At 46.7% G+C, this 72,089-nt stretch overlaps 1 pseudogene; it reads right to left on the reverse strand.

The window, feature by feature from the left end:
• Positions 1-36,750: 36,750 nt before the first annotated feature.
• LOC142285658 (U2 spliceosomal RNA) lies at positions 36,751-36,957 on the reverse strand (annotated as a pseudogene).
• Positions 36,958-72,089: the final 35,132 nt, after the last annotated feature.

Raw genomic sequence — 72,089 nt, forward strand, 5'->3', positions numbered from 1 at the left:
CCGTGCAGTATCTTATTCTCAGTCTTATCTAGATCATTTGCAATTGAATAGAATAGATCCCTTTTGGCTGCTTATGACTGTGTAAAATATGTAGTTTTACTGGGCTGGGATGAGAGAATCCATTGAAGCATGGTGTAGGGATTGTGGTTCCTGTGTGCTAAGAAGAGAGGCTGGCACCAGCCAGAAAGCCCCATTGCAGCCAATAATCACTTAATAACTTTTTCAACTTGTCATCATATGGGAGGCCTTCCATTCCTTGTAGTAGTCTAGTTGCCCACCTTTGAACTGACTCTAACTTCTGAATGTCCTTTTTAAAATGTGGAGCCCAAAACTGGTTCCCATATTCCAGATGTAGCCTTACAAGTGATTTATAGAGGTGTAACAATACGTTGGGATCACGGGATCTAATCTCCCTTTTTATACACCCTAAAATCTTGTCCCAAGCAGCATTCCATCAGCCTCTGGAAGGTTCCTGGCGCATTGCACAGCTCGAAGGGCATGCTTTTGAACTCGCAGAGACCCATAGGGGTGGCGAAGGCGGTCTTCTCCCGGTCTGCCTCAGCAACGGACACTTGCCAATAGTGACTAGTGAGATCAAGGGTAGAAAAATAATTTGCAGTTCTCAATGCAGCTAGCGATTCCTCAATACGGGGAGTGGTGCCGTCCTTCTTTTTTAACAGGATCAACAGAGCTGCCCAAAGGCTACAACTGTCACGGATAACCCCAGCCGCCTTCATGTTGCTCAACATGTCCTTGGTACACTGGCAATGTGAAGGTGGTATTGGCTTATAGCTCTCTTTGATGGGTGGGTTTGCACCTGTGGGGATGTGGTGTTGGACCCCTTTTATTCCCCCAAAATCTAGCGGGCTTCCCACCGGTAACCCGCTCCCCAGCTTGGATGGATGCTGAGGGAGCCCCTTTTGCCCGCAGGCTCTGGCCCTGGGAACTGTAGCCTTGGCGGTGACTGTGCTTCCCTCTACGGTGTGAGCTGTTGCCTTCAATCGGGTCTTGACTGCTGGGAAACCCTGGAGGTTCCTGTCGCTAACGGATTTGACCGGTTTTACGGCGACTCCTAGCCTGGTCGGGGTCCGTAGGCCCTGCCGGATGGTGCTGGCTTCTCTTCACTCCCCGATCTGGTACCGGCGGGCCACCGCCCATCCCCGGTCCGTACGGTTCACTCCAATCAGCCTCTCCTGCAGAAGGTCACCACCGTCTGCCAACCTTGCTGAGTGCCCGGGCCACACACCCGGACACGGTCAGTCTCCTCTCCTCTTCACTTCTCTAACTCCAAAACTGATCTCTAATCTGACTCCTTTTCCCGCCTCCAGGACTGTGAACTCCTCGGTGGGTGGGATCAACCGCCTGGCCCACCCCCTGGTGTGGACATCAGCCCCTGGAGGAAGGCAACTAGGATTTGTGTTTAGCTTCGGTGTGCCTAGCCGGAGTGTAGAGTGTGTTGGTGTAGTACCTGTGACGACCTGGCTTGTCCAGGGCGCCACATTCCCCTATAGTAAAATGCAGACCGTCCGCGGGCTGCCCGTCCATCACCGGTTTTATTTTCACAACTGAAAAAGAATAAAACGGTAAAACATGTAAAAGCATCATAAACATTTTACAACGGTACAGCTTCCGCTCTTCTCCCACCCAAACAACCTGGCCCTGATGCTGCCCCTAAGAAGCGGGCAGCACCCCTTGACCCCAGTCCAGCACCAAGTTGCCCGAGCGGGTTCTGTCTCTTTCAGGGGGCCCACGTCCAAGGGGACCCCTGAACCCCCGGAGGATCGCCACCGGTTACGGTAGTGGCGGGCCTAGGCCATCCCTTTCCTCCAGGCCCATCCTCCCAAATCAGCCTCTCCGGAGGCGGTAACGGTGTCAAGCCAACAAACATTTTTATTTACATTGCACTAAGTTTGTGGTTGCCCTGCAAGTTCTTGGGCTTGTTTGTAAGCAGTTCCTTACGCAATGGTTGCACAGTCCCTACGGGGACAACAGTTGCCGGCAACGGCCGGTTTAATCACGGTTCAATCAGGTAAACTTCTTTGGTTGATCATCTTTACTTATCATTTAAAACTTTCAAACTGGTACACTCAACACATAAAGCCCCCCCCTTTTAAAGAGTAGTTTCCCTGTACCTAAGTGGGGGTCTACCTAGGTTGGGGCGAGTGGACCTTCGGGGTCCGGTGTCAGTGGTGACAGGCAGTGGGGCAGAGGGAACAGTCAGTTCCTCCTCCCTGCTATCATGTGGGGCAGGCGGAGGCGTAGGGGAGCTGGGTACAGGTACATCCCTGGGCACTGGCTCGCGGTTAACCGTTTCCATCATTTCTTCATCCACGGGTTGTGGGAACAGTATCACTGGAAGGATCACCGCACCGTTCTGTGTAGGCCAGTCTGCTGGAAAATCACCCATCATGGTGTGGATTACCTCTTTTTCCTTCTCCACTGGACTGGGAACTGGAGCCTCATCCGCTACTCTCAATGCTGGTGGGCACTTCTTCAGGTGGTCTCGGGAAACCGTGGCCAAAGTCCCCCCCTGGTCACGGCTGATCTGGTAGGCCTTCCCATTCTCCCATCCTGTGGGCTGGACTACATACGGGGTTTTTTCCCATTGATCATCCAGCTTGTGGGCCCTTCTTTTCCGCTTCAGCACTACATCCCCAGGTTGGAAGGAACCGGCAGGCGCCTTCTTGTTGAAGCACTGCTCCTGTTGTCCCCGACTCCGGCACAAGTTCTTTTCAACATACTCCTGGACCTGTCGGTACTGTGTCCTCCGCCGAGTGTCCCATTCAGCTGTCGACACGAGTGCTTCTGAAGCTTCCAAGCCCATTTCCAGATCCACTGGTAGCCGGCCGGGACGAGCTCTCATCAGGTATGCTGGAGTGCATTTCGTAGAGCTGGAAGGGATGTTGTTGTACATATCGACCAGGTCAGGTAGCTTCTCCAGCCACAGGTTCCGCTCTTCCAGTGGTAACGTCTTGAGGAGGCCCAGGACCAAGTGGTTCATCTTTTCACAAATGCCATTGGTTTGGGCGTGGTAAGGCGTGGTCCGGATTTTCTTGCAGCCGTACAACTGGCAGAATTCCTGGAATACCTCTGCTTCAAAGGCCGGACCCTGGTCGGTAAGCACCCTCTCCGGGTACCAATGCGGTCAACAGAAATAAGCCTGGAAAGCCTTAGCAGCGGTGCGGCCGGTTAAGTCCTTAACTGGGACAACCACCAGGAACCTCGAGTAGTGGTCTACGATGGTCAGAGCGTAGGTGTACCCACTTCGGCTGGGGGTGAGCTTTACATGGTCAAGGGAAACCAGCTCCAGCGGTTGGTGTGTAATGATCGGGTGTAGGGGTGCCTTCTGGCTGGCCTCGTCCTTCCTTCTCAATGCGCAAGGGCCACATTCTCGGCACCAGGCCTCCACAGATTCCCGCATTCCACTCCAATAGAACCGCTCTCTTAACAACATCTCTAGCTTCTTCCACCCGAAGTGCACTGCACCATCATGGTATGCTTGCAGGACGGTGGGCACGTTAGCCTGGGGAATCACCAGCTGGCGGATCTTCTCGTGAGTCTTTGGATTAATCAGCTCGCGATACAACTTCTCCTGGTGTAGGTATAGCCGGGTCCGTTCTTGCCACAGACGTTGGGCTTCGGCAGGGGAAGCAGGGTCTATCCCAGCAGAACCCTGTTCCACTAGAGTCTTGACCAGGCGGACAGCAGGTGCCTGGTCCTGAGCTTCCTGCCAGTCCTGTCGGGGCAGCGGATCCAGGTTCACCCGTTGTTGGTAGACGTGCACCTTCTCAGTGAATGGCCGGTGAAATGCAGGCAACTCGATCTCTTCGAGGTCATCATCCTCTGGCCCCTCTTCCGACAGGTGGGGCATCCGGGAGAGTGCATTGGCATTGACGTTGGTACGGCCGGCCCGGTACTTGATGGTGAAATCGTAGTTGGCTAACCTGGTCACCCACCGCTGCTCCAACGCGCCCAGCTTGGCCGTATCTAGATGGGTCAGCAGGTTATTGTCTGTGTACGCGGTGAACTTGGCTGCTGTCAGGTAATGGCGGAACCGCTCGGTGATAGCCCACACCAGTGCCAAGAGCTCAAGCTTGAAGGAGATGTAGTTCTCAGGGTTCCTCTCAGTCGGTCGGAGTTTTCGGCTAGCATAAGCTATTACCTTTTCCCTTCTGTCTTGGACCTGGGATAGAACAGCCCCCAAGCCCACATTGCTGGCGTCGGTGTAGAGGATGAATGGGCGGCTGTAGTCAGGGTACGCTAGGATTTCCTCTCCGGTCAGGGCTGTTCTCAGCTGGCGGAAGGATTCCTCATGCTTTTCTTCCCACACCAATGGGGCTACTAGGGATCTACCACCCTTGGTCTGTCCTACGAGGAGGTCTTACATGGGGGCAGCCATCTTTGTGTACCCCTTAATGAAGCGACGGTAATATCCCACCAGGCCCAGAAACTGCCTCACTTCCCTCACTGTGGTCGGTCTCGGCCAGTCATCATAGTATCATAGTTTTAAGGTTGAAGGGAGACTCTAAGTCCATCTAGTTCAACCCGTAGCCTAACATGTTGATCCAGAGGAAGGCAAAAAACCCCAATGTGGCAAACAAGTTCCAATGGGGAAAAAATTTCCTTCCTGACTCCACATCCAGCAATCAGACTAGTTCCCTGGATCAATACCCTGTCATAAAATCTAATATACATAACTGGTTATATTAAATTTTTCAAGAAAGGCATCCAGGCTCTGCTTAAATGTTAGTAGTGAATCACTCATTACAACATCATGCGGCAGAGAATTCCATAGTCTCACTGCTCGTACAGTAAAGAATCCTCGTCTGTGATTATGATTAAACCTTCTTTCCTCAAGACGTAGCGGATGCCCCCGTGTTCCAGTCGCAGGCCTAGGTGTAAATAGATCTTTGGAAAGGTCTCTGTACTGTCCCCTCATATATTTATACATTGTGATTAGATCTCCCCTAAGCCTTCGTTTTTCCAGACTAAATAACCCCAAGTTTAATAACCTGTCTTCGTATTGCATCCCCCCCATTCCTCTAATAATCTTGGTCGCTCTTCTTTGCACCCTCTCCAGTTCAGCTATGTCCTTCTTATATATCGGTGACCAGAATTGTACACAGTATTCTACGTGCGGTCGCACTAGTGACTTGTACAGAGGTAGAACTATATTTTTTTCATGAACACTTATACCTCTTTTAATACATCCCATTATTTTATTAGCCCTGGCAGCAGCTGCCTGACACTGTCCACTAAAGTGAAGTTTACCATCCACCCATACACCCAAGTCTTTTTCTGTGTCTGTTTTACCCAGTGTTCTACAATTAAGTACATAATCATAAATGTTATTTCCTCTACCCAAGTGCATGACCTTACATTTATCTACATTAAACTTCAATTGCCACTTCTCAGCCCAATCCTCCAATTTACATAAATCTCCCTGTAATATAAAATTATCCTCCTCTGTATTGATTACCCTGCAGAGTTTAGTATCATCTGCAAATATTGAAATTCTACTCCGCATGCCCCCAACAAGGTCATTTATAAATATGTTGAAAAGAAGCGGGCCCAATACTGACCCCTGTGGTACCCCACTATGAACTGAGACCCAGTCCGAGTACGTACCATTAATAACCACCCTTTGTTTCCTATCACTGAGCCAGTTTTTAACCCAGTTACACATATTTCCCCTATCCCCATTATTCTCATTTTATGTACCTTTTATGTACCTTATGTAGTCTTGGATGGCGGTGATCTTCTCGGGGTTGGGGGCGACACCTTCCGCACCAACCACATGTCCTAGGTACTGCACTCTGGGTTTCAGCAGATGACACTTTGAGGGCTTCAACTTCATCCCATACTTGGCAAGGGACGCGAACACCTCGGCTAGGTGCTCCAGGTGGGCTTCATACGTCTGTGAGTACACAATCACATCATCCAAGTACAGCAAAACGGTTCCATAGGCAGTCTTCTCTCGGTCTTCCGGTGCCACGGCCACCTGCCAGTACCCGCTGGTGAGGTCAAGGGTGGAGAAGTAGTTAGCGGTTCTCAGCGAGGCCAGGGACTCTTTGATGCGGGGCAGAGGGTAAGCATCCTTATGCGTTATCTGGTTAATCTTCCGGTAATCCACACACATCCGCATGGTGCCATCCTTCTTCTTAACCAGCACCAACGGAGCGGCCCAGGGACTACAGCTGTCCCTAATAACCCCTGCCTCCTTCATGTTCCTCAACATGTCTTTGGCGCATTGGTAGTGCGCAGGGGGAATAGGCCTGTATCTCTCTTTAATAGGGGAGTGTGTACCGGTAGGGATGTGGTGTTGAACCCCTTTAATCTGCCCAAAATCTAGAGGGTGCTTGCTAAAAACCCGCTCATACTCCTGTACCACCCGGTATACCCCTTCCTTGTGGTGTATGGGGGTATCATCAGTGCCGACATGTAGCTCTCGATACCACTCGCCTAACTCCCCCAGGGATGAGTGGGAACCGGCAGCAGGCGGTGTGACCGGGGGAACGGCTTCATGGATCGTGTGGGGATCTAGAGTGAGCAATTTGGCAAGGGTAGCGTACCGGGTGGTGCATGAATGCACACATATTGGTTTTATAATCTTATTGTATTACTTTATATTCTTATTTCACTTGTGCATATCTCCACCATAATCCTGGCTAAGAAATATAGCTTTTTTTGGGGTACACAGGTAGTAAGGTCTTCTTTCTATTTCTTTAGGGGTGATATAGCCTGGTGGAACTCTAGACCTCTAACATTATATATGCACCCTTTTTCTTTATGGTTCTTGGACACCTTATAACATTCTTCCATACATATATATCTTTCTCATAAATTATAAATAATTAGGCATTTTTATATATTTTATTTACATTTTCATAAATAACTTTTTACAAAGCATGGGGGACATTCTCACATACATATAATTTTCATGTACGCATTCTGAAAATTTGCGCATAAACCGTACACACTCCTTTTTGTAACAATTTCTATAACTCATTCGCTGAACTCTCATCCCGGATATTCATTCTTACACCGAATTTCCTGTTATAACACAACATTCATGATTTTTATTCAATTTATTTTTATTTTTTAGGTTTATTAGTAGTGATGAGCGAGTACTAAAAAGCTCGGGTGCTCGAAGCTCGGGCCGAGCCTCCCAAGATACTCGTGTACTCGGCCCGAGCACCGAGCCCAATGTTATCCTATGGGAGACCCGAGTATTTTTGTGAAATGACCACCGGCAGCATGTAGAAACCCTAAAAATGGCACAAAAGTCTCCGAAGAGTGCTCAAATGACATGGCAACAGCATGGGGAAGACCCCTTGAAGCATTTATCACTCAAAAGTCACAGCTGTGAATAATTTTGTCCGCGTTTTACGCCATTTTTACGGACTCACCAGAAAACCTTCCAAAATGACACCAAAATGATTTTTCATAGCGGAAATGTTAAGGGCACATACCCAATAGTGAGATAGAGCTAATGTATGTTACTTTTTGAGATCAATACATGAAAGATTTTACGTAAAACATTGTGTGGCACTCCGATGTCCCTGAGAAGAGACGTACATAAAGGCCTCTGAGTCTAATGTGCCCATTTTGAGGAACTGAGTCTTTGTAGTATTTTCCTTTGCCAGGGCAGTCCAAAATTGTGAGGTTCACCAATGCCCCTGCATACAGACGTGCATGGCCTGTAAACCTGAAGTGCCCATTGTAAGGAAGTGGGTCTATTGTAGTATAGCCCTTAGGCAGGGCAGCCAAAAATTGGGAGGCTCCACGTTGTCCCTGGATAGAGACGTGCATGAGGGCCTCAAAACATTAAGTGTCCAGTGTCAGGAAGTGGGTGTATTATAGTATAGCCCTTAGGCAGGGCAGCCAAAAATTGGGAGGCTCCACGTTGTCCCTGGATAGAGACGTGCATGAGGGCCTGTAAACCTGAAGTGCCCATTGGAAGGAAGTGGGTCTTTTGTAGTATAGCCCTTTGGCAGGGCAGCCAAAAATTGGGAGGCTCCACGTTGTCCCTGGATAGAGACGTGCATGAGGGCTTGTAAACCTGAAGTGCCCATTGGAAGGAAGTGGGTCTTTTGTAGTATAGCCCTTTGGCAGGGCAGCCAAAAATTGGGAGGCTCCACGTTGTCCCTGGATAGAGACATGCATGAGGGCCTCAAAACATTAAGTGTCCATTGTCAGGAAGTGGGTGTATTATAGTATAGCCCTTAGGCAGGGCAGCCAAAAATTGGGAGGCTCCACGTTGTCCCTGGATAGAGACGTGCATGAGGGCCTGTAAACCTGAAGTGCCCATTGGAAGGAAGTGGGTCTTTTGTAGTATAGCCCTTTGGCAGGGCAGCCAAAAATTGGGAGGCTCCACGTTGTCCCTGGATAGAGACGTGCATGAGGGCCTCAAAACATTAAGTGTCCATTGTCAGGAAGTGGGTGTATTATAGTATAGCCCTTTGGCAGGGCAGCCAAAAATTGGGAGGCTCCACGTTGTCCCTGGATAGAGACGTGCATGAGGGCCTCAAAACATTAAGTGTCCATTGTCAGGAAGTGGGTGTATTATAGTATAGCCCTTAGGCAGGGCAGCCAAAAATTGGGAGGCTCCACGTTGTCCCTGGATAGAGACGTGCATGAGGGCCTCAAAACATTAAGTGTCCATTGTCAGGAAGTGGGTCTTTTGTAGTATAGCCCTTTGGCAGGGCAGCCAAAAATTGGGAGGCTCCACGTTGTCCCTGGATAGAGACGTGCATGAGGGCCTCAAAACATTAAGTGTCCATTGTCAGGAAGTGGGTCTTTTGTAGTATAGCCCTTTGGCAGGGCAGCCAAAAATTGGGAGGCTCCACGTTGTCCCTGGATAGAGACGTGCATGAGGGCCTCAAAACATTAAGTGTCCATTGTCAGGAAGTGGGTGTATTATAGTATAGCCCTTAGGCAGGGCAGCCAAAAATTGGGAGGCTCCACGTTGTCCCTGGATAGAGACGTGCATGAGGGCCTCAAAACATTAAGTGTCCATTGTCAGGAAGTGGGTCTTTTGTAGTATAGCCCTTTGGCAGGGCAGCCAAAAATTGGGAGGCTCCACGTTGTCCCTGGATAGAGACGTGCATGAGGGCCTCAAAACATTAAGTGTCCATTGTCAGGAAGTGGGTGTATTATAGTATAGCCCTTTGGCAGGGCAGCCAAAAATTGGGAGGCTCCACGTTGTCCCTGCATAGAGACGTGCATGAGGGCCTCAAAACATTGTTCCCATTGCAAAGGAGCGGGTCTCCTGTCGTTGTAATGTCCATTCTGCAAAGAATGGGCGAAAAAATTTACCACTGGGGGTATACCTGAAACAAAGGCCTAACTCTTGTAACGGTCATCATGGTGGCGCATGAGGAGAAGGAGGAGCAGTCCAGCGATTATCCAAAGTCCAGAAGTGTGTACCCATGGGTGACTGGAGGTACATGGCAAATTCCCGTTACAAACTTTAAATTCCGCTCTCATTTGCTGGTGGTGTGGTGAAGTCTGGCCCAATCCAACCCTTGTTCATCTTGATCAGAGTCAGCCTGTCAGCATTTTCAGTTGACAGGCGGGTGCGTTTATCTGTAATGATTCCACCTGCGGCACTAAAAACACGCTCTGACAAAACGCTAGCGGCAGGGCAGGCCAGGACTTCCAAGGCGTAGAGAGCCAATTCATGCCACGTGTCCACCTTGGATACCCAATAATTGTAAGGCACAGAGGAATGTCGGAGTACAGTTGTTCGATCTGCAAGGTACTCCTTGAGCATCTGGGCAAACTTAGGATTTCTTGTGGCACTACCCCGCACCTCAGGGGCTGTGGTACGTGAGGGGCTGAGAAAACTGTCCCACATCTTAAAGACTGTTCCCCTACCTCTGGCGGATTGGACTTGTGCCTCTCTCGGCTGTACGCCTTGGTTGTCCACTGATTCCTGACCTATGCCGCTAGCGTTTTGTGAGGGGAATGCTTTGCCTACTTCCGTGACTATGGCCTTCCAGAACTGCTGCATTTTGGTTGACCTCTCCGCCTCGGGAATAAGAGACATAAAGTTCTCCTTGTAGCGTGGGTCTAACAGTGTTACCAACCAGTAATGATTGTCGGCCAAGATGTTCTTAACGCGAGGGTCACGAGACAGGCAGCTTACCATAAAGTCAGCCATGTGCGCCAGACTCTTAACAGCCAGGACTTCAGTAGCCTGACCAACACGTTGACTGAACATGCTGTCCTCCTCCTCCTCCTCCTCCTCCTCATCTACCCTGTCCTCTGGCCAGCCACGCTGAACCGAGGATATGACTGGTGTGCATGTCATATCCTCAATTTGGCCGGAGATTTGCTCCATGTCTTCATCCTCCTCCTCGTCATAGTCCTCCACTGCACGTTGTGATGAGACGAGGCTGGGCTGTGTGTTATCACCCACACCCACTACTGTTTCTTGCTGCAACTCATCGCGCTCCGCCTGCAATGCATCATGTTTGGTTTTGAGCAGAGACCGTTTTAGAAGGCAGAGTAGCGGTATGGTGACGCTAATAATGGCGTCATCACCACTCACCATCTTGGTGGAGTCCTCAAAGTTTTGGAGGATGGTACATAGGTCGGACATCCATCTCCACTCCTCAGGTGTTATGTGTGGAGTTTGACCCATTTCCCGACGGCTTAGGTGATGCAGGTACTCAACAACTGCCCTCTTCTGCTCACATATCCTGACCAACATGTGCAGAGTTGAATTCCAACGCGTGGGGACATCACACACCAGTCTGTGAGCCGGAAGATGCAAACTGCGCTGAAAGCCGGCAAGGCCGGCTGAAGCAGTAGGTGACTTTCGAAAATGTGCAGACAGGCGGCGAACTTTTACCAGCAGATCAGACAGCTCTGGGTATGACTTTAGAAACCGCTGAACCACGAGGTTGAGCACATGGGCCACGCATGGAACATGTGTCAGCTGGCCTCGCCTCAAAGCCGCCACCAGGTTCCGGCCATTGTCACACACGACCTTTCCTGGCTTTAGGTTCAGAGGTGTGAGCCAGTGATCTGCCTGCTGTTTCAGAGCTGTCCACAGCTCTTCTGCATTGTGGGGTTTGTCACCTATGCAGATTAGCTTCAGCACAGCCTGTTGCCGCTTCGCCGAGGCAGTGCTGCAGTGCTTCCAGCTTGGGACTGGTGTGGAGGGTACAGTGGATGAGGATGCGCAGGAGGAGGAGGAGGCTGAAGAGCATGACATTCCGGAGCTGTAGAGTGTGGGTGAAACACTGACTGAGGTAGGGCCTGCAAACCTTGGTGTGGGAAGGACGTGTTCCGTCCCTCGCTCAGACTGGGTCCCAGCTTCCACAATATTAACCCAGTGTGCCGTCAATGAGATGTAGCGGCCTTGCCCACAAGCACTTGTCCACGTGTCTGTGGTTAGGTGGACTTTGGGTGAAACAGCGTTGTTCAGGGCACGTGTGATGTTTTGTGACACGTGGTTATGCAACGCGGGGACGGCACACCGGGAGAAATAGTGGCGGCTGGGGACCGAGTAACGTGGGACAGCTGCCGCCATCAGGTCGCGGAATGCTTCTGTCTCCACCAGCCTTAAAGGCAACATTTCCAGCGCAAGCAGTCGCGAAATGTTAGCATTTAGAACTGTGGCATGTGGGGTGTTGGCAGTGTATTTGCGCCTGCGTTCAAAGGTTTGCTGAATGGATAACTGAACGCTGCGCTGGGACAAGGACGTGCTTGATGATGGTGTTATTTCTGAGTAGGCAACTGCAGGTGCAGGACCGGAGGAGGCTTGTTCGCAGGCAGCATGGACAGGGGATTGGCTCGCATGCACAACCAGCGAAGACGTAGCAGTGACATTAGCAAGCACTGCTCCTCGACTCTGTTGTACTTCCCACAAAGTCGGGTGCTTGGCTGACATGTGCCTGATCATGCTGGTGGTGGTCAGGCTGCTAGTTTTGGTACCCCTGCTGATGCTGGCACGGCAGGTGTTGCAAATGGCCTTTTTAGAATCATCTGGATCCAACTTAAAAAACTGCCAGACTCGGGAAGACCTAACATTTGTACAGGCACCTTGTGTCGTGTTGTTGTTCCGGGGAACGGTTGCCTGACTTCTGCCTGGAGCCACCACCCTGCTTCTTACTGCCTGTTGGGATGCTACGCCTCCCTCCCCCTGTGCACTGCTGTCCTCGCTCTGCATATCCTCCTGCCAGGTTGGGTCAGTTACTGGATCATCCACCACGTCGTCTTCCTCTTCCGCACCCTGCTCCTCCTCCTGACTTCCTGACAATTGTGTCTCATCATCGTCCACCCCTTGTTGAGACACGTTGCCAACTTCGTGAGAACGTGGCTGCTCAAATATTTGGCCATCTGTACATACGATCTCCTCATGACCCACTTCAACATGAGCTGGCGAGAGGCCAGAATGTGCGAATGGAAACGTGAACAGCTCTTCCGAGTGTCCAAGTGTGGGATCATTAATGTCCGAGGACGTGTACTCAGCCTTGTGGTAGGAAGGAGGATCAGGTTCTGAAATGTGCGGTGCAGTATCACGGCTACTGACACTTGACCGTGTGGAAGACAGAGTGTTTGTGGTGGTGCCAATCTGACTGGAAGCATTATCCGCTATCCAACTAACAACCTGTTGACACTGGTCTTGGTTCAAGAGCGGTGTACTGCTGCGGTCCCCAAGAATTTGGGACAGGACGTGCGAGCGACTAGATGTGGCCCTTTGTTGTGGCAAAATTAGAGCTTGCCCACGACCTCGGCCTCTGCCTGCACCACCATCACGTCCACTTCCTTGTTCCTTGCCAACGCCCTTGCGCATTTTGCAATGCTGTGCTGACGTGTATTCACTAGACTTGGGCGTTATATCAAAGTTTGTGCAAATTGTGCACCTGTACGCTGCCACCGACAGGCACACACGTTCGGTTTTTAAATGCAAGCACGGACGCACTAAGAACCTAACAGGTTTTAGGAGCAAAAATTAATGACGAGAACTCTGACACTATCAGCCACTGCTGACTGACGTGTATTATACACTACACTTGTGCGTTATATAATAGTTTGGTAAAAACGCACACAAGTGCACCTGTACGCTGCCACCGACAGGCACACACGTGCGGTTTTTAAATGCAAGTACGGACGCACTAAGAACCTAACACAGGTTTTAGGAGCAAAAATTAATGACGAGAACTCTGACACTATCAGCCACTGCTGACTGACGTGTATTATACACTACACTTGTGCGTTATATAATAGTTTGGTAAAAACGCACACAAGTGCACCTGTACGCTGCCACCGACAGGCACACACGTGCGGTTTTTAAATGCAAGCACGGACGCACTAAGAACCTAACACAGGTTTTAGGAGCAAAAATTAATGACGAGAACTCTGACACTATCAGCCACTGCTGACTGACGTGTATTATACACTACACTTGTGCGTTATATAATAGTTTGGTAAAAACGCACACAAGTGCACCTGTACGCTGCCACCGACAGGCACACACGTGCGGTTTTTAAATGCAAGCACGGACGCACTAAGAACCTAACACAGGTTTTAGGAGCAAAAATTAATGACGAGAACTCTGACACTATCAGCCACTGCTGACTGACGTGTATTATACACTACACTTGTGCGTTATATAATAGTTTGGTAAAAACGCACACAAGTGCACCTGTACGCTGCCACCGACAGGCACACACGTGCGGTTTTTAAATGCAAGCACGGACGCACTAAGAACCTAACAGGTTTTAGGAGCGACAATTGCTGAGAAGTCTGACACTATCAGGACTGTTTTAGACTGTGTACACCAGCCCCAGATATGATGAAGGCTGGTATACGGTCACCACTAGGAATGGCTATATACCCTGCCTGCCTGCCTGCCTGCCTGTATACTGCTACAATAGTCCTGACAAGGACTCTTTTGGTCACTAGCCTGTATTCCAACCTGGCTATACCCTGCCTGTATACAGCAACAATAGTCCTGAGAAGGACTCTGCTACTGTACTCCGACCTGGCTATACCCTGCCTGCCTGTATACAACTAGAATAGTCCTGAGAAGGACTTTTGGTCACACTGTTTGCAGCCCTGCTACGGAAATAGCTATAAAGGGCCGCAAACCTTTCCCTGAAGCAGCGACCCTCTCCCTGCACTGACTGTCTGGATAGCTGTGAGCAGAGCACAGCGCGCCCGCCGGTATAAAGGCTCGGTCACGCTGTGCAGGCCGGCCAATCACTGCAATTCCACAACTAACAGGGCTGTGGCATTGCAGTGGTCTGCCAGCCAATCCCTGCATGAGGGCTGGCTCTCAAAAGAGCGCCAACATGCAGGGATGAAGACCACGAGTACAGCACGAGTATCGCGAGATTACTCGGTCCCCGTCGAGTAGACCGAGTACAGTGATACTCGTGCGAGTACCGAGTAGTAACAAGCATGCTCGCTCATCACTATTTATTAGTAAAATGGCTTACACTCCCCTTTTTTCCACTTTTTTCTTCACTACTTTTATAAAGAAATTTTTCCTTTCTTTATTCTTAATGCAATTTTATATAGCAACACCACCATTTTTTGCCACGAACATAATTTTTCTTGTCCGTCATCCCGTTCACCCTTACAGGGTTGTGGACAGATGCACTTGTCACTACACTTCTAAGACTCAATACAGGGTCTGGAGCTCAATGCTCCCTTTTTGTTTTTTTTTTCTTCTTTTTTTTCTTTTTTTCATTTTGTCCTTCTTCTTCTTCTTTTTCTGATTTTTGTCTCAAAAAGCTGATGAAATTTGAAACACTATACCCCAGTGATTTTATAAATGTTTCTCAATATATCACTTGAGAACTTTTATGGCCGGTATTGTAACAGTTGACCATCCCGGCAGTATTTGAAATACAGCAGTCAGTCCTCTGACGTAGCTCCATATGTGTATATATAGAGGTTCTTCCTCCTTTGATTGCATACTGTTCTTTTTTTGCCCTGATGAAGGAGACAGTGATCTCTGAAACACATTGACCGGAAAAAAGAATAAAGAGATGAAATAATTAACATCAGTTTCCTTTGGTGACAGCGCGGCACGCACCCGATTTTCCTCCTATACGTTATTGCTCTTCTACTAGGGGCTGCGGCTGTCGCCATTTGTAACGTGCATTTAGGGGTTGTGACTGGCACAACCTTAATAGGTGAGTGCAACTACTATTAATTATTTGTTACCTTACCAGGTAAGACCCTAATTTGTGCGTCTGCTCCAGAGTTATTTCCCTGATTATTAATATCTGACAGGCAGTGATTGATCCTGCATTCTCACCTTCCTCTCTGTTGCACATTCTTATTGTTCCTATATGCTCTCTATTTCCATCAGACTTTTTTTGTCCTTCGGTGGGGCTCTAACATATGTGCACCATTTATTATTTATTTTTATGGATTCCTTTCTTTTTTCATGCTAGCGTTCATTATGCAGTAGTCATTCATGATATATCTTATATTTGTGAATCCATTAGGGCTCTATATGTCTGGTGCATCACATTGGGTCTTTTCAGTGCACAATAGGCACCTTTTTCTGTTATGCTCTGCTGCCACCTTATGGACATCCTATCAGTGATGCCAGAAAAAAATGGACATGTCTCCGTGCAGCAATCACGGACACGCGGGTACGCCGCACGGAGACACGTGCAGTGAAAAATCACTGATGTGTGAGCAGACCCATTCATTATAATGGATCTGCGTATCTCAGTGATTCTGTTATGTTTAAAAAAAAGCACAAACGTACCAGAATCACTGACGTGTGAAACAGGCCTTATAGTGTTTTGATTTATGTATGTATTATACAACTTCTGTGGATCTTGTATGAGTGACTTTTCTTCATTTTATTGGATTGTTTTAAAATATTGAAATAAAGTCACGCTTCCTATGCATCCTTTTGTATTCTGATTGGCTACTATAATACAGTTTTTAGGCACTGAGATCGATACCAGAGGCATGGTCTTCCGCTTACCAGAGGATAAGCTCAAAAGGCTAAGGGACATAATAGAAGGGTTTAGTGCTGTTAATAAGGTGGCATTAAGATAAATGAAATATATCTTCTCGGTCTTCTCGTTTTCTTGCTGAGTTGTGCCAATGGACAGAGTTTTTTCTAGACATTTGCTATTGGAAACTCAGGGAACCAAAGCTCCTGGATAGAGTTGAGCGCGGTTCGTGGTTCGTGGTTCTCCAGTTCTAGGCTCGAGTGATTTTGGGGCATGTTCTAGATCGAACTAGAACTCGAGCTTTTTGCAAAAGCTCGATAGTTCTAGAAACGTTCGAGAACGGTTCTAGCAGCCAAAAAACAGCTAAATCATAGCTTGGTTTCTGCTGTAATAGTGCAAGTCACTCTGTGAATCAAACTATTATCACATTTCAGTGTATAGTGTGCGTGAACAGCGCCTTCAGATCACTGCTGTTTCTATAATGGCGATCGCCATTTTTTTTTTTTTTTTCTTGTCTTCCTTCCCTAAGTGCGCGCGTCTTGTGGGGCGGGCCAGCATGTCAGCCAATCACAGACACACACACAGCTAAGTTGACTTTGAGCCAGAGAAGCAACGGCATGTGTGATAGGATCTGCATGTCACATGTCCCTGCATTATAAAACCGGACATTTTCTTCACGGACGCCATTATCTGCCTTCTGCGTCTTTGGTGTCAGACATCACTGTCGCAGCTCCGTCCTCCTGAGTCCTATAGCCGATACAGCTGTATGCGCTGCATACACAGCGTTAGACAGCATAGGGAGAGCACTTTATAGCAGTCCTTTTAAGGGCTCAAACCGGCAGGGTCAGAGAGCCATAGGTGACAGGTCCTGCAAACAGCAACAGCATCTGTGTAGCCAAGGTCAGGGATTTCCTCCCTGCATTTCACCATTAGGAGGGAATAGAAAGGCAGGCTTCCATTCCTCTACCCAGAGCACCACAATCCTGCCACTGTACCCTCCTGTCCTCTGCACACTCCAACTCATTATAACTAAGCCATTATACTAGCAAACACTCAGTGTACCTAGTGGCATCCTATCTGTGGCTATTGGACTTTGCTATAGTCCCACTAGTGCAAAGACATTTGCAGAGCACGTCTGCCTGCATTGCACACTCCAACTTTTTTAAACTAAGCAATTTTACTAGCAAACACTCAGTGTACCTAGTGGCATCCTATACGTGGCTATTGGACTTTGCTATAGTCCCACTAGTGCCAAGACATTTGCAGAGCGCATCTGCCTGCGTTGCACACTCCAACTAATTTTAACTTAGCCATTATACTAGCAAACACTCAGTGTACCTAGTGGCATCCTATACGTGGCTATTGGACTTTGCTATAGTCCCACTAGTGCCAAGACATTTGCAGAGCGCATCTGCCTGCGTTGCACACTCCAACTAATTATAAGTAAGCCATTATACTAGCAAACACTCAGTGTACCTAGTGGCATCCTATCTGTGGCTATTGGACTTTGCTATAGTCCCACTAGTGCAAAGACATTTGCAGAGCACGTCTGCCTGCATTGCACACTCCAACTTTTTTAAACTAAGCAATTTTACTAGCAAACACTCAGTGTACCTAGTGGCATCCTATACGTGGCTATTGGACTTTGCTATAGTCCCACTAGTGCCAAGACATTTGCAGAGCGCATCTGCCTGCGTTGCACACTCCAACTAATTATAAGTAAGCCATTATACTAGCAAACACTCAGTGTACCTAGTGGCATCCTATCTGTGGCTATTGGACTTTGCTATAGTCCCACTAGTGCAAAGACATTTGCAGAGCACGTCTGCCTGCATTGCACACTCCAACTTTTTTAAACTAAGCAATTTTACTAGCAAACACTCAGTGTACCTAGTGGCATCCTATACGTGGCTATTGGACTTTGCTATAGTCCCACTAGTGCCAAGACATTTGCAGAGCGCATCTGCCTGCGTTGCACACTCCAACTAATTATAAGTAAGCCATTATACTAGCAAACACTCAGTGTACCTAGTGGTATCCTATCTGTGGCTATTGGACTTTGCTATAGTCCCTCTAGTGCCAAGACATTTGCAGAGCGCATCTGCCTGCGTTGCACACTCCAACTAATTATAAGTAAGCCATTATACTAGCAAACACTCAGTGTACCTAGTGGCATCCTATACGTGGCTATTGGACCTTGCTATAGTCCCACTAGTGCCAAGACATTTGCAGAGTGCATCTGCCTGCGTTGCACACTCCAACTAATTATAAGTAAGCCATTATACTAGCAAACACTCAGTGTACCTAGTGGCATCCTATACGTGGCTATTGGACCTTGCTATAGTCCCACTAGTGCCAAGACATTTGCAGAGCGCATCTGCCTGCGTTGCACACTCCAACTAATTATAAGTAAGCCATTATACTAGCAAACACTCAGTGTACCTAGTGGCATCCTATCTGTGGCTATTGGACTTTGCTATAGTCCCACTAGTGCCAAGACATTTGCAGAGCGCATCTGCCTGCGTTGCACACTCCAACTAATTATAAGTAAGCCATTATACTAGCAAACACTCAGTGTACCTAGTGGCATCCTATACGTGGCTATTGGACCTTGCTATAGTCCCACTAGTGCCAAGACATTTGCAGAGCGCATCTGCCTGCGTTGCACACTCCAACTAATTATAAGTAAGCCATTATACTAGCAAACACTCAGTGTACCTAGTGGCATCCTATACGTGGCTATTGGACCTTGCTATAGTCCCACTAGTGCCAAGACATTTGCAGAGCGCATCTGCCTGCGTTGCACACTCCAACTAATTATAAGTAAGCCATTATACTAGCAAAAACTCAGTGTACCTAGTGGCATCCTATCTGTGGCTATTGGACTTTGCTATAGTCCCACTAGTGCAAAGACATTTGCAGAGCACGTCTGCCTGCATTGCACACTCCAACTTTTTTAAACTAAGCAATTTTACTAGCAAACACTCAGTGTACCTAGTGGCATCCTATACGTGGCTATTGGACTTTGCTATAGTCCCACTAGTGCCAAGACATTTGCAGAGCGCATCTGCCTGCGTTGCACACTCCAACTAATTTTAACTTAGCCATTATACTAGCAAACACTCAGTGTACCTAGTGGCATCCTATACGTGGCTATTGGACTTTGCTATAGTCCCACTAGTGCCAAGACATTTGCAGAGCGCATCTGCCTGCGTTGCACACTCCAACTAATTATAAGTAAGCCATTATACTAGCAAACACTCAGTGTACCTAGTGGCATCCTATACGTGGCTATTGGACCTTGCTATAGTCCCACTAGTGCCAAGACATTTGCAGAGCGCATCTGCCTGCGTTGCACACTCCAACTAATTATAAGTAAGCCATTATACTAGCAAACACTCAGTGTACCTAGTGGCATCCTATACGTGGCTATTGGACTTTGCTATAGTCCCACTAGTGCCAAGACATTTGCAGAGCGCATCTGCCTGCGTTGCACACTCCAACTAATTATAAGTAAGCCATTATACTAGCAAACACTCAGTGTACCTAGTGGCATCCTATCTGTGGCTATTGGACTTTGCTATAGTCCCACTAGTGCAAAGACATTTGCAGAGCACGTCTGCCTGCATTGCACACTCCAACTTTTTTAAACTAAGCAATTTTACTAGCAAACACTCAGTGTACCTAGTGGCATCCTATACGTGGCTATTGGACTTTGCTATAGTCCCACTAGTGCCAAGACATTTGCAGAGCGCATCTGCCTGCGTTGCACACTCCAACTAATTATAAGTAAGCCATTATACTAGCAAACACTCAGTGTACCTAGTGGCATCCTATCTGTGGCTATTGGAATTTGCTATAGTCCCACTAGTGCCAAGACATTTGCAGAGCGCACCTGCCTGCGTTGCACACTCCAACTAATTATAAGTAAGCCATTATACTAGCAAACACTCAGTGTACCTAGTGGCATCCTATACGTGGCTATTGGACCTTGCTATAGTCCCACTAGTGCCAAGACATTTGCAGAGCGCATCTGCCTGCGTTGCACACTCCAACTAATTATAAGTAAGCCATTATACTAGCAAACACTCAGTGTACCTAGTGGCATCCTATACGTGGCTATTGGACCTTGCTATAGTCCCACTAGTGCCAAGACACTGAGTGTTTGCTAGTATAATGGCTTACTTATAATTAGTTGGAGTGTGCAACGCAGGCAGATGCGCTCTGCAAATGTCTTGGCACTAGTGGGACTATAGCAAGGTCCAATAGCCACGTATAGGATGCCACTAGGTACACTGAGTGTTTGCTAGTATAATGGCTTACTTATAATTAGTTGGAGTGTGCAACGCAGGCAGATGCGCTCTGCAAATGTCTTGGCACTAGTGGGACTATAGCAAGGTCCAATAGCCACGTATAGGATGCCACTAGGTACACTGAGTGTTTGCTAGTATAATGGCTTACTTATAATTAGTTGGAGTGTGCAACGCAGGCAGATGCGCTCTGCAAATGTCTTGGCACTAGTGGGACTATAGCAAAGTCCAATAGCCACAGATAGGATGCCACTAGGTACACTGAGTGTTTGCTAGTATAATGGCTTACTTATAATTAGTTGGAGTGTGCAACGCAGGCAGATGCGCTCTGCAAATGTCTTGGCACTAGTGGGACTATAGCAAAGTCCAATAGCCACGTATAGGATGCCACTAGGTACACTGAGTGTTTGCTAGTAAAATTGCTTAGTTTAAAAAAGTTGGAGTGTGCAATGCAGGCAGACGTGCTCTGCAAATGTCTTTGCACTAGTGGGACTATAGCAAAGTCCAATAGCCACAGATAGGATGCCACTAGGTACACTGAGTGTTTGCTAGTATAATGGCTTACTTATAATTAGTTGGAGTGTGCAACGCAGGCAGATGCGCTCTGCAAATGTCTTGGCACTAGTGGGACTATAGCAAAGTCCAATAGCCACGTATAGGATGCCACTAGGTACACTGAGTGTTTGCTAGTAAAATTGCTTAGTTTAAAAAAGTTGGAGTGTGCAATGCAGGCAGACGTGCTCTGCAAATGTCTTTGCACTAGTGGGACTATAGCAAAGTCCAATAGCCACAGATAGGATGCCACTAGGTACACTGAGTGTTTGCTAGTATAATGGCTTACTTATAATTAGTTGGAGTGTGCAACGCAGGCAGATGCGCTCTGCAAATGTCTTGGCACTAGTGGGACTATAGCAAAGTCCAATAGCCACGTATAGGATGCCACTAGGTACACTGAGTGTTTGCTAGTATAATGGCTAAGTTAAAAATAGTTGGAGTGTGCAACGCAGGCAGATGCGCTCTGCAAATGTCTTGGCACTAGTCGGACTATAGCAAAGTCCAATAGCCACGTATAGGATGCCACTAGGTACACTGAGTGTTTGCTAGTAAAATTGCTTAGTTTAAAAAAGTTGGAGTGTGCAATGCAGGCAGACGTGCTCTGCAAATGTCTTTGCACTAGTGGGACTATAGCAAAGTCCAATAGCCACAGATAGGATGCCACTAGGTACACTGAGTGTTTGCTAGTATAATGGCTTAGTTATAATGAGTTGGAGTGTGCAGAGGACAGGAGGGTACAGTGGCAGGATTGTGGTGCTCTGGGTAGAGGAATGGAAGCCTGCCTTTCTATTCCCTCCTAATGGTGAAATGCAGGGAGGAAATCCCTGACCTTGGCTACACAGATGCTGTTGCTGTTTGCAGGACCTGTCACCTATGGCTCTCTGACCCTGCCGGTTTGAGCCCTTAAAAGGACTGCTATAAAGTGCTCTCCCTATGCTGTCTAACGCTGTGTATGCAGCGCATACAGCTGTATCGGCTATAGGACTCAGGAGGACGGAGCTGCGACAGTGATGTCTGACACCAAAGACGCAGAAGGCAGATAATGGCGTCCGTGAAGAAAATGTCCGGTTTTATAATGCAGGGACATGTGACATGCAGATCCTATCACACATGCCGTTGCTTCTCTGGCTCAAAGTCAACTTAGCTGTGTGTGTGTCTGTGATTGGCTGACATGCTGGCCCGCCCCACAAGACGCGCGCACTTAGGGAAGGAAGACAAGAAAAAAAAAAAAAATGGCGATCGCCATTATAGAAACAGCAGTGATCTGAAGGCGCTGTTCACGCACACTATACACTGAAATGTGATAATAGTTTGATTCACAGAGTGACTTACACTATTACAGCAGAAACCAAGCTATGATTTAGCTGTTTTTTGGCTGCTAGAACCGTTCTCGAACGTTTCTAGAACTATCGAGCTTTTGCAAAAAGCTCGAGTTCTAGTTCGATCTAGAACATGCCCCAAAATCACTCGAGCCTAGAACTGGAGAACCACGAACCACGAACCGCGCTCAACTCTATCCAGGAGCTTTGGTTCCCTGAGTTTCCAATAGCAAATGTCTAGAAAAAACTCTGTCCATTGGCACAACTCAGCAAGAAAACGAGAAGACCGAGAAGATATATTTCATTTATCTTAATGCCACCTTATTAACAGCACTAAACCCTTCTATTATGTCCCTTAGCCTTTTGAGCTTATCCTCTGGTAAGCGGAAGACCATGCCTCTGGTATCGATCTCAGTGCCTAAAAACTGTATTATAGTAGCCAATCAGAATACAAAAGGATGCATAGGAAGCGTGACTTTATTTCAATATTTTAAAACAATCCAATAAAATGAAGAAAAGTCACTCATACAAGATCCACAGAAGTTGTATAATACATACATAAATCAAAACACTATAAGGCCTGTTTCACACGTCAGTGATTCTGGTACGTTTGTGCTTTTTTTTAAACATAACAGAATCACTGAGATACGCAGATCCATTATAATGAATGGGTCTGCTCACACATCAGTGATTTTTCACTGCACGTGTCTCCGTGCGGCGTACCCGCGTGTCCGTGATTGCTGCACGGAGACATGTCCATTTTTTTCTGGCATCACTGATAGGATGTCCATAAGGTGGCAGCAGAGCATAACAGAAAAAGGTGCCTATTGTGCACTGAAAAGACCCAATGTGATGCACCAGACATATAGAGCCCTAATGGATTCACAAATATAAGATATATCATGAATGACTACTGCATAATGAACGCTAGCATGAAAAAAGAAAGGAATCCATAAAAATAAATAATAAATGGTGCACATATGTTAGAGCCCCACCGAAGGACAAAAAAAGTCTGATGGAAATAGAGAGCATATAGGAACAATAAGAATGTGCAACAGAGAGGAAGGTGAGAATGCAGGATCAATCACTGCCTGTCAGATATTAATAATCAGGGAAATAACTCTGGAGCAGACGCACAAATTAGGGTCTTACCTGGTAAGGTAACAAATAATTAATAGTAGTTGCACTCACCTATTAAGGTTGTGCCAGTCACAACCCCTAAATGCACGTTACAAATGGCGACAGCCGCAGCCCCTAGTAGAAGAGCAATAACGTATAGGAGGAAAATCGGGTGCGTGCCGCGCTGTCACCAAAGGAAACTGATGTTAATTATTTCATCTCTTTATTCTTTTTTCCGGTCAATGTGTTTCAGAGATCACTGTCTCCTTCATCAGGGCAAAAAAAGAACAGTATGCAATCAAAGGAGGAAGAACCTCTATATATTCACATATGGAGCTACGTCAGAGGACTGACTGCTGTATTTCAAATACTGCCGGGATGGTCAACTGTTACAATACCGGCCATAAAAGTTCTCAAGTGATATATTGAGAAACATTTATAAAATCACTGGGGTATAGTGTTTCAAATTTCATCAGCTTTTTGATACAAAAATCAGAAAAAGAAGAAGAAGAAGGACAAAATGAAAAAAAGAAAAAAAAGAAGAAAAAAAAAACAAAAAGGGAGCATTGAGCTCCAGACCCTGTATTGAGTCTTAGAAGTGTAGTGACAAGTGCATCTGTCCACAACCCTGTAAGGGTGAACGGGATGACGGACAAGAAAAATTATGTTCGTGGCAAAAAATGGTGGTGTTGCTATATAAAATTGCATTAAGAATAAAGAAAGGAAAAATTTCTTTATAAAAGTAGTGAAGAAAAAAGTGGAAAAAAGGGGAGTGTAAGCCATTTTACTAATAAATAGTGATGAGCGAGCATGCTTGTTACTACTCGGTACTCGCACGAGTATCACTGTACTCGGTCTACTCGACGGGGACCGAGTAATCTCGCGATACTCGTGCTGTACTCGTGGTCTTCATCCCTGCATGTTGGCGCTCTTTTGAGAGCCAGCCCTCATGCAGGGATTGGCTGGCAGACCACTGCAATGCCACAGCCCTGTTAGTTGTGGAATTGCAGTGATTGGCCGGCCTGCACAGCGTGACCGAGCCTTTATACCGGCGGGCGCGCTGTGCTCTGCTCACAGCTATCCAGACAGTCAGTGCAGGGAGAGGGTCGCTGCTTCAGGGAAAGGTTTGCGGCCCTTTATAGCTATTTCCGTAGCAGGGCTGCAAACAGTGTGACCAAAAGTCCTTCTCAGGACTATTCTAGTTGTATACAGGCAGGCAGGGTATAGCCAGGTCGGAGAACAGTAGCAGAGTCCTTCTCAGGACTATTGTTGCTGTATACAGGCAGGGTATAGCCAGGTTGGAATACAGGCTAGTGACCAAAAGAGTCCTTGTCAGGACTATTGTAGCAGTATACAGGCAGGCAGGCAGGCAGGCAGGGTATATAGCCATTCCTAGTGGTGACCGTATACCAGCCTTCATCATATCTGGGGCTGGTGTACACAGTCTAAAACAGTCCTGATAGTGTCAGATAGTGTCATTAATTTTTGCTCCTAAAACCTGTGTTAGGTTCTTAGTGCGTCCGTGCTTGCATTTAAAAACCGCACGTGTGTGCCTGTCGGTGGCAGCGTACAGGTGCACTTGTGTGCGTTTTTACCAAACTATTATATAACGCACAAGTGTAGTGTATAATACACGTCAGTCAGCAGTGGCTGATAGTGTCAGAGTTCTCGTCATTAATTTTTGCTCCTAAAACCTGTTAGGTTCTTAGTGCGTCCGTGCTTGCATTTAAAAACCGCACGTGTGTGCCTGTCGGTGGCAGCGTACAGGTGCACAATTTGCACAAACTTTGATATAACGCCCAAGTCTAGTGAATACACGTCAGCACAGCATTGCAAAATGCGCAAGGGCGTTGGCAAGGAACAAGGAAGTGGACGTGATGGTGGTGCAGGCAGAGGCCGAGGTCGTGGGCAAGCTCTAATTTTGCCACAACAAAGGGCCACATCTAGTCGCTCGCACGTCCTGTCCCAAATTCTTGGGGACCGCAGCAGTACACCGCTCTTGAACCAAGACCAGTGTCAACAGGTTGTTAGTTGGATAGCGGATAATGCTTCCAGTCAGATTGGCACCACCACAAACACTCTGTCTTCCACACGGTCAAGTGTCAGTAGCCGTGATACTGCACCGCACATTTCAGAACCTGATCCTCCTTCCTACCACAAGGCTGAGTACACGTCCTCGGACATTAATGATCCCACACTTGGACACTCGGAAGAGCTGTTCACGTTTCCATTCGCACATTCTGGCCTCTCACCAGCTCATGTTGAAGTGGGTCATGAGGAGATCGTATGTACAGATGGCCAAATATTTGAGCAGCCACGTTCTCACGAAGTTGGCAACGTGTCTCAACAAGGGGTGGACGATGATGAGACACAATTGTCAGGAAGTCAGGAGGAGGAGCAGTGTGCGGAAGAGGAAGACGACGTGGTGGATGATCCAGTAACTGACCCAACCTGGCAGGAGGATATGCAGAGCGAGGACAGCAGTGCACAGGGGGAGGGAGGCGTAGCATCCCAACAGGCAGTAAGAAGCAGGGTGGTGGCTCCAGGCAGAAGTCAGGCAACCGTTCCCCGGAACAACAACATGACACAAGGTGCCTGTACAAATGTTAGGTCTTCCCGAGTCTGGCAGTTTTTTAAGTTGGATCCAGATGATTCTAAAAAGGCCATTTGCAACACCTGCCGTGCCAGCATCAGCAGGGGTACCAAAACTAGCAGCCTGACCACCACCAGCATGATCAGGCACATGTCAGCCAAGCACCCGACTTTGTGGGAAGTACAACAGAGTCGAGGAGCAGTGCTTGCTAATGTCACTGCTACGTCTTCGCTGGTTGTGCATGCGAGCCAATCCCCTGTCCATGCTGCCTGCGAACAAGCCTCCTCCGGTCCTGCACCTGCAGTTGCCTACTCAGAAATAACACCATCATCAAGCACGTCCTTGTCCCAGCGCAGCGTTCAGTTATCCATTCAGCAAACCTTTGAACGCAGGCGCAAATACACTGCCAACACCCCACATGCCACAGTTCTAAATGCTAACATTTCGCGACTGCTTGCGCTGGAAATGTTGCCTTTTAGGCTGGTGGAGACAGAAGCATTCCGCGACCTGATGGCGGCAGCTGTCCCACGTTACTCGGTCCCCAGCCGCCACTATTTCTCCCGATGTGCCGTCCCCGCGTTGCATAACCACGTGTCACAAAACATCACACGTGCCCTGAACAACGCTGTTTCACCCAAAGTCCACCTAACCACAGACACGTGGACAAGTGCTTGTGGGCAAGGCCGCTACATCTCGTTGACGGCACACTGGGTTAATATTGTGGAAGCTGGGACCCAGTCTGAGCGAGGGACGGAACACGTCCTTCCCACACCAAGGTTTGCAGGCCCTACCTCAGTCAGTGTTTCACCCACACTCTACAGCTCCGGAATGTCATGCTCTTCAGCCTCCTCCTCCTCCTGCGCATCCTCATCCACTGTACCCTCCACACCAGTCCCAAGCTGGAAGCACTGCAGCACTGCCTCGGCGAAGCGGCAACAGGCTGTGCTGAAGCTAATCTGCATAGGTGACAAACCCCACAATGCAGAAGAGCTGTGGACAGCTCTGAAACAGCAGGCAGATCACTGGCTCACACCTCTGAACCTAAAGCCAGGAAAGGTCGTGTGTGACAATGGCCGGAACCTGGTGGCGGCTTTGAGGCGAGGCCAGCTGACACATGTTCCATGCGTGGCCCATGTGCTCAACCTCGTGGTTCAGCGGTTTCTAAAGTCATACCCAGAGCTGTCTGATCTGCTGGTAAAAGTTCGCCGCCTGTCTGCACATTTTCGAAAGTCACCTACTGCTTCAGCCGGCCTTGCCGGCTTTCAGCGCAGTTTGCATCTTCCGGCTCACAGACTGGTGTGTGATGTCCCCACGCGTTGGAATTCAACTCTGCACATGTTGGTCAGGATATGTGAGCAGAAGAGGGCAGTTGTTGAGTACCTGCATCACCTAAGCCGTCGGGAAATGGGTCAAACTCCACACATAACACCTGAGGAGTGGAGATGGATGTCCGACCTATGTACCATCCTCATAAACTTTGAGGACTCCACCAAGATGGTGAGTGGTGATGACGCCATTATTAGCATCACCATACCGCTACTCTGCCTTCTAAAACGGTCTCTGCTCAAAACCAAACATGATGCATTGCAGGCAGAGCGCGATGAGTTGCAGCAAGAAACAGTAGTGGGTGTGGGTGATAACACACAGCCCAGCCTCGTCTCATCACAACGTGCAGTGGAGGACTATGACGAGGAGGAGGATGAAGACATGGAGCAAATCTCCGGCCAAATTGAGGATATGACATGCACACCAGTCATATCCTCGGTTCAGCGTGGCTGGCCAGAGGACAGGGTAGATGAGGAGGAGGAGGAGGAGGAGGAGGAGGACAGCATGTTCAGTCAACGTGTTGGTCAGGCTACTGAAGTCCTGGCTGTTAAGAGTCTGGCGCACATGGCTGACTTTATGGTAAGCTGCCTGTCTCGTGACCCTCGCGTTAAGAACATCTTGGCCGACAATCATTACTGGTTGGTAACACTGTTAGACCCACGCTACAAGGAGAACTTTATGTCTCTTATTCCCGAGGCGGAGAGGTCAACCAAAATGCAGCAGTTCCGGAAGGCCATAGTCACGGAAGTAGGCAAAGCATTCCCCTCACAAAACGCTAGCGGCATAGGTCAGGAATCAGTGGACAACCAAGGCGTACAGCCGAGAGAGGCACAAGTCCAATCCGCCAGAGGTAGGGGAACAGTCTTTAAGATGTGGGACAGTTTTCTCAGCCCCTCACGTACCACAGCCCCTGAGGTGCGGGGTAGTGCCACAAGAAATCCTAAGTTTGCCCAGATGCTCAAGGAGTACCTTGCAGATCGAACAACTGTACTCCGACATTCCTCTGTGCCTTACAATTATTGGGTATCCAAGGTGGACACGTGGCATGAATTGGCTCTCTACGCCTTGGAAGTCCTGGCCTGCCCTGCCGCTAGCGTTTTGTCAGAGCGTGTTTTTAGTGCCGCAGGTGGAATCATTACAGATAAACGCACCCGCCTGTCAACTGAAAATGCTGACAGGCTGACTCTGATCAAGATGAACAAGGGTTGGATTGGGCCAGACTTCACCACACCACCAGCAAATGAGAGCGGAATTTAAAGTTTGTAACGGGAATTTGCCATGTACCTCCAGTCACCCATGGGTACACACTTCTGGACTTTGGATAATCGCTGGACTGCTCCTCCTTCTCCTCATGCGCCACCATGATGACCGTTACAAGAGTTAGGCCTTTGTTTCAGGTATACCCCCAGTGGTAAATTTTTTCGCCCATTCTTTGCAGAATGGACATTACAACGACAGGAGACCCGCTCCTTTGCAATGGGAACAATGTTTTGAGGCCCTCATGCACGTCTCTATGCAGGGACAACGTGGAGCCTCCCAATTTTTGGCTGCCCTGCCAAAGGGCTATACTATAATACACCCACTTCCTGACAATGGACACTTAATGTTTTGAGGCCCTCATGCACGTCTCTATCCAGGGACAACGTGGAGCCTCCCAATTTTTGGCTGCCCTGCCAAAGGGCTATACTACAAAAGACCCACTTCCTGACAATGGACACTTAATGTTTTGAGGCCCTCATGCACGTCTCTATCCAGGGACAACGTGGAGCCTCCCAATTTTTGTCTGCCCTGCCTAAGGGCTATACTATAATACACCCACTTCCTGACAATGGACACTTAATGTTTTGAGGCCCTCATGCACGTCTCTATCCAGGGACAACGTGGAGCCTCCCAATTTTTGGCTGCCCTGCCAAAGGGCTATACTACAAAAGACCCACTTCCTGACAATGGACACTTAATGTTTTGAGGCCCTCATGCACGTCTCTATCCAGGGACAACGTGGAGCCTCCCAATTTTTGGCTGCCCTGCCTAAGGGCTATACTATAATACACCCACTTCCTGACAATGGACACTTAATGTTTTGAGGCCCTCATGCACGTCTCTATCCAGGGACAACGTGGAGCCTCCCAATTTTTGGCTGCCCTGCCAAAGGGCTATACTATAATACACCCACTTCCTGACAATGGACACTTAATGTTTTGAGGCCCTCATGCACGTCTCTATCCAGGGACAACGTGGAGCCTCCCAATTTTTGGCTGCCCTGCCAAAGGGCTATACTACAAAAGACCCACTTCCTTCCAATGGGCACTTCAGGTTTACAGGCCCTCATGCACGTCTCTATCCAGGGACAACGTGGAGCCTCCCAATTTTTGGCTGCCCTGCCTAAGGGCTATACTATAATACACCCACTTCCTGACAATGGACACTTAATGTTTTGAGGCCCTCATGCATGTCTCTATCCAGGGACAACGTGGAGCCTCCCAATTATTGGCTGCCCTGCCAAAGGGCTATACTACAAAAGACCCACTTCCTTCCAATGGGCACTTCAGGTTTACAGGCCCTCATGCACGTCTCTATCCAGGGACAACGTGGAGCCTCCCAATTTTTGGCTGCCCTGCCAAAGGGCTATACTACAAAAGACCCACTTCCTTCCAATGGGCACTTCAGGTTTACAGGCCCTCATGCACGTCTCTATCCAGGGACAACGTGGAGCCTCCCAATTTTTGGCTGCCCTGCCTAAGGGCTATACTATAATACACCCACTTCCTGACACTGGACACTTAATGTTTTGAGGCCCTCATGCACGTCTCTATCCAGGGACAACGTGGAGCCTCCCAATTTTTGGCTGCCCTGCCTAAGGGCTATACTACAATAGACCCACTTCCTTACAATGGGCACTTCAGGTTTACAGGCCATCATGCACGTCTGTATGCAGGGGCATTGGTGAACCTCACAATTTTGGACTGCCCTGGCAAAGGAAAATACTACAAAGACTCAGTTCCTCAAAATGGGCACATTAGACTCAGAGGCCTTTATGTACGTCTCTTCTCAGGGACATCGGAGTGCCACACAATGTTTTACGTAAAATCTTTCATGTATTGATCTCAAAAAGTAACATACATTAGCTCTATCTCACTATTGGGTATGTGCCCTTAACATTTCCGCTATGAAAAATCATTTTGGTGTCATTTTGGAAGGTTTTCTGGTGAGTCCGTAAAAATGGCGTAAAACGCGGACAAAATTATTCACAGCTGTGACTTTTGAGTGATAAATGCTTCAAGGGGTCTTCCCCATGCTGTTGCCATGTCATTTGAGCACTCTTCGGAGACTTTTGTGCCATTTTTAGGGTTTCTACATGCTGCCGGTGGTCATTTCACAAAAATACTCGGGTCTCCCATAGGATAACATTGGGCTCGGTGCTCGGGCCGAGTACACGAGTATCTTGGGAGGCTCGGCCCGAGCTTCGAGCACCCGAGCTTTTTAGTACTCGCTCATCACTACTAATAAACCTAAAAAATAAAAATAAATTGAATAAAAATCATGAATGTTGTGTTATAACAGGAAATTCGGTGTAAGAATGAATATCCGGGATGAGAGTTCAGCGAATGAGTTATAGAAATTGTTACAAAAAGGAGTGTGTACGGTTTATGCGTAAATTTTCAGAATGCGTACATGAAAATTATATGTATGTGAGAATGTCCCCCATGCTTTGTAAAAAGTTATTTATGAAAATGTAAATAAAATATATAAAAATGCCTAATTATTTATAATTTATGAGAAAGATATATATGTATGGAAGAATGTTATAAGGTGTCCAAGAACCATAAAGAAAAAGGGTGCATATATAATGTTAGAGGTCTAGAGTTCCACCAGGCTATATCACCCCTAAAGAAATAGAAAGAAGACCTTACTACCTGTGTACCCCAAAAAAAGCTATATTTCTTAGCCAGGATTATGGTGGAGATATGCACAAGTGAAATAAGAATATAAAGTAATACAATAAGATTATAAAACCAATATGTGTGCATTCATGCACCACCCGGTACGCTACGCTTGCCAAATTGCTCACTCTAGATCCCCACACGATCCATGAAGCCGTTCCCCCGGTCACACCGCCTGCTGCCGGTTCCCACTCATCCCTGGGGGAGTTAGGCGAGTGGTATCGAGAGCTACATGTCGGCACTGATGATACCCCCATACACCACAAGGAAGGGGTATACCGGGTGGTACAGGAGTATGAGCGGGTTTTTAGCAAGCACCCTCTAGATTTTGGGCAGATTAAAGGGGTTCAACACCACATCCCTACCGGTACACACTCCCCTATTAAAGAGAGATACAGGCCTATTCCCCCTGCGCACTACCAATGCGCCAAAGACATGTTGAGGAACATGAAGGAGGCAGGGGTTATTAGGGACAGCTGTAGTCCCTGGGCCGCTCCGTTGGTGCTGGTTAAGAAGAAGGATGGCACCATGCGGATGTGTGTGGATTACCGGAAGATTAACCAGATAACGCATAAGGATGCTTACCCTCTGCCCCGCATCAAAGAGTCCCTGGCCTTGCTGAGAACCGCTAACTACTTCTCCACCCTTGACCTCACCAGCGGGTACTGGCAGGTGGCCGTGGCACCGGAAGACCGAGAGAAGACTGCCTATGGGACCGTTTTGCTGTACTTGGATGATGTGATTGTGTACTCACAGACGTATGAAGCCCACCTGGAGCACCTAGCCGAGGTGTTCGCGTCCCTTGCCAAGTATGGGATGAAGTTGAAGCCCTCAAAGTGTCATCTGCTGAAACCCAGAGTGCAGTACCTAGGACATGTGGTTGGTGCGGAAGGTGTCGCCCCCAACCCCGAGAAGATCACCGCCATCCAAGACTGGCCGAGACCGACCACAGTGAGGGAAGTGAGGCAGTTTCTGGGCCTGGTGGGATATTACCGTCGCTTCATTAAGGGGTACACAAAGATGGCTGCCCCCATGCAAGACCTCCTCGTAGGACAGACCAAGGGTGGTAGATCCCTAGTAGCCCCATTGGTGTGGGAAGAAAAGCATGAGGAATCCTTCCGCCAGCTGAGAACAGCCCTGACCGGAGAGGAAATCCTAGCGTACCCTGACTACAGCCACCCATTCATCCTCTACACCGACGCCAGCAATGTGGGCTTGGGGGCTGTTCTATCCCAGGTCCAAGACAGAAGGGAAAAGGTAATAGCTTATGCTAGCCGAAAACTCCGACCGACTGAGAGGAACCCTGAGAACTACATCTCCTTCAAGCTTGAGCTCTTGGCACTGGTGTGGGCTATCACCGAGCGGTTCCGCCATTACCTGGCAGCAGCCAAGTTCACCGCGTACACAGACAATAACCTGCTGACCCATCTAGATACGGCCAAGCTGGGCGCGTTGGAGCAGCGGTGGGTGACCAGGTTAGCCAACTACGATTTCACCATCAAGTACCGGGCCGGCCGTACCAACGTCAATGCCAATGCACTCTCCCGGATGCCCCACCTGTCGGAAGAGGGGCCAGAGGATGATGACCTCGAAGAGATCGAGTTGCCTGCATTTCACCGGCCATTCACTGAGAAGGTGCACGTCTACCAACAACGGGTGAACCTGGATCCGCTGCCCCGACAGGACTGGCAGGAAGCTCAGGACCAGGCACCTGCTGTCCGCCTGGTCAAGACTCTAGTGGAACAGGGTTCTGCTGGGATAGACCCTGCTGCCCCTGCCGAAGCCCAACGTCTGTGGCAAGAACGGACCCGGCTATACCTACACCAGGGGAAGTTGTATCGCGAGCTGATTAATCCAAAGACTCACGAGAAGATCCGCCAGCTGGTGATTCCCCAGGCTAACGTGCCCACCGTCCTGCAAGCATACCATGATGGTGCAGTGCACTTCGGGTGGAAGAAGCTAGAGATGTTGTTAAGAGAGCGGTTCTATTGGAGTGGAATGCGGGAATCTGTGGAGGCCTGGTGCCGAGAATGTGGCCCTTGCGCATTGAGAAGGAAGGACGAGGCCAGCCAGAAGGCACTCCTACACCCGATCATTACACACCAACCGCTGGAGCTGGTTGCCCTTGACCATGTAAAGCTCACCCCCAGCCGAAGTGGGTACACCTACGCTCTGACCATCGTAGACCACTACTCGAGGTTCCTGGTGGTTGTCCCAGTTAAGGACTTAACCGGCCGCACCGCTGCTAAGGCTTTCCAGGCTTATTTCTGTTGACCGCATTGGTACCCGGAGAGGGTGCTTACCGACCAGGGTCCGGCCTTTGAAGCAGAGGTATTCCAGGAATTCTGCCAGTTGTACGGCTGCAAGAAAATCCGGACCACGCCTTACCACGCCCAAACCAATGGCATTTGTGAAAAGATGAACCACTTGGTCCTGGGCCTCCTCAAGACGTTACCACTGGAAGAGCGGAACCTGTGGCTGGAGAAGCTACCTGACCTGGTCGATATGTACAACAACATCCCTTCCAGCTCTACGAAATGCACTCCAGCATACCTGATGAGAGCTCGTCCCGGCCGGCTACCAGTGGATCTGGAAATGGGCTTGGAAGCTTCAGAAGCACTCCTGTCGACAGCTGAATGGGACACTCGGCGGAGGACACAGTACCGACAGGTCCAGGAGTATGTTGAAAAGAACTTGTGCCGGAGTCGGGGACAACAGGAGCAGTGCTTCAACAAGAAGGCGCCTGCCGGTTCCTTCCAACCTGGGGATGTAGTGCTGAAGCGGAAAAGAAGGGCCCACAAGCTGGATGATCAATGGGAAAAAACCCCGTATGTAGTCCAGCCCACAGGATGGGAGAATGGGAAGGCCTACCAGATCAGCCGTGACCAGGGGGGGACTTTGGCCACGGTTTCCCGAGACCACCTGAAGAAGTGCCCACCAGCATTGAGAGTAGCGGATGAGGCTCCAGTTCCCAGTCCAGTGGAGAAGGAAAAAGAGGTAATCCACACCATGATGGGTGATTTTCCAGCAGACTGGCCTACACAGAACGGTGCGGTGATCCTTCCAGTGATACTGTTCCCACAACCCGTGGATGAAGAAATGATGGAAACGGTTAACCGCGAGCCAGTGCCCAGGGATGTACCTGTACCCAGCTCCCCTACGCCTCCGCCTGCCCCACATGATAGCAGGGAGGAGGAACTGACTGTTCCCTCTGCCCCACTGCCTGTCACCACTGACACCGGACCCCGAAGGTCCACTCGCCCCAACCTAGGTAGACCCCCACTTAGGTACAGGGAAACTACTCTTTAAAAGGGGGGGGCTTTATGTGTTGAGTGTACCAGTTTGAAAGTTTTAAATGATAAGTAAAGATGATCAACCAAAGAAGTTTACCTGATTGAACCGTGATTAAACCGGCCGTTGCCGGCAACTGTTGTCCCCGTAGGGACTGTGCAACCATTGCGTAAGGAACTGCTTACGGACAAGCCCGAGAACTTGCAGGGCAACCACAAACTTAGTGCAATGTAAATAAAAATGTTTGTTGGCTTGACACCGTTACCGCCTCCGGAGAGGCTGATTTGGGAGGATGGGCCTGGAGGAAAGGGATGGCCTAGGCCCGCCACTACCGTAACCGGTGGCGATCCTCCGGGGGTTCAGGGGTCCCCTTGGACGTGGGCCCCCTGAAAGACACAGAACCCGCTCGGGCAACTTGGTGCTGGACTGGGGTCAAGGGGTGCTGCCCGCTTCTTAGGGGCAGCATCAGGGCCAGGTTGTTTGGGTGGGAGAAGAGCGGAAGCTGTACCGTTGTAAAATGTTTATGATGCTTTTACATGTTTTACCGTTTTATTCTTTTTCAGTTGTGAAAATAAAACCGGTGATGGACGGGCAGCCCGCGGACGGTCTGCATTTTACTATAGGGGAATGTGGCGCCCTGGACAAGCCAGGTCGTCACAGGTACTACACCAACACACTCTACACTCCGGCTAGGCACACCGAAGCTAAACACAAATCCTAGTTGCCTTCCTCCAGGGGCTGATGTCCACACCAGGGGGTGGGCCAGGCAGTTGATCCCACCCACCGAGGAGTTCACAGTCCTGGAGGCGGGAAAAGGAGTCAGATTAGAGATCAGTTTTGGAGTTAGAGAAGTGAAGAGGAGAGGAGACTGACCGTGTCCGGGTGTGTGGCCCGGGCACTCAGCAAGGTTGGCAGACGGTGGTGACCTTCTGCAGGAGAGGCTGATTGGAGTGAACCGTACGGACCGGGGATGGGCGGTGGCCCGCCGGTACCAGATCGGGGAGTGAAGAGAAGCCAGCACCATCCGGCAGGGCCTACGGACCCCGACCAGGCTAGGAGTCGCCGTAAAACCGGTCAAATCCGTTAGCGACAGGAACCTCCAGGGTTTCCCAGCAGTCAAGACCCGATTGAAGGCAACAGCTCACACCGTAGAGGGAAGCACAGTCACCGCCAAGGCTACAGTTCCCAGGGCCAGAGCCTGCGGGCAAAAGGGGCTCCCTCAGCATCCATCCAAGCTGGGGAGCGGGTTACCGGTGGGAAGCCCGCTAGATTTTGGGGGAATAAAAGGGGTCCAACACCACATCCCCACAGGTGCACACCCACCCATCAAAGAGAGCTATAAGCCAATACCACCTTCACATTGCCAGTGTACCAAGGACATGTTGAGCAACATGAAGGCGGCTGGGGTTATCCGTGACAGTTGTAGCCTTTGGGCAGCTCTGTTGATCCTGTTAAAAAAGAAGGACGGCACCACTCCCCGTATTGAGGAATCGCTAGCTGCATTGAGAACTGCAAATTATTTTTCTACCCTTGATCTCACTAGTCACTATTGGCAAGTGTCCGTTGCTGAGGCAGACCGGGAGAAGACCGCCTTCGCCACCCCTATGGGTCTCTGCGAGTTCAAAAGCATGCCCTTCGAGCTGTGCAATGCGCCAGGAACCTTCCAGAGGCTGATGGAATGCTGCTTGGGACAAGATTTTAGGGTGTATAAAAAGGGAGATTAGATCCCGTGATCCCAACGTATTGTTACACCTCTATAAATCACTTGTAAGGCTACATCTGGAATATGGGAACCAGTTTTGGGCTCCACATTTTAATAAGGACATTCAGAAGTTAGAGTCAGTTCAAAGGTGGGCAACTAGACTACTACAAGGAATGGAAGGCCTCCCATATGATGACAAGTTGAAAAAGTTATTAAGTGATTATTGGCTGCAATGGGGCTTTCTGGCTGGTGCCAGCCTCTCTTCTTAGCACACAGGAACCACAATCCCTACACCATGCTTCAATGGATTCTCTCATCCCAGCCCAGTAAAACTACATATTTTACACAGTCATAAGCAGCCAAAAGGGATCTATTCTATTCAATTGCAAATGATCTAGATAAGACTGAGAATAAGATACTGCACGGGACATAGCAGAGTTGGTCAAGTTGAGTGGAGATGAGTTTGCTATTTGGCACAGCTTTTTGCATCAATAAAGCAAGTAAAAGGTGTGAAAGATAAAAAAAAGGGTGAAAGTGTGAAAAGTGAATTGGCCAAATTGAGGTGCATATAAAGTTTTTGCTTTCTTTCAATTCACTAATGGGGCTCATTTGAATCAGGTGAATTGAGTTCTGCTTTTGGAAACTGGGTTAAGAAGGGGTGCACCGGTCCTGGAGGTACTGCATTACCAGGTCAATGCGTGCAGTGGACAGAGCAAGATTTTTTCCATCTCCTTGTTCTAAAAATCCATTTAATATATGGTCCCCAGAGAGGGGACGTATCAGATATTAAACTGATAAGAACAGATTTAATTTTTTTTTTTTTCTGTTTATCAGTAGGACTTCAAAATAACAAAGGTGATCGCCTCCCGTTGCCTGGGAACCGTCCAGGCACAAGAGGGCTATGTGTCACCAGAAGGCGCACACACTTCCTCAAGGCCGGCAGACGTGCAATCCCAGGCACCTTCCAGTACCGACCAAGGTAGCGTCCTCCAAAACTACACTTGATCTTAGCCAAAAGGCCGAGAAGCTATAACCCGAATTGGTTACGGCCTTGAGTGGCACCCTGGCCTATACCGGACACATCTTAGGGAGAGGGAGACAAACCCACGCCTACAGAAGACATTTTGTCACCCAAGCCAACCCTTGAAAAGGCTGTTTTGCAGAGCAAAAACAAGAAGAATGGTGCTTTTTGCAGCCGCCGCCCACTGCAATGAATCTGAATAACTCCTCCTTTTGGACACAAGCACCTCCCCTCCCCCTTGCAGTCTTTCCAATTCATGATACAAAAAGACGGACGGACCGGACAGGACAGGACAGGCTGCCTGACTTTCCGTCACTGCCACCCTTTGCCATCCTTGCCCGTAGAAAGCCCTTTCATCATCCCCAAACCCTAATCTTTTCCCTTCTCTTCCCAGATGCGTCTCACTCCCTTTCATTAGGAAGTGAGCGCAGCCTTTTGTCCGTTCTGCACATGCGCGACGTTAAACACAAATGCGCAGGCGTGTGTTCCATTACCCTCACTGCATTCCACTCCCATACAGGAAGTGGGCGCAGCTATTACTACGGTCGCACATAAAAGAACCCACGGCCACCACTGCACATAGCTGACTCCACCACAGGACACCCACTTCTACACCAACGCAGGTAAGACAGGATCGGCACCTCTATGCTCCCGTTACAATCAGGCTCAGTCACCATGTGATAACGCTCTCAACTCTTTAGTTGCAGGCTCCCCTTGCTTCACCTCCACTGGCTGTGCTGCCATTTCCTCTCCCACCTGGAAGGTATACTTTATTCCACTATTTTCCTGTTTCTCTCTTCCCCCTTTTCCCATAACCTACTTTTATCTGCATTTGTGGGGTATCTATATGCTATTTACATCATAGTTTTATTCATTAATATGGAAGGGAAGAGTGCCCATGAGAGTGTTGAACTGCGGAGAGCAAGAGATTAAGCTGCTCCGATTTGCCACCATTGATAAGCTGTTCTCAGTAGATACACATGCTATCCAAACAGCAGCATCCACCATTGCTTCAGCCCACCCATTCAGTGACAGCTCACCAAGTCAGCCAGAGGAGTGGTGTAAGGAATTACACGTAGGCACTGACTCCACACCTTCACATCACAAGAAGGGGGTCTACAGGCTAGTGCAAGAATACGAGCAAGTCTTCAGCAAACATCCGCTAGACTTTTGAAGAATAAAAGGGGTCAAACACTACATCCCCACAAGTGCACACCCACCCATCAAAGAGAGATATAAGCCAAAACTACCTGCACATTACCAGTGTACCAAGGACATGTTGAGCAACATGAAGGAGGCTGGGGTTATCCGTGACAGTTGTAGCCTCTGGGCAGCTCCGTTGGTCCTGTTAAAGAAGAAGGACAGCACCACTCCCCTGTATTGAGGAATAGCTAGCTGCATTGAGAACTGCAAATTATTTTTCTACCCTTGATCTCACTAGTCGCTATTGGCAAGTGTCCGTTGCTGAGGCAGACCGGGAGAAGACCGCCTTTGCCACCCCGATGGGTCTCTGCGAGTTCAAAAGCATGCCCTTCGAGCTGTGCAATTTGCCAGGAACCTTCCAGAGGCTGATGGAATGCTGCTTGGGACACCGAAACTTTGAAACGGTACTGCTATACCTTTATGATGTTATTGTTTATTCTAAAGCAAACAAGATTTTAGGGTGTATAAAAAGGGAGATTAGATCCGGTGATCCCAACGTATTGTTACCCCTCTATAAATCACTTGTAAGGCCACATCTGGAATATGGGGTAAAGTCCTGAGCAGGTTGATAACCATTGGTTTGAGCATGGTAGGGTGTAGTGCGCATCTTCCTGCATCGGTAAAAGCTGCAGAAGTCCTTGAAGATTTCCGCTTCAAAGGCTGTGCCTTGATCTGTGAGGACTCTCTCTGAGTAGCCATGAGGTCTGCATAAGTGTGCTTGGAAGACCTTCGCTGCAGTATGGGCCATTAGATCTTTGACTTGTACCACAACCATAAATCTCGAGTAGTTGTCTACCATCGTAAGTGCATACGTGAGCTCGCCTCGATATTCTGCAACAAAACTCCCTTTTTCGATTTCAGTTTCAGCAAACACTCCTCTTCCTGTAGAAAATATTTATCATTACCTAAGACAGTCATTCTAATGCATGACAATATTAAGGCAATTTAGTTAAAACTTGTTTTAACTCACCTTTAAGGGGATTGATGTATTTCATGGTCAATCCAGGTTTGTCAGTGATGGCACTGACATAATGTATGGCGTCTTTTTCGGGCGTTATCCTTTGCCTTTTCATTGTGAAAATCCAGTTGCCTATATCAAAGCAAATTCTACTACTTGTAAAGTATGCAGAAAATGAAATGTAGAACATATAACATCAACTGCTTAGGAACGCATCATAGGTTAGTACTTAAAAGGATATTGTCATGTTCTAGTCATAATGCAAGCTGGACATTTTTCATGTTACCCTGTAATCGCCGGCCTGTTCTAATGCTCACAAGCCAAGATATAGGCTCAGCTGCTAAGGCTTCCCTCTGCCTTCTGAATGAAACTTGAATATGTCTGGGTCACTGTGTATATAGCAGGTGCTCAGAAAAAATAAGAGTCAATTCAATAGAAATAGCTCTGGCACACTATAGTGATCAATAACGTAAGAAAAGAACTCTTGGAATGCTGAAAATTCTTTATTTGTGCAAAAGGATAATTCATCCAACGTTTCGACCTTGTTTTTAGGTCTTTATCAAGGATAAAGTTATCTAAGATCATAAAGGGTTACAAAACCATATAAACACGTAATTAGTACATAGTACAACATAACAGTACAATATATTGCTACTTGAGAGTACAATGGGTCAAATGACCATGATGCACATACAAAAAATTTTTCCAAAGCCATAGTGAAAACATTTGTACTGAGGAAAGAAAATTTCCACATGACCTATCTGGAGAAACATTCTGGATCAAACAACCAAAAATAGTCAAGCAGGTAAATACACACCTATATGGATAACAGGATGATATGTGTTCAATTGTATAGCGTCATTGCCATTAAGGTACAAATGGAAAACTTGCAATCCTATATAGTGAAGGAAATGAACACATATCATATCAAAGAACACAGGAACATGGGTGTGAGAAAAACCTCAATGTTTATACTTTGTTCTTTATAATGGTGTGAACATGTATATGTCTCAGTACCTTATGCACTTGAGAATTCTAGTGAGTAGATCATGAAAGCCTATTTCAGAACTGGAATCGGTAAATAATTGTAGGTGGAATCTAAATGAAAAGATGGTACAAGTGTTATCATGACACGTGGGCTATAACACAATGGACCGTGTGACAAAGAAGAAAGGAGAGAAAGAAGAGGAAGAAAATGCAACTACCTGTAACATTACGTGATAGTCACTGGTAAGTATCACTTGACAATTCAAGTGAAAAAGGATTCCTTTATTAAAGGGTTCTCAGTCGCCTCAGGATCATGAAATACTAGGGTAAATGATATGAGAATGGGTAAGAAGCACCACTAAAGGAAATATGAGATGCAGGACATATATCTATAAACCCCTGAACTACATGATAGAAATAAAAAGAAGAAAAAAGAAAAAAAAGAAGAAAGAAGAAGAACACATAGAATGCGGAAAGAGAATGGGTACAACTACCTGAGTTACTGCAGGGAGGCCCCTGGTTGGTATTGTAAGGGTTAGTGGAATTCCTTCACTGAAGGGTTCTCAGTTGCCTCAGGTTCGTGAAAAATGCTATAGACAAATAATGCCCGGAGAAAAGGGGTTCATATACAGCGAATAATGGTAATACAAGGTACATGTGTCACATGTAATAGTATATATATATATATATTGTACTAAGCTCTACACCAGAAATAGAAAGTAGTCCCTCTGCCTTCTGTCTAGGTGCCCTGAGTTATGTCCTGTAAACTGTCACAGGGACCCAGACACACATGTGTAGTAGGGGAATATCCCTGCTGAGATGCCAGTGCTAGAGCACTCGTTTGCTGTGGAGTTGAACGCTATGTGAGCAGTTCTTACCTTCAATGAGCAGAAGTCTCTTTTTTCAGATTTCAATATCTCTGTGGGTATCTGGCAGAAATATGGAATACTCTTTACTGCTAAGACCCTGTACACCACTCCCACTAAAGGGGGCTTTACACGCTGCGACATCGCTAATGCGGAGTCGTTGGGGTCACGGAATTTGTGACGCACATCCGGCCGCATTAGCGATGTTGCTGCGTGTGACACCGATGAGCGATTTTGCATCGCTGCAAAAACGTGCAAAATCGCTCATCGGTGACATGGGTCTCCATTCTCGATTATCGTTACTGCAGCAGTAACGATGTAGTTCGTCGCTCCTGCGGCAGCACACATCGCTCCGTGTGACACCGCAGAAACGAGGAACCTCTCCTTACCTGCCTCCCAGCCGCTATGAGGAAGGAAGGAGGTGGGCGGGATGTTCCGGCCACTCATCTCCGCCCCTCCGCTGCTATTGGGCGGTCGCTCAGTGACGTCGCTGTGACGCCGCACGGACCGCCCCCTTAGAAAGGAGGCGGTTCGCCGGTCACAGCGACGTCGCCGGGCAGGTAAGTATGTGTGACGGGTCTGGTCGGTGTTGTGCAGCATGGGCAGCGATTTGCCCGTGTCGCGCAACAGATGGGGGCGGGTATCCACACTAGCGATATCGGGACCGATATCGCAGTGTGTAAAGTAGCCTTTAATAAACTGTGTAAAGGATTTTAAGTAAAAATCCACAATAAACCAGCGCTAGATGGGTTTTTATAATTTTATTAATAGACCACAAATAAAAAATTTTTTGCTATCCTTGTTTCAAGACAGAGTATTTGATAATATACAATACACTGATTATTACTAAAACCAAGGACCACATAAAACAAGGACCACATAAAATAAAAAATGAAAGTAATGAGAATAAAATTCTTTTGTATAACCAATTAACTTCGAGGTGATACAATATTCACATTGATTTAGTTTTACCAGTCTAATGTAATGCCCCGGCCGGTGGCATATATTTTGTTTGGTTAATAATTTAGACTTATACAATGAAAGATGTACTATACCACCCCTGGCTAACTTACAAGTTTTAAGTTGTACAATATAAGTTTGCGACGTTATATTCGCCCCCAGGGCCTGGGGGAATAAACCTCACAACAACTTGACCGCAAAAAACACCCCGGATTTCTCCGTTGATTAGGCTGGAACCGCTATGTACAGGATTGACCTGTTAGACTTCCAGAGCGGACGTTTTGAGGCCAGTGGCCGCGACTAGTGCTGGCTCTGGGGGAGATGTATGGTTACCGACATCCCTCTTTACAGAGCCTTTATAACACTTCACAAGGCCACAAACCAGCCGGTCCCGTATTCTCCCAAATGTACTTTCGAAATCAAGCAGTACGAAGCCACTGAAAGCACCAAGATGTTGGCTGCGGACAACAATAAGATCAGCGGTAACTACTCAGCCTCTCCAGCGGGCAGTCCAGACCGTATCCAGTGTCAGCTGACTGATTCCACACAGGAGGAAGTTGCTTGGCAGGTTAGCACCACACAAGGCTCCGATCCGCTTCCAAACGAGCAATGCAGAACCGCTGGAGGTACCAATGTATCCTGGTTGCAGACAAAGGAAATGTCAGCGGTAACCTCTCAACCTCTCCAGCAGGCAATCCGTACCGTGTCCAGTGGAAGCCGGTTGATTCCACACGAGGGAGAGATTACTTGGCAGGTTATCACCGCACAGGTGAGGTAGGCAAAAACAGAGTCCTGATCCGACGCGCGTTTCGGGGGCGTGTAACGGCCCCTTCCTCAAGGATAACTCAGCTGTTGCCTAGAGCACTATTTATGCATATATTTAATTGGTTATAATTTGCATAAAATTAAACAATGTTTAAATTCAACCAACATTCAATGACCACTACATATATCAATTTGTGAAAGACCGTTCATAATAGCCATATAATATAATTATGTGCAAAGGTTTTTCTAAAGGTTTTTCTAAAAAGACCTATATATAGCCTTGCTTGTATCATCATATACTGGGAAGACAATGTGTATATATGCATATGCTTTTTTTCAACAATAAATTTAACAAAAGGACATCATAAAGGTGTAATATAAATTTGCTATAATATGAAAAGCCCCTTATATCTACATCAACCTTGGGCAAGTGAAGCACCAATTTATATCATATCAAAGAACACAGGAACATGGGTGTGAGAAAAACCTCAATGTTTATACTTTGTTCTTTATAATGGTGTGAACATGTATATGTCTCAGTACCTTATGAACTTGAGAATTCTAGTGGTAGATGATGAAAGCCTATTCCAGAACTGGAATCGGTAAATAATTGTAGGTGGAATCTAAATGAAAAGATGGTACAAGTGTTATCATGACACGTGGGCTATAACACAATGGACCGTGTGACAAAGAAGAAAGGAGAGAAAGAAGAGGAAGAAAATGGAACTACCTGTAACATTACGTGATAGTCACTGGTAAGTATCACTTGACAATTCAGGTGAAAAAGGATTCCTTTATTAAAGGGTTCTCAGTCGCCTCAGGATCATGAAATACTAGGGTAAATGATATGAGAATGGGTAAGAAGCACCACTAAAGGAAATATGAGATGCAGGACATATATCTATAAACCCCTGAACTACATGATAGAAATAAAAAGAAGAAAAAAGAAAAAAAAGAAGAAAGAAGAACACATAGAATGCGGAAAGAGAATGGGTACAACTACCTGAGTTACTGCAGGGAGGCCCCTGGTAGGTATTGTGAGGGTTAGTGGAATTCCTTCACTGAAGGGTTCTCAGTTGCCTCAGGTTCGTGAAAAATGCTATAGACAAATAATGCCCGGAGAAAAGGGGTTCATATACAGCGAATAATGGTAATACAAGGTACATGTGTCCCATGTAATAGTATAAATATATATATATTGTACTAAGCTCTACACCAGAAATAGAAAGTAGTCCCTCTGCCTTCTGTCTAGGTGCCCTGAGTTATGTCCTGTAAACTGTCACAGTGACCTAGACACACATGTGTAGTAGGGGAATATCCCTGCTGAGATGCCAGTGCTAGAGCACTCGTTTGCTGTGGAGTTGAACGCTATGTGAGCAGTTCTTACCTTCAATGAGCAGAAGTCTCTTTTTTCAGATTTCAATATCTCTGTGGGTATCTGGCAGAAATATGGAATACTCTTTACTGCTAAGACCCTGTACACCACTCCCACTAAAGGGGGCTTTACACGCTGCGACATCGCTAATGCGGAGTCGTTGGGGTCACGGAATTTGTGACGCACATCCGGCCGCATTAGCGATGTTGCTGCATGTGATACCGATGAGCGATTTTGCATCGTTGCAAAAACGTGCAAAATCGCTCATCGGTGACATGGGTCTCCATTCTCGATTATCGTTACTGCAGCAGTAACGATGTAGTTCGTCGCTCCTGCGGTAGCACACATCGCTCCGTGTGACACCGCAGAAACGAGGAACCTCTCCTTACCTGCCTCCCAGCCGCTATGAGGAAGGAAGGAGGTGGGCGGGATGTTCCGGCCACTCATCTCCGCCCCTCCGCTGCTATTGGGCGGTCGCTCAGTGACGTCGCTGTGACGCCGCACGGACCGCCCCCTTAGAAAGGAGGCGGTTCGCCGGACACAGCGACGTCGCCGGGCAGGTAAGTATGTGTGACGGGTCTGGTCGGTGTTGTGCGGCATGGGCAGCGATTTGCCCGTGTCGCGCAACAGATGGGGGCGGGTACCCACACTAGCGATATCGGGACCGATATCGCAGTGTGTAAAGTAGCCTTTAGTCACATGACCAAGACTGTATCTGTGTCCCTACAACACACTTGAGACAAATGTGTGTGTGAGCCTGCATTGTGGGGTATATATAATATATTATAGAGCTGGGAAGGATCATTCTAAGCAGTGAGCTGTTCCAGTATTTGTAGGAAAATACCCAGTAGAAGCATCAAACACAGCACCAATACCTCCCATCAGTATTCCACCACAGTGCCATGTAACCCATGCCCTACACTCCCATCTACACCAATACTATACAGGCACAAACTAGTATATCTGACTAAAAGCCCCCAAAATATGAAGAACGGCCTATAGTTGAGTGTGGATATAAAATCTATGTGAGCAGAGCTAGAATAGAAATCACTGACCGCATTGAAGTCATTCTGACCATAAATCACCATGATATCAAGGTGAGGAGTTGTGTGTTACTGCTGGGAGGAAAGGGTTAACAGTGGAATATTAAGGTGCATTTCTGTGTGCAGTGTTACTAGTCAATGTAACAATTCAGTATGAGCTGCTCTTGGTGCCGGGGGAGGGAGATGCTCTCCTGAGCAAGATAGATGGGGAATGAACATGATATCTATATAGTGTAAGGCAGGGGGTCTCAAACCAGGTGATCATGTCTGATCAACTGGTTACATTATGTCTGATTACCTTGTCTAACAGTTTTTTCTCCCCTTTCTTTACCTTCCAGGTTCCCATAGTCACGTGAAATATCCCTGTTGCACTTGATTACGGCTCACTATTCACTATAGGATGTCTTATATCTAACATCACACTCTCACCCATCAGCACTCTATAGGTTTGTATAAGGTATGCGCTTACACATCCGGTCCTCCATAGGTATTTCCACTTATGTAACACTATCCCTATGATCACTCATAACTCATACCCTTGTAGTCAATTACAGCCTCCTCTCTCCCCCCTCCCCTTCTCCCTTTCCATCTATAATTTTGCCAGTACAATATTAGTTTACATTAGGCACACACTCACATATTCCTTTCCTTAGTGATTTATTGTAATTCACATTCACATACAATTCTCTATGCCTGCCCCATTACTACATTCATACCTACTTGACCCTATCCTGATACCCCTTGTCTCACCTTGTTGGTCCCTACACCTGTTATCATGTCCTTTCCTGTGTCTGTCTTGTCACACAACACATTTTAGCATATAACTTGTGCTCCTTATTACCTGTCCTGCCTATTAGAATTATGTCCATTATGTCCATGCATGGCCCAATGAATCAAGTCTGTACTTCATATTCATGGTTTAAGCCTTTGGGTTCCAATGTGCCCAGAGTATATATCCAGAAAGATTCCCTTTCTTTGAGCTTCCTAATTCTATTGCCTCCTCTGCGTATGGCTTGGACATGTTCGATGACTTGGAATCTTAATTGGATCACTGTGTGATTATGCGTCACAAAATGGTGTGGGACTGGTAATAGAATCTGCTTACAATGTATTGTTGACTTGTGTTTAGCTCAAAGAAAGAGAATCTTTCTGGATATGTACTCTGGGCACATTAGAACCCAAGGGCTTAAACCGTGAATATGAAGTAAAGACTTGATTCATTGGGCCGTGCACCATGTCACCAAGTGTCCAATTGCATTGTCCAATGGCTCACAATGGTTATGCGTTTTCATTGGATGGATAATCGAAGCCATGTTTTTTTCCTTTCTGTTGGGTTTGTTGTGTGAGTAGCCTATAGGATTAAGTTGGTTACCGCAGGCAGTGGATTTAACTTCCTGTCTTTGGTCCAGTGGTAGATGGATTGTCTGGTCTATGAGCTGTTATTGGTTTGAATGCAGGTGAATGCCCATGGGCTGCTTATGACTGTGTAAAATAGTATTGATTCATGATGGATTTCAGACTACATGTAGATATCTTCAGTCTTTCTATCCACATCATTTAAATGAACATTACCCATGCAGCTTGAAATTCATCCAATAAGAGAAGCAACCTTGTACAACCAATCTGATAAGGGCACAGTATATCCTAAGGGAAGGTTATGGCTATAAAAGGGGACTTCTTGGAGTCACCAGGTTGTTGATGGATGTTGCATGATCTAGTCTAAGCTCTTAGGAGCTGGCTAGGGGATCAGAACCAGGATGCCTTGTGGACTCGGTCTAGGGACTTTGGCTTCAACTAGAGGATCACTTGGCTACATGGCTTCAATCTAGGGGCTCCAATTCCGATTGGAGATCATAACCGCAATCTAGGGATTTCGACTCCGGCTGCCAGGATTATACCATATCATCATACCAGAGACTACTTAAGGAAGAAACCCAGGTTGGACAATTTTGTCACCTGGCTACAGACTTTGCAGACCTCAGCCAGCTTCCTAAATCTGGCGCTATTCTATTGTCGGTGGGTGCCCGACAAATTACACAGCTATGTAAAATTTTGGTTTATGAAACTTCAAATCCAGTGACTGATTATTATGTTTTCTAATGTCCTGATTTAAAAAAAAAAAAAAAAATATTTTTTTTTAACCATCAAATATTGATTTTGTACAATCCATGTGTGAAGTTACATACAAGTGACATGAACAAGAAAAATACTTATTGTAACCAAAAATATTCACAATTTTATATATAAAATACATTTATTTATTGTACAGTCATTCTGCAACTTTATTAGAAATTTATTCTTGCACTTTTTCCTTTTCTCTAGATCCCCCTTTTCTCTTATAGAAGGCCTGTGGATCTTCTCTGTGAAGCATCCGGCAATCATGTTCACGTTTCATTTACTTTGGTATCGTCGTTCCATCTCCTTGATATTCCGATGAAAACCTTCTTGTTCTTCCCACCAGCACCAAGGTTTTCAGACAAGTAGTCCAAATAGGAATGTAAAAAATGTAACTTCAAATTCATTAGACAACCCAAGGCTTTGAAACGTTTCAGCATGTTCTCCACGATGGACTTAAATTTTGATTCTTTGTTGTTACCTAGAAACGTATTTATTGCTTCTTTCAAAGAGTCCCAAGCCCTTTTTTCAACAGTTTTCATTATTGTTTAAAACACGTCATCCTTCATTCATGGGTTTCTGAATATCCGAACCCACAAAAATGCTTTTGTGCTGCCCCTGTGCCAGCAGCCGCCGTTGGTCGGATCCAGACCTTCTAAGAGAGTGGCTCGACCCGGGGGTCTCGCGGACATGTCGAATAAAAGGAGGAATGTAGATGTATGGGCTAGGCCGTATTAAGTTTGTGACGCCACCAACGGTGTGTGGTGAGGTGGGACACCACCGCTGCCGTTATGGGATACCCGGGAGAGATGTAGTGGCAGCTGGATGTTAACCCCTCCGTGTGTAGGGATGATTGCCCCGGGGCCCAGTGTCTTTGTGCAGGGTATGGTGATGGCAAGGGCCGGCGCGCCTGAGCAAGCAGGGGGATGTTTGGTTACTCACAGTAAATGAATCACACGAGTCTTTCGGTAAACCAAAGGTGCTGGTGGCCTGCCGCCCCGGCCGGTTGCATTCAGGTCCCCCACCCAGGCTGGTGGTCGCTGTCCTTTACTCTGCACTTGTTTTTGTGTATGGTGGACTGCCTGGTCTGGAACTCAGGAGTCCGCTCCCGGCTGGATATGGCCTAAGGAGCCGTGCCCGCAGGCGCTGGCCCGTGGGATCTAAGGGCCCTGGCGGTGGCCTTATCCCTATCAGTGGGCTGTTGTCTTCTTTGAGGGACTTTAGGTGGGATAGGACCTATAATCCTGCCCTCAATCATTTAATTAGCTAGGCCGCTGGTTTCGGTCCTGGCTTCAGGGTCCTAGGTGACTAGGGTTTCAGGTCGGCTGTGTGTTTCCTAAGTGAGGAAAGGTGTTGTGCGGGGGCCTATCTGTAACTACCTGGTTTTGCCAGGGCATCACACCTTCCTTCAGACTTGATTCTGACAGTCCCTGAAACTTGGTACACAGGTACTTAAACATCTCTCCTTCTTTCAGTAGCGCTTTCACAAACAGCTTCATCAGTCCAAGCTTACAGTGGAGTGGTGGCAAGAGAACTTTAGGTGGGATCAACTAAGCTTTATGCAACAATGTTCTTGAGTCCCGGTTACAAAGATGTTCTTGTTGGCCAATTTTTTTTGCTCCAGTGAAGAGTCCTAACCTGGCTTTCCAATTCACACAAAAAGCATGTGTTCTGCCTTCTTTTACGTAATGCTGTGAATCTCTAGCATACAGCTAAACCCTAGTTCACATTTCAAATAAACAGACTGTGGAGTTCAATAGCCTTGATTTATTAGCTGGTAACGTGAACTTGATTGCAGTATACATGGAATATACAGTGAATATAGGAATATCCAAGATGCAGTTGAAGACAGAATACGGTATATCCAAGATACTGTTTTATACGGGTAAAAACTATAACAAGAAAATGATTACAGTCAGTACAGTGTTAATACAGAGTTAACATAGCATAACAGTACATGAGATGCAGTTCTTACGAGAATGTAGGTGAAAGGTCACTGCATCTGCAATACATAGAAATCTTATCTAGACAAACAAGACAGGGATGACACTAAAGGTGTAGAAGTACAATGTACAATGCATTTACTACACTCTTCCATCTAGGATTCTATCACTAACACATGTAATTTGCTTTGCTCACCGGATTACACTAGGCAGGGGTGAATGTACAGAGAGGTAAGTCGGCATGTCCTTTCCTGACAAATCCAAAGAGAAAATGGCTGCAGGCTTCTTCTCAGCTCAGGGAGGCATTCCTTACCCAGAATACATTTAGCTTAAAGGGAAACTCAGCAATTCAAAAGAATAACAATGACCTCTAGGGGTTGTAACAGAAATTTCAATGAATGACTATTAGCAGGCTGCCATGAGGCAGAACAGCATGGGTATTTAATATATCCTCCTTGCTGCCCAAGAAGCAATGAGAACATTTTTAGACCACCACATATTGACCATCCATGCTCCTTGTAGTTAAGTTTCTTGAGAATAAAGTCTAAATTCTCACAGCTTTCTTCCAAGTGCATAGCATGTGTGACGCCCTGGACTAGCCAGGTAGTCACAAACACAAAATCACACACACCCCCTCCCCTGGATAGTCTACATCAGTCACACAAAATCCTTGTTGCCTCCTCCAGGGTCTGATGTCCACACCAGGTGGGGCGGAGCCAGGCGGTTGGCCCCACCCACCGAGGAGTTCACAGGCCTGGAGGCGGGAAAAAGCAGTTAGTTTAGTTTTGTAGTGGAAAGTGAGAGGACAGAAACTGTTAGTGTCTGGGTAGGAGCCCAGGCACTGTCAGCAAGGTCGGCAGACGGTGGTGGCCGTCTGCAGGAGGTGGTACAAGTCAGCTGAACCGTAGGACCGGGGACGGGCGGTGACCCGAGGGGAACTGAACCGGTGAGCGGATCTGTACCAAGCACAAAGGCAGGGCCATTGGACCCTGACCAGGCTAGGAGCCGCCGACAATGGTCAAATCCGAGAGTGACCGGAATCCCAGGGGTTCCCTAACACCCAAGACCCGACAGAAGGCAACCGTCCACACCGTGAGGATAAAAAGCCACCGCCATAGGCTAGAGATCCAAGGGCCAGCGCCTGCGGGCAAACGGGCTCCCTCGGTACGTACACCCCAGCCATCCAGCCTCCCCGTACCGCCACCGGGCCCCGGGATCACCAACCCCTACCCACGGAGGGGGAACCAACATCCTAGCTGCTCCCTGCCATCGCTCCCGGGATCCCCGTCACCAGCAGTGGTGGTGCCCATTATCACCACGACCTGTGGGTGACGTCACTAACTATCTCCCCAAACAAACCACCCCCTTTTCACTCGTGGGCGAGGAGCGCTGCTCGAGTCCCCGGATCTGGCCCTCCGCTCGAGCCACCGAGCAGCAGCAGCAGCAGAAGTCCCCGAACCCGAGCGTAGCGTGCGTGGCCCCTCTGCCCGCGACACATGCCCTACACACACTGAAGAATACTTACTGCCATTGAGCAGTAGCACAGCTTTCAGACTTTTTGGATGAAACAATGACGTGTCTCCACTCGCTCACATTGTACTTAATGTTACATTTTCCATCAGCACAGGAACATCGCTTGAATACACTAGAGCACCATCTTCAGAAAAGTATGGAGGGAATCTTTTCAGAATTCTAACCTTTTGGAAACCTATTGTCACGCTCTCCGGGTCCCCTGCTCTGCCCCCCGGCTCACCTGCCACGCTCCCCGGCTTCCCTGCTTCGCTCCCCGGCTCCTCTGGCAGACATCCCCCGCTCCACGGTCTCCAGCCTCCACCACCTGCGGTCCCCAGGCGGCCCGGTCCCCGCTCCCGGCGCCCGTCGGCAGCCCTGCTCCAGGCCGGCTCCCCTGCTTCCTATACACCGCTCCGTGCCCTGGCTTCTGGCACCCGGGCCTCGCGCATGCGCATTAGGGCGCGCGCGCGGTCATTGACCCTCTCTTAAAGGGCCAGCATCCACTGACAGGAAATTGAACACACAGGTACAGGGTATAAAGGGGTTTAATGTCCAAGTGGGCGGGGCCTGTTCTTCGTGTTTCCTAAGCTAGGAGTCAGGTCTCCTTGTGTCTCTGTGATATACTTACCTATCTCTCTTCTAGAGCCGCTCCTGCCTCGCCATCCGGTCCTGCCGATTCCCGAACCCCGAACGCTGACTATCTGCCATCCCGTCAGTCCGTACCATCTCTGATCCCTGTGGTGACCCGTCCTCTCGCTCCATCGGTTCCGGACTCTGCCTGACATCTCGGCCTCCGAACCTGAGCTCCGTCACCCGGACTACCATCAGTGACTCCGTGGTCCCAGGGACTTCTCCATTCCACTCTTTTGCACGGACTGTCCTGCTACCCGTAGTGCTCCGGCTACCGGACCCCTTGCCTTCATTAAGGTGTTCGGCCCAGTAGATCCACCTCCTGGGTCTGCCCGTCCACCTGGCCCTAACACCTATAGAATCAGTGTTTGTGAAAAAACTGTACGTGATGATATTTTTTCAATATTTTTACTGAGTCCAATGATCGAAAGTATGAAAAAAATCACATCTTTCAAAAATTTTTACCCTTGGAAACCTGTGTTATTATTACTATGCACGAGCCCTAAATTGTCTGAAAAACAACAAATATGCTGGTTGGATAGACCTTGACCCCACAATTCAACGGCCACAATTAAGGAGAAAAGTGCTAAGAGAGTTAAATTTGCCCCTGAAATAACCCATGATACGGGCCATGGAGGGACACACCATTTTGATCCGAAAATAGCCCAACACCATGAGAGACGGGCAAATCCGTGAAAAGACAAAGTTCCAAGCTACAACTGACGCAGGATCTACAGCACATACGCCCATTGTAATTGTTCATGATTTCCGGCCACTACGCATTTCAGCCTTCAGGGACCTGGTAATTCGAATGCTATGTCCAGGAGTAGAGATGAGCGAACCGGTCCCGGTTCGGCTCGAGGTCGGTTCGCCGAACGGAGCTCCCGTTCGAGTTCGGCTCGTCGAACGTTCGACGAACCGAACTCGAGCCAATAGGAAACAATGGCAGGCAATCACAAACACAGTAAAACACCTAGAAAACACCCTCAAAGGTGTCCAAAAGGTGACAAACAACTCACAACACAACACAAACACATGGGAAAGTGACAAGGACATATACTCATGCGAAAACAAAACAGCTGGACAAGGAAAAAGAGGAGGACACACAGATATAGGCATGGCACGCCATTCTAAAATCATGTAAAACACCGCAAGGTGACTCCAAGCGGAGTCTCCCTTTTTTCCAAAAATTGGGCCCCACACACACCCACCCCTTCAGTGGCAGCAGTTGTGCCCCAGTTGTACACTTCACAGCTACATTTGCATCAAGCACATTCAAAAATACGCTATTCTTAACCGTCCCCAGGATGACACCGGGGTAGGTAGCAAAGTCTTTCCTGATCCCAGCTCTGTTCATCTTGGCTTCTTTTAAAAACACAGCAAGCAAGGGTTACTCCAAGCGGAGTCTCCCTTTTTTCCAAAAATTGGGCCACACAGACACCCACCCCATCAGTGGCAGCACTTGGGCCCTAGTTGCAAACAGGATGTTTTGATTTGCATCAAGCAAATTCAAAAATACGCCATAATTAACCGTCCCCAGGATGACACCGGGGTAGGTAGCAAAGTCTTTCCTGATCCCAGCTCTGTTCATCTTGGCTTCTTTTAAAAACACAGCAAACAAGGGTTACTCCAAGCGGAGTCTCCCTTTTTTCCAAAAATTGGGCCACACAGACACCCACCCCATCAGTGGCAGGACTTGGGCCCTAGTTGCAAACAGGATGTTTTGATTTGCATCAAGCACATTCAAAAATACGCCATTCTTATCCGTCCCCAGGATGACACCGGGGTAGGTAGATAAAGTCTTTGCTGACCCATGACTTGTTCATCTTGGCTTCTTTTAAAAACACAGCAAGCAAGGGTTACTCCAAGCGGAGTCTCCCTTTTTTCCAAAAATTGGGCCCCACAGACACCCACCCCATCAGTGGCAGCACTTGGGCCCTAGTTGCAAACAGGATGTTTTGATTTGCATCAAGCACATTCAAAAATACGCCATAATTAACCGTCCCCAGGATGACACCGGGGTAGGTAGCAAAGTCTTTCCTGATCCCAGCTCTGTTCATCTTGGCTTCTTTTAAAAACACAGCAAGCAAGGGTTACTCCAAGCGGAGTCTCCCTTTTTTCCAAAAATTGGGCCACACAGACACCCACCCCATCAGTGGCAGCACTTGGGCCCTAGTTGCAAACAGGATGTTTTGATTTGCATCAAGCACATTCAAAAATACGCCATAATTAACCGTCCCCAGGATGACACCGGGGTAGGTAGCAAAGTCTTTCCTGATCCCAGCTCTGTTCATCTTGTCTTCTTTTAAAAACACAGCAAGCAAGGGTTACTCCAAGCGGAGTCTCCCTTTTTTCCAAAAATTGGGCCACACAGACACCCACCCCATCAGTGGCAGCACTTGGGCCCTAGTTGCAAACAGGATGTTTTGATTTGCATCAAGCACATTCAAAAATACGCCATTCTTATCCGTCCCCAGGATGACACCGGGGTAGGTAGATAAAGTCTTTGCTGACCCATGACTTGTTCATCTTGGCTTCTTTTAAAAACACAGCAAGCAAGGGTTACTCCAAGCGGAGTCTCCCTTTTTTCCAAAAATTGGGCCACACAGACACCCACCCCATCAGTGGCAGCACTTGGGCCCTAGTTGCAAACAGGATGTTTTGATTTGCATCAAGCACATTCCAAAATTCGCCATAATTAACCGTCCCCAGGATGACACCGGGGTAGGTAGCAAAGTCTTTCCTGATCCCAGCTCTGTTCATCTTGGCTTCTTTTAAAAACACAGCAAGCAAGGGTTACTCCAAGCGGAGTCTCCCTTTTTTCCAAAAATTGGGCCACACAGACACCCACCCCATCAGTGGCAGCACTTGGGCCCTAGTTGCAAACAGGATGTTTTGATTTGCATCAAGCACATTCAAAAATACGCCATAATTAACCGTCCCCAGGATGACACCGGGGTAGGTAGCAAAGTCTTTCCTGATCCCAGCTCTGTTCATCTTGGCTTCTTTTAAAAACACAGCAAGCAAGGGTTACTCCAAGCGGAGTCTCCCTTTTTTCCAAAAATTGGGCCACACAGACACCCACCCCATCAGTGGCAGCACTTGGGCCCTAGTTGCAAACAGGATGTTTTGATTTGCATCAAGCACATTCAAAAATACGCCATAATTAACCGTCCCCAGGATGACACCGGGGTAGGTAGCAAAGTCTTTCCTGATCCCAGCTCTGTTCATCTTGGCTTCTTTTAAAAACACAGCAAGCAAGGGTTACTCCAAGCGGAGTCTCCCTTTTTTCCAAAAATTGGGCCCCACACACACCCACCCCTTCAGTGGCAGCAGTTGTGCCCCAGTTGTACACTTCACAGCTACATTTGCATCAAGCACATTCAAAAATACGCTATTCTTAACCGTCCCCAGGATGACACCGGGGTAGGTAGCAAAGTCTTTCCTGATCCCAGCTCTGTTCATCTTGGCTTCTTTTAAAAACACAGCAAGCAAGGGTTACTCCAAGCGGAGTCTCCCTTTTTTCCAAAAATTGGGCCACACAGACACCCACCCCATCAGTGGCAGCACTTGGGCCCTAGTTTCAAACAGGATGTTTTGATTTGCATCAAGCACATTCAAAAATACGCCATAATTAACCGTCCCCAGGATGACACCGGGGTAGGTAGCAAAGTCTTTCCTGATCCCAGCTCTGTTCATCTTGGCTTCTTTTAAAAACACAGCAAGCAAGGGTTACTCCAAGCGGAGTCTACCTTTTTTCCAAAAATTGGGCCACACAGACACCCACCCCATCAGTGGCAGCACTTGGGCCCTAGTTGCAAACAGGATGTTTTGATTTGCATCAAGCACATTCAAAAATACGCCATAATTAACCGTCCCCAGGATGACACCGGGGTAGGTAGCAAAGTCTTTCCTGATCCCAGCTCTGTTCATCTTGGCTTCTTTTAAAAACACAGCAAGGAAGGGTTACTCCAAGCGGAGTCTCCCTTTTTTCCAAAAATTGGGCCCCACACACACCCACCCCTTCAATGGCAGCAGTTGTGCCCCAGTTGTACACTTCACAGCTACATTTGCATCAAGCACATTCAAAAATACGCTATTCTTAACCGTCCCCAGGATGACACCGGGGTAGGTAGCAAAGTCTTTCCTGATCCCAGCTCTGTTCATCTTGGCTTCTTTTAAAAACACAGCAAGCAAGGGTTACTCCAAGCGGAGTCTCCCTTTTTTCCAAAAATTGGGCCACACAGACACCCACCCCATCAGTGGCAGCACTTGGGCCCTAGTTGCAAACAGGATGTTTTGATTTGCATCAAGCACATTCAAAAATACACCATAATTAACCGTCCCCAGGATGACACCAGGGTAGGTAGCAAAGTCTTTCCTGATCCCAGCTCTGTTCATCTTGGCTTCTTTTAAAAACACAGCAAGCAAGGGTTACTCCAAGCGGAGTCTCCCTTTTTTCCAAAAATTGGGCCCCACACACACCCACCCCTTCAGTGGCAGCAGTTGTGCCCCAGTTGTACACTTCACAGCTACATTTGCATCAAGCACATTCAAAAATACGCTATTCTTAACCGTCCCCAGGATGACACCGGGGTAGGTAGCAAAGTCTTTCCTGATCCCAGCTCTGTTCATCTTGGCTTCTTTTAAAAACACAGCAAGCAAGGGTTACTCCAAGCGGAGTCTCCCTTTTTTCCAAAAATTGGGCCACACAGACACCCACCCCATCAGTGGCAGCACTTGGGCCCTAGTTGCAAACAGGATGCATCAAGCACATTCCAAATCAACAAGCATTTACTCTCCCCAGGATGACACAGGGGTAGTAAATTCCTTCTGGATCCATGACTTGTTCATTTTGATGAACGTCAGTCTGTCCACATTGTCACTGGACAGACGCGTGCGCTTATCTGTCAGCACACACCCAGCAGCACTGAATACACGTTCAGAGACAACGCTGGCAGCTGGACACGACAAAATCTCCAAGGCGTAACTGGAGAGCTCTGGCCATTTTTCTAGGTTTGAAGCCCAAAAGGAGCAAGGCTCCAGTTGCACAGTCATGGCATCGATGTTCATTTGGAGATACTCCTGTATCATCCTCTCCAGCCGTTGAGTATGTGTCAGACTTGTTGTCTCTGGTGGCCTTGCAAAAGAGGGTCTAAAAAAATTATGAAAAGATTCCATAAAATTGCTGTTACCGGCACCAGATACGGTCCTACTGGTACGGGTAGACTGTTGAAGATGACGAGACCGTCCCATGTTTGTCAAGTTACAACTGGGAGATTCCCTCCCTGCACCTGCACGGTTGTTTGGTGGAAAAGCCGAGCTAAGATCGAGTAACAGCTTCTGCTGATACTCCTGCATACGTGCGTCCCTTTCTATGGCTGGAATTATGTCACAAAATTTGGACTTGTACCGGGGATCTAATAGTGTGGCAATCCAGTAGTCATCATCACTTCTAATTTTGACAATACGACTGTCATGTTGGAGGTAGTGCAACAAAAAGGCACTCATGTGTCTTGCGCAGCCATGCGGACCAAGTCCACGCTGTGTTTGTGGCATAGAGGTGCTACCCGTTCTTTCTTCCTCTGACATCTCCCCCCAACCTCTTTCAACTGAAATTTGACCAAGGTCTCCCTCATCCGCTGAGTCTTCCATGTCCATGGACAGTTCGTCCTCCATTTCTTCATGTTCTCCTGCACCTTGCTCAACATTTCGCCTGCTACTATGCGCCCTTGTCGATCCCTGTTCCCCATGGTCCCATGCCTGCTGCGTTGGTGATGATGAACGTCTGGACCTTGGTGATGTTGTTGTCCCTTGCGCATATGAATCCTCCTGTAGTTCCTCCCCTTCATGTTGTCCCACCCCCTGACTCCGAACAGTGTTTAGCGTGTGCTCCAGCATGTAAATGACTGGAATCGTCATGCTGATAATGGCATTGTCAGAGCTAAACATATTCGTCGCCATGTCGAAACTGTGCAGAAGGGTGCATAGGTCCTTGATCTGAGACCACTCCATCAGGGTGATCTGCCCCACCTCTGCATCTCGTTGGCCCAGGCTATACGTCATGACGTATTGCACCAGGGCTCTGCGGTGCTGCCACAGTCGCTGTAACATGTGGAGAGTTGAATTCCAGCGTGTCGCCACATCGCATTTCAGGCGATGAACCGGCAGGCCGAAAGACTTCTGGAGCGATGCAAGTCGCTCTGCTGCGGCGCTTGAACGGCGGAAGTGAGCTGACAGTTTTCGTGCCCTGTTCAGAAGGCCATCTAGGCCGGGATAGTGTGTTAAAAATTGCTGGACGACAAGGTTCAACACGTGAGCCATACAAGGTACGTGTGTCACAATGCCCAGGCGAAGTGCCGCACCCAGGTTTGCAGCATTGTCGCACACGGCCTTACCAGGCTGCAGGTTGAGTGGAGACAACCATTTATTAAACTCGGACCGCAGAGCTGACCACAACTCCTCAGCTGTGTGACTCTTATTCCCAAGACATGTCAAGCTAAAGACCGCCTGATGCCGTTGCGCTCTGCTGCCAGCATAGTAATGAGGCGTGCGTGATTCCTTCTGCGCAGTGAGAACGCTGGTGGCCTGACAAGGCAGGCTTGGGGCGGAGGTGGAGGACCCAGATGAGGTGGAGGATGCAGAAGCTGTGGCGGAACTTGGACAGACAGAGGATTGACACACAAGTCGTGAGGACGGCAAGACTTGTGCAGCAGACCCTTCACCATCTATCACCATAGTTACCCAGTGCCCAGTCAGCGACATGTAACGTCCCTGTCCATGCTTACTGGTCCAAGTATCGGTGGTGAAATGCACCCGTTCACATACAGAGTTTCTCAAGGAAGCGGTGATGTTGTGTGCGACATGCTGGTGTAGCGCGGGCACACCTTTCTTAGAGAAGTAGTGGCGACTAGGCATCTGGTACTGGGGCACAGCGACAGACATAAGGTCTCTAAAATCCTGTGTGTCCACTAGGCGGAAAGGCAGCATTTCGGTAGCCAACAGCTTACAGAGGGATAGAGTCAACCTCTTAGCTTTGTCATGGGTCGGAGGAAGTGGCCTTTTATTTGACCACATCTGAGGGACAGAGATCTGGCTGCTGTGTGTAGACGGTGTTGAGTAGGGTGTCCCTGGAAAAATGCAGGTTTGTGAGGAAAGTGCAGGCGGAGACATGATGTTGCCTTCATCCAACGTTGGTGCTATCGATGTCTGAGAGAGCTGTACACACTCACTTGTTTCCCCTTCCAAACCAACTGACGACCTTACAAGCAAACTGCCTGTTGCGGTTACAGTGGTGGAAGTTTGGCGTGGAAAAACAGGTGTGACAGCTGTCCCCACAGTCCTAGAAGATGAAGAGCGCGCAGATGCACTGGAAGGGGCGGGCGGTGGATGGTTCGCTCTTGCAGCATTGCAGCACAGTGAGCTTCCCACCGGGACCTATGATATTTATTCATGTGACGATTCATGGAAGAAGTTGTCAAACTGCTGAGGTTTTGACCTCTACTAAGAGAATCATGACAAATTTTACATATCACATGATTTGGGCGATCTTTTTCTATGTCAAAAAAGGACCAGGCTAGGCAAGGCTTAGAGGCCATGCGACCTGTTGATCCACCCCGAATAATGCTCATAGGCAGAGTGGTGGCTGAGGATGCAGTTGTAGACATGCTACCAGTGCTCCGACTCTGTCCAGGAAGGCGCAAGGTAACTTCGTCGTCGGTTGCATCCTCCTCCACCGCCTCTGTTGACCTCCTCGAGTGCCTGACTGGGGGTTGACAGTAGGTGGGATCTAGAACTTCATCATCAATTGTTGTGTTTGCACTCCCCTCCCCCTCAGACCGAGCCTCTTCTTGCCCTGACCGAATATTTAAGTTGTCATCCCAATCGGGTATCTGCGTCTCATCTTCATCAGTATGTTCCTCATTGTCTATAACCACAGGTGTTACAGTTTGTGACAAAGGGTCAACATTATGCTCAGAAACTTGGTCCTCACGGCCTGAATCAGAGTCACAAAGGTTCTGGGCATCACTGCAGACCATTTCCTGTTCTGTACTCACTGTAGCTTGGGAGCAGACCTCTGATTCCCAGGCTATAGTGTGACTGAACAGCTCTGCAGACTCAGCCATCTCAGTTCCACCATACTGTGCAGGGCTGATGGAGACTTCAGAGCTGGGAGAAATCAAGTGTGATTGGGATGACAACTCAGAGGACTGGTGTTTTTTGGATGCGGTACTTGAAGTGGCTGAGAGGGCACTTGTTGGACCACTTGAGATCCATTCAAGCATTTTCCTTTTTTGCCCATCATCTACCTTTCTTCCTGTTGTTCGTGTCCGTAAAAAAGGGAGCGCATCGGATTGCCACGGTAAGTAGTAGACATCTTACTTTTGCTGGTAGATGGTCTATCTTCAGCAGATGATAATGGAGCTTTGCCACTTTCCCCACAGACAAAACCTTTTTTGCCTTTTCCACCACGCCTCTTCCCCTTTCCACCAGCATCTGTCATTTTGCCACTCATGTTGATTGCGACAAGATTGTGGACTGAAAATGTGGTAGTAAAAATTGAGAGGTGGTGAAGATTGCAGTGGTGGTCTAGCTTTATTAACAGCAGAATAATAAAGAATAAATATCCCTGACAATGCAACTTAGTTATAATGAGTTGGAGTGTGCAACGCAGGCAGATGCGCTCTGCAAATGTCTTGGCACTAGTGGGACTATAGCAAAGTCCAATAGCCACGTATAGGATGCCACTAGGTACACTGAGTGTTTGCTAGTATAATGGCTAAGTTAAAATTAGTTGGAGTGTGCAACGCAGGCAGATGCGCTCTGCAAATGTCTTGGCACTAGTGGGACTATAGCAAAGTCCAATAGCCACGTATAGGATGCCACTAGGTACACTGAGTGTTTGCTAGTATAATGGCTTACTTATAATTAGTTGGAGTGTGCAACGCAGGCAGATGCGCTCTGCAAATGTCTTGGCACTAGTGGGACTATAGCAAAGTCCAATAGCCACGTATAGGATGCCACTAGGTACACTGAGTGTTTGCTAGTATAATGGCTAAGTTAAAATTAGTTGGAGTGTGCAACGCAGGCAGATGCGCTCTGCAAATGTCTTGGCACTAGTGGGACTATAGCAAAGTCCAATAGCCACGTATAGGATGCCACTAGGTACACTGAGTGTTTGCTAGTATAATGGCTTACTTATAATTAGTTGGAGTGTGCAACGCAGGCAGATGCGCTCTGCAAATGTCTTGGCACTAGTGGGACTATAGCAAAGTCCAATAGCCACGTATAGGATGCCACTAGGTACACTGAGTGTTTGCTAGTATAATGGCTTACTTATAATTAGTTGGAGTGTGCAACGCAGGCAGATGCGCTCTGCAAATGTCTTGGCACTAGTGGGACTATAGCAAAGTCCAATAGCCACAGATAGGATGCCACTAGGTACACTGAGTGTTTGCTAGTATAATGGCTTACTTATAATTCGTTGGAGTGTGCAACGCAGGCAGATGCGCTCTGCAAATGTCTTGGCACTAGTGGGACTATAGCAAGGTCCAATAGCCACGTATAGGATGCCACTAGGTACACTGAGTGTTTGCTAGTATAATGGCTTACTTATAATTAGTTGGAGTGTGCAACGCAGGCAGATGCGCTCTGCAAATGTCTTGGCACTAGTGGGACTATAGCAAAGTCCAATAGCCACGTATAGGATGCCACTAGGTACACTGAGTGTTTGCTAGTATAATGGCTTACTTATAATTAGTTGGAGTGTGCAACGCAGGCAGATGCGCTCTGCAAATGTCTTGGCACTAGTGGGACTATAGCAAGGTCCAATAGCCACGTATAGGATGCCACTAGGTACACTGAGTGTTTGCTAGTATAATGGCTTACTTATAATTAGTTGGAGTGTGCAACGCAGGCAGATGCGCTCTGCAAATGTCTTGGCACTAGTGGGACTATAGCAAAGTCCAATAGCCACAGATAGGATGCCACTAGGTACACTGAGTGTTTGCTAGTATAATGGCTTACTTATAATTAGTTGGAGTGTGCAACGCAGGCAGATGCGCTCTGCAAATGTCTTGGCACTAGTGGGACTATAGCAAGGTCCAATAGCCACGTATAGGATGCCACTAGGTACACTGAGTGTTTGCTAGTATAATGGCTTACTTATAATTAGTTGGAGTGTGCAACGCAGGCAGATGCGCTCTGCAAATGTCTTGGCACTAGTGGGACTATAGCAAGGTCCAATAGCCACGTATAGGATGCCACTAGGTACACTGAGTGTTTGCTAGTATAATGGCTTACTTATAATTAGTTGGAGTGTGCAACGCAGGCAGATGCGCTCTGCAAATGTCTTGGCACTAGAGGGACTATAGCAAAGTCCAATAGCCACAGATAGGATGCCACTAGGTACACTGAGTGTTTGCTAGTATAATGGCTTACTTATAATTAGTTGGAGTGTGCAACGCAGGCAGATGCGCTCTGCAAATGTCTTGGCACTAGTGGGACTATAGCAAAGTCCAATAGCCACGTATAGGATGCCACTAGGTACACTGAGTGTTTGCTAGTAAAATTGCTTAGTTTAAAAAAGTTGGAGTGTGCAATGCAGGCAGACGTGCTCTGCAAATGTCTTTGCACTAGTGGGACTATAGCAAAGTCCAATAGCCACAGATAGGATGCCACTAGGTACACTGAGTGTTTGCTAGTATAATGGCTTACTTATAATTAGTTGGAGTGTGCAACGCAGGCAGATAAGCTCTGCAAATGTCTTGGCACTAGTGGGACTATAGCAAAGTCCAATAGCCACGTATAGGATGCCACTAGGTACACTGAGTGTTTGCTAGTAAAATTGCTTAGTTTAAAAAAGTTGGAGTGTGCAATGCAGGCAGACGTGCTCTGCAAATGTCTTTGCACTAGTGGGACTATAGCAAAGTCCAATAGCCACAGATAGGATTCCACTAGGTACACTGAGTGTTTGCTAGTATAATGGCTTAGTTATAATGAGTTGGAGTGTGCAGAGGACAGGAGGGTACAGTGGCAGGATTGTGGTGCTCTGGGTAGAGGAATGGAAGCCTGCCTTTCTATTCCCTCCTAATGGTGAAATGCAGGGAGGAAATCCCTGACCTTGGCTACACAGATGCTGTTGCTGTTTGCAGGACCTGTCACCTATGGCTCTCTGACCCTGCCGGTTTGAGCCCTTAAAAGGACTGCTATAAAGTGCTCTCCCTATGCTGTCTAACGCTGTGTATGCAGCGCATACAGCTGTATCGGCTATAGGACTCAGGAGGACGGAGCTGCGACAGTGATGTCTGACACCAAAGACGCAGAAGGCATATAATGGCGTCCGTGAAGAAAATGTCCGGTTTTATAATGCAGGGACATGTGACATGCAGATCCTATCACACATGCCGTTGCTTCTCTGGCTCAAAGTCAACTTAGCTGTGTGTGTGTCTGTGATTGGCTGACATGCTGGCCCGCCCCACAAGACGCGCGCACTTAGGGAAGGAAGACAAGAAAAAAAAAAAAAAATGGCGATCGCCATTATAGAAACAGCAGTGATCTGAAGGCGCTGTTCACGCACACTATACACTGAAATGTGATAATAGTTTGATTCACAGAGTGACTTACACTATTACAGCAGAAACCAAGCTATGATTTAGCTGTTTTTTGGCTGCTAGAACCGTTCTCGAACGTTTCTAGAACTATCGAGCTTTTGCAAAAAGCTCGAGTTCTAGTTCGATCTAGAACATGCCCCAAAATCACTCGAGCCTAGAACTGGAGAACCACGAACCACGAACCGCGCTCAACTCTATCCAGGAGCTTTGGTTCCCTGAGTTTCCAATAGCAAATGTCTAGAAAAAACTCTGTCCATTGGCACAACTCAGCAAGAAAACGAGAAGACCGAGAAGATATATTTCATTTATCTTAATGCCACCTTATTAACAGCACTAAACCCTTCTATTATGTCCCTTAGCCTTTTGAGCTTATCCTCTGGTAAGCGGAAGACCATGCCTCTGGTATCGATCTCAGTGCCTAAAAACTGTATTATAGTAGCCAATCAGAATACAAAAGGATGCATAGGAAGCGTGACTTTATTTCAATATTTTAAAACAATCCAATAAAATGAAGAAAAGTCACTCATACAAGATCCACAGAAGTTGTATAATACATACATAAATCAAAACACTATAAGGCCTGTTTCACACGTCAGTGATTCTGGTACGTTTGTGCTTTTTTTTAAACATAACAGAATCACTGAGATACGCAGATCCATTATAATGAATGGGTCTGCTCACACATCAGTGATTTTTCACTGCACGTGTCTCCGTGCGGCGTACCCGCGTGTCCGTGATTGCTGCACGGAGACATGTCCATTTTTTTCTGGCATCACTGATAGGATGTCCATAAGGTGGCAGCAGAGCATAACAGAAAAAGGTGCCTATTGTGCACTGAAAAGACCCAATGTGATGCACCAGACATATAGAGCCCTAATGGATTCACAAATATAAGATATATCATGAATGACTACTGCATAATGAACGCTAGCATGAAAAAAGAAAGGAATCCATAAAAATAAATAATAAATGGTGCACATATGTTAGAGCCCCACCGAAGGACAAAAAAAGTCTGATGGAAATAGAGAGCATATAGGAACAATAAGAATGTGCAACAGAGAGGAAGGTGAGAATGCAGGATCAATCACTGCCTGTCAGATATTAATAATCAGGGAAATAACTCTGGAGCAGACGCACAAATTAGGGTCTTACCTGGTAAGGTAACAAATAATTAATAGTAGTTGCACTCACCTATTAAGGTTGTGCCAGTCACAACCCCTAAATGCACGTTACAAATGGCGACAGCCGCAGCCCCTAGTAGAAGAGCAATAACGTATAGGAGGAAAATCGGGTGCGTGCCGCGCTGTCACCAAAGGAAACTGATGTTAATTATTTCATCTCTTTATTCTTTTTTCCGGTCAATGTGTTTCAGAGATCACTGTCTCCTTCATCAGGGCAAAAAAAGAACAGTATGCAATCAAAGGAGGAAGAACCTCTATATATACACATATGGAGCTACGTCAGAGGACTGACTGCTGTATTTCAAATACTGCCGGGATGGTCAACTGTTACAATACCGGCCATAAAAGTTCTCAAGTGATATATTGAGAAACATTTATAAAATCACTGGGGTATAGTGTTTCAAATTTCATCAGCTTTTTGAGACAAAAATCAGAAAAAGAAGAAGAAGAAGGACAAAATGAAAAAAAGAAAAAAAAGAAGAAAAAAAAAACAAAAAGGGAGCATTGAGCTCCAGACCCTGTATTGAGTCTTAGAAGTGTAGTGACAAGTGCATCTGTCCACAACCCTGTAAGGGTGAACGGGATGACGGACAAGAAAAATTATGTTCGTGGCAAAAAATGGTGGTGTTGCTATATAAAATTGCATTAAGAATAAAGAAAGGAAAAATTTCTTTATAAAAGTAGTGAAGAAAAAAGTGGAAAAAAGGGGAGTGTAAGCCATTTTACTAATAAATAGTGATGAGCGAGCATGCTTGTTACTACTCGGTACTCGCACGAGTATCACTGTACTCGGTCTACTCGACGGGGACCGAGTAATCTCGCGATACTCGTGCTGTACTCGTGGTCTTCATCCCTGCATGTTGGCGCTCTTTTGAGAGCCAGCCCTCATGCAGGGATTGGCTGGCAGACCACTGCAATGCCACAGCCCTGTTAGTTGTGGAATTGCAGTGATTGGCCGGCCTGCACAGCGTGACCGAGCCTTTATACCGGCGGGCGCGCTGTGCTCTGCTCACAGCTATCCAGACAGTCAGTGCAGGGAGAGGGTCGCTGCTTCAGGGAAAGGTTTGCGGCCCTTTATAGCTATTTCCGTAGCAGGGCTGCAAACAGTGTGACCAAAAGTCCTTCTCAGGACTATTCTAGTTGTATACAGGCAGGCAGGGTATAGCCAGGTCGGAGTACAGTAGCAGAGTCCTTCTCAGGACTATTGTTGCTGTATACAGGCAGGGTATAGCCAGGTTGGAATACAGGCTAGTGACCAAAAGAGTCCTTGTCAGGACTATTGTAGCAGTATACAGGCAGGCAGGCAGGCAGGCAGGGTATATAGCCATTCCTAGTGGTGACCGTATACCAGCCTTCATCATATCTGGGGCTGGTGTACACAGTCTAAAACAGTCCTGATAGTGTCAGACTTCTCAGCAATTGTCGCTCCTAAAACCTGTTAGGTTCTTAGTGCGTCCGTGCTTGCATTTAAAAACCGCACGTGTGTGCCTGTCGGTGGCAGCGTACAGGTGCACTTGTGTGCGTTTTTACCAAACTATTATATAACGCACAAGTGTAGTGTATAATAAACGTCAGTCAGCAGTGGCTGATAGTGTCAGAGTTCTCGTCATTAATTTTTGCTCCTAAAACTTGTGTTAGGTTCTTAGTGCGTCCGTGCTTGCATTTAAAAACCGCACGTGTGTGCCTGTCGGTGGCAGCGTACAGGTGCACTTGTGTGCGTTTTTACCAAACTATTATATAACGCACAAGTGTAGTGTATAATACACGTCAGTCAGCAGTGGCTGATAGTGTCAGAGTTCTCGTCATTAATTTTTGCTCCTAAAACCTGTGTTAGGTTCTTAGTGCGTCCGTGCTTGCATTTAAAAACCGCACGTGTGTGCCTGTCGGTGGCAGCGTACAGGTGCACTTGTGTGCGTTTTTACCAAACTATTATATAACGCACAAGTGTAGTGTATAATACACGTCAGTCAGCAGTGGCTGATAGTGTCAGAGTTCTCGTCATTAATTTTTGCTCCTAAAACCTGTGTTAGGTTCTTAGTGCGTCCGTGCTTGCATTTAAAAACCGCACGTGTGTGCCTGTCGGTGGCAGCGTACAGGTGCACTTGTGTGCGTTTTTACCAAACTATTATATAACGCACAAGTGTAGTGTATAATACACGTCAGTCAGCAGTGGCTGATAGTGTCAGAGTTCTCGTCATTAATTTTTGCTCCTAAAACCTGTTAGGTTCTTAGTGCGTCCGTGCTTGCATTTAAAAACCGCACGTGTGTGCCTGTCGGTGGCAGCGTACAGGTGCACAATTTGCACAAACTTTGATATAACGCCCAAGTCTAGTGAATACACGTCAGCACAGCATTGCAAAATGCGCAAGGGCGTTGGCAAGGAACAAGGAAGTGGACGTGATGGTGGTGCAGGCAGAGGCCGAGGTCGTGGGCAAGCTCTAATTTTGCCACAACAAAGGGCCACATCTAGTCGCTCGCACGTCCTGTCCCAAATTCTTGGGGACCGCAGCAGTACACCGCTCTTGAACCAAGACCAGTGTCAACAGGTTGTTAGTTGGATAGCGGATAATGCTTCCAGTCAGATTGGCACCACCACAAACACTCTGTCTTCCACCATGTCAAGTGTCAGTAGCCGTGATACTGCACCGCACATTTCAGAACCTGATCCTCCTTCCTACCACAAGGCTGAGTACACGTCCTCGGACATTAATGATCCCACACTTGGACACTCGGAAGAGCTGTTCACGTTTCCATTCGCACATTCTGGCCTCTCGCCAGCTCATGTTGAAGTGGGTCATGAGGAGATCGTATGTACAGATGGCCAAATATTTGAGCAGCCACGTTCTCACGAAGTTGGCAACGTGTCTCAACAAGGGGTGGACGATGATGAGACACAATTGTCAGGAAGTCAGGAGGAGGAGCAGGGTGCGGAAGAGGAAGACGACGTGGTGGATGATCCAGTAACTGACCCAACCTGGCAGGAGGATATGCAGAGCGAGGACAGCAGTGCACAGGGGGAGGGAGGCGTAGCATCCCAACAGGCAGTAAGAAGCAGGGTGGTGGCTCCAGGCAGAAGTCAGGCAACCGTTCCCCGGAACAACAACACGACACAAGTTTTGTTTGGTTATCTTGCAATCCCGAGATAATCGTCTCCATGCTCCAAATCCATTTTAAAGCCATTTTTAAGGCATTTCGCGCATACATGAAATGAACACATTTTTCTCCAAAACTATAACAGATGCAAGCTTGTCCTGTTTGGTGGAGATGATATTTAATAAAATAAGTAGAAATCCACTAAAAGTTTTGTTTGGTTATCTTGCAATCCCGAGATAATCGTCTCCATGCTCCAAATCCATTTTAAAGCCATTTCAAAGGCATTTTGCGCATACATGAAATGAACACATTTTTCTCCAAAACTATAACACATGCAAGCTTGTCCTGTTTGGTGGAGATGATATTTAATAAAATAAGTAGAAATCCACTAAAAGTTTTGTTTGGTTATCTTGCAATCCCGAGATAATCGTCTCCATGCTCCAAATCCATTTTAAAGCCATTTTTAACGCATTTCGCGCATACATGAAATGAACACATTTTTCTCCAAAACTATAACAGATGCAAGCTTGTCCTGTTTGGTGGAGATGATATTTAATAAAATAAGTAGAAATCCACTAAAAGTTTTGTTTGGTTATCTTGCAATCCCGAGATAATCGTCTCCATGCTCCAAATCCATTTTAAAGCCATTTTTAAGGCATTTCGCGCATACATGAAATGAACACATTTTTCTCCAAAACTATAACAGATGCAAGCTTGTCCTGTTTGGTGGAGATGATATTTAATAAAATAAGTAGAAATCCACTAAAAGTTTTGTTTGGTTATCTTGCAATCCCGAGTTAATCGTCTCCATGCTCCAAATCCATTTTAAAGCCATTTTTAAGGCATTTCGCGCATACATGAAATGAACACATTTTTCTCCAAAACTATAACAGATGCAAGCTTGTCCTGTTTGGTGGAGATGATATTTAATAAAATAAGTAGAAATCCACTAAAAGTTTTGTTTGGTTATCTTGCAATCCCGAGATAATCGTCTCCATGCTCCAAATCCATTTTAAAGCCATTTTTAAGGCATTTCGCGCATACATGAAATGAACACATTTTTCTCCAAAACTATAACAGATGCAAGCTTGTCCTGTTTGGTGGAGATGATATTTAATAAAATAAGTAGAAATCCACTAAAAGTTTTGTTTGGTTATATTGCAATCCCGAGATAATCGTCTCCATGCTCCAAATCCATTTTAAAGCCATTTTTAAGGCATTTCGCGCATACATGAAATGAACACATTTTTCTCCAAAACTATAACAGATGCAAGCTTGTCCTGTTTGGTGGAGATGATATTTAATAAAATAAGTAGAAATCCACTAAAAGTTTTGTTTGGTTATCTTGCAATCCCGAGATAATCGTCTCCATGCTCCAAATCCATTTTAAAGCCATTTTTAAGGCATTTCGCGCATACATGAAATGAACACATTTTTCTCCAAAACTATAACAGATGCAAGCTTGTCCTGTTTGGTGGAGATGATATTTAATAAAATAAGTAGAAATCCACTAAAAGTTTTGTTTGGTTATCTTGCAATCCCGAGATAATCGTCTCCATGCTCCAAATCCATTTTAAAGCCATTTTTAAGGCATTTCGCGCATACATGAAATGAACACATTTTTCTCCAAAACTATAACAGATGCAAGCTTGTCCTGTTTGGTGGAGATGATATTTAATAAAATAAGTAGAAATCCACTAAAAGTTTTGTTTGGTTATCTTGCAATCCCGAGATAATCGTCTCCATGCTCCAAATCCATTTTAAAGCCATTTTTAAGGCATTTCGCGCATACATGAAATGAACACATTTTTCTCCAAAACTATAACAGATGCAAGCTTGTCCTGTTTGGTGGAGATGATATTTAATAAAATAAGTAGAAATCCACTAAAAGTTTTGTTTGGTTATCTTGCAATCCCGAGATAATCGTCTCCATGCTCCAAATCCATTTTAAAGCCATTTCAAAGGCATTTTGCGCATACATGAAATGAACACATTTTTCTCCAAAACTATAACACATGCAAGCTTGTCCTGTTTGGTGGAGATGATATTTAATAAAATAAGTAGAAATCCACTAAAAGTTTTGTTTGGTTATCTTGCAATCCCGAGATAATCGTCTCCATGCTCCAAATCCATTTTAAAGCCATTTTTAAGGCATTTCGCGCATACATGAAATGAACACATTTTTCTCCAAAACTATAACAGATGCAAGCTTGTCCTGTTTGGTGGAGATGATATTTAATAAAATAAGTAGAAATCCACTAAAAGTTTTGTTTGGTTATCTTGCAATCCCGAGATAATCGTCTCCATGCTCCAAATCCATTTTAAAGCCATTTTTAAGGCATTTCGCGCATACATGAAATGAACACATTTTTCTCCAAAACTATAACAGATGCAAGCTTGTCCTGTTTGGTGGAGATGATATTTAATAAAATAAGTAGAAATCCACTAAAAGTTTTGTTTGGTTATCTTGCAATCCCGAGATAATCGTCTCCATGCTCCAAATCCATTTTAAAGCCATTTCAAAGGCATTTTGCGCATACATGAAATGAACACATTTTTCTCCAAAACTATAACACATGCAATCTTGTCCTGTTTGGTGGAGATGATATTTAATAAAATAAGTAGAAATCCACTAAAAGTTTTGTTTGGTTATATTGCAATCCCGAGATAATCGTCTCCATGCTCCAAATCCATTTTAAAGCCATTTTTAAGGCATTTCGCGCATACATGAAATGAACACATTTTTCTCCAAAACTATAACAGATGCAAGCTTGTCCTGTTTGGTGGAGATGATATTTAATAAAATAAGTAGAAATCCACTAAAAGTTTTGTTTGGTTATCTTGCAATCCCGAGATAATCGTCTCCATGCTCCAAATCCATTTTAAAGCCATTTTTAAGGCATTTCGCGCATACATGAAATGAACACATTTTTCTCCAAAACTATAACAGATGCAAGCTTGTCCTGTTTGGTGGAGATGATATTTAATAAAATAAGTAGAAATCCACTAAACGTTTTGTTTGGTTATCTTGCAATCCCGAGATAATCGTCTCCATGCTCCAAATCCATTTTAAAGCCATTTTTAAGGCATTTCGCGCATACATGAAATGAACACATTTTTCTCCAAAACTATAACAGATGCAAGCTTGTCCTGTTTGGTGGAGATGATATTTAATAAAATAAGTAGAAATCCACTAAAAGTTTTGTTTGGTTATATTGCAATCCCGAGATAATCGTCTCCATGCTCCAAATCCATTTTAAAGCCATTTTTAAGGCATTTCGCGCATACATGAAATGAACACATTTTTCTCCAAAACTATAACAGATGCAAGCTTGTCCTGTTTGGTGGAGATGATATTTAATAAAATAAGTAGAAATCCACTAAAGGTTTTGTTTGGTTATCTTGCAATCCCGAGATAATCGTCTCCATGCTCCAAATCCATTTTAAAGCCATTTTTAAGGCATTTCGCGCATACATGAAATGAACACATTTTTCTCCAAAACTATAACAGATGCAAGCTTGTCCTGTTTGGTGGAGATGATATTTAATAAAAATAAGTAGAAATCTACTAAAAGTTTTGTTTGGTTATCTTGCAATCCCGAGATAATCGTCTCCATGCTCCAAATCCATTTTAAAGCCATTTCAAAGGCATTTTGCGCATACATGAAATGAACACATTTTTCTCCAAAACTATAACACATGCAAGCTTGTCCTGTTTGGTGGAGATGATATTTAATAAAATAAGTAGAAATCCACTAAAAGTTTTGTTTGGTTATCTTGCAATCCCGAGATAATCGTCTCCATGCTCCAAATCCATTTTAAAGCCATTTTTAAGGCATTTCGCGCATACATGAAATGAACACATTTTTCTCCAAAACTATAACAGATGCAAGCTTGTCCTGTTTGGTGGAGATGATATTTAATAAAATAAGTAGAAATCCACTAAAAGTTTTGTTTGGTTATATTGCAATCCCGAGATAATCGTCTCCATGCTCCAAATCCATTTTAAAGCCATTTTTAAGGCATTTCGCACATACATGAAATGAACACATTTTTCTCCAAAATCATAACAGATGCAAGCTTGTCCTGTTTGGTGGAGATGATATTTAATAAAATAAGTAGAAATCCACTAAAGGTTTTGTTTGGTTATCTTGCAATCCCGAGATAATCGTCTCCATGCTCCAAATCCATTTTAAAGCCATTTTTAAGGCATTTCGCGCATACATGAAATGAACACATTTTTCTCCAAAACTATAACAGATGCAAGCTTGTCCTGTTTGGTGGAGATGATATTTAATAAAATAAGTAGAAATCCACTAAAAGTTTTGTTTGGTTATCTTGCAATCCCGAGATAATCGTCTCCATGCTCCAAATCCATTTTAAAGCCATTTTTAAGGCATTTCGCGCATACATGAAATGAACACATTTTTCTCCAAAACTATAACAGATGCAAGCTTGTCCTGTTTGGTGGAGATGATATTTAATAAAATAAGTAGAAATCTACTAAAAGTTTTGTTTGGTTATCTTGCAATCCCGAGATAATCGTCTCCATGCTCCAAATCCATTTTAAAGCCATTTCAAAGGCATTTTGCGCATACATGAAATGAACACATTTTTCTCCAAAACTATAACACATGCAAGCTTGTCCTGTTTGGTGGAGATGATATTTAATAAAATAAGTAGAAATCCACTAAAAGTTTTGTTTGGTTATCTTGCAATCCCGAGATA

The sequence above is a fragment of the Anomaloglossus baeobatrachus genome, unplaced genomic scaffold (assembly GCF_048569485.1).
Source record: "Anomaloglossus baeobatrachus isolate aAnoBae1 unplaced genomic scaffold, aAnoBae1.hap1 Scaffold_604, whole genome shotgun sequence".
NCBI lineage: Eukaryota > Metazoa > Chordata > Amphibia > Anura > Aromobatidae > Anomaloglossus > Anomaloglossus baeobatrachus.